The sequence below is a fragment of the Drosophila ananassae genome (assembly GCF_017639315.1).
Source record: "Drosophila ananassae strain 14024-0371.13 chromosome 4 unlocalized genomic scaffold, ASM1763931v2 tig00000054, whole genome shotgun sequence".
NCBI classification, from domain to species: Eukaryota; Metazoa; Arthropoda; class Insecta; order Diptera; family Drosophilidae; genus Drosophila; species Drosophila ananassae.
The window spans coordinates 5,722,729-5,775,744 of NW_025319037.1; the positions used below are offsets into that span (position 1 = coordinate 5,722,729).

The window sequence follows — 53,016 nt, forward strand, 5'->3', positions numbered from 1 at the left end:
TTTACGCCCACAGGTTTGGTTATTTTTTTCTTCAGCGTACTTGACTGATGTGCTTGTAAGAAAATGTTCTCTGGCCAAAAGCTGGCGGAACAAACAATCGTCTTGAACATCTGCAAGGGCACACGTATATTGAAAGATGACGTGTGCCTGGTGTATGAATATTTAAATTTTGTAATGTCCACCACCTTTATGTCGACTTTTGTTTTGGCTTTGATGTAAGCCGAGATATCAATCTCAGAAGTAAGCCGGGAGGCAAGCCGGGAAACAAAAATATGGGATCACCTGCAAGGGTTTTGGTGCCGTCGTAACTAATAAAGCGGCATCAGTAGGTACCGGGGGTCCGGGCGGTTGGTTACCCTGTTTGGTGACTGTTAAGGGCGTTTGAATTATTGGGTCTGGGATCACTTGAAGCGGAAAATTGCCCATTAATTCTGAGATATTCGGAAGCCGACTTTTTCTCAGGTCCGGCCTTGGGGTGGCCAGAGGTATAAGCGGCTGCATAGTTGTTGGCTGAGCAGGCTGCAGATTTTTCGCCACAAGCACATCACTAAAAGAGGATTTCTTACGCTTTGGAGACTCATTTCTTAGTTGAAACTACTAAACTTTTTATCGAGCGCACAGAGTTTTCGAAATTGCCATTGATTTTCGAAAACCGCTAATCAACTCCTTGAATCCAGTTTTAGTCTGCCTCATGAACGGTCTCATTTCATCCTGAACAGCACGACAACCGTCACAGCAAAAGTGCAGACCTTCGTGAAAAAGCATCCGAAACTGAGGCCGTGAACCCGGCACACTTTGCGTGTAAAACGTTTTTACAAAGCCAGCAGTGGATGATAGTCTGGGAAGAATAGATTGTCTTATAACAAGACTTCAGCGCACAGGCAAGTTAAAATTCTATGATTATTAAAAATTAAATAATTAATTTATTAAAGATTATTAAGAATTAAATAATTAATTTATTAATATTATTTGTTTTTATTATTGAAGAACCTTGAACCACTGTACCAGCGAAACGAAAATGGGAGATTAAAGAGAGCGGTTAATGTGAGTAAAATGCAAAGAATAGAGATAAGAATCTCTATTGAGCGAGAATAGAAGCAACACCATAAAAGATGAAGAAGCAGAGCAGCGCTATGTTTGGAAGGAAAATTAATCAAATTAATATTTTACTTCCAAATATATCACTGCTCATGCAAAGCGACACGGATATAAAAAATGCAACATTTTGTTTTTAAAAAATGTGTGTAGGAATAAACACCGAATGTTTAAGGTAACCTTATTAGAGATTATATAAACACGCAGTGCAAGCAAAAAAAAAACGCGTCCGTCTGCTTTAAGATAATAAGAAGAAGTGATCTATTATCTGATCTATTCTATCTTCAAAAATACCAATGGATCGAAATGTAAACTCATGTCTTTTTAACGTTCTAGTCCTCACCAGGCTATGTACTTTCTCTATGGGAACGCCTTAGAACGATTAACTCAGGTTAACGATCTAGGTGTCCTATTAGATTTGAAACTTAAATTTACCGACCATATATCTACCATGGTTAATAAAGCTATGGGAGTGCTTGGTTTTATTAAAAGATGGTCAAAAAATTTAATTACCCGTACATAACTAAAACGTTATATACATCATTGGTCCGTCGGATTCTTGAATATGGATCGTGTGTCTGGAGTCCTCAATACGGAGTACACCAAGATCACATTGAATCTGTACAAAAAAACTTTCTTACTTTTGCTCTTAGGGGACTTAATTGGGATGCAAATCTTTACCTCCCTTCTTATCGTAGTAGACTTTTACTAATCAACTTACCATCATTAACAAACCGTAGAACGATGCTGGGTGTCATGTTTCTATATAATCTTATATATGGAAATGTGGACAGCCAGCTTTTTTTAACACGCGTAAATTTTAACGTTGCTAGTAGAAGGACTAGAAACTTTCGTCCTCTACTCCTCAGCCATTGTAGTTCGACATATGCCCAACATGATCCGTTCAAGGTATTATGTTCGGACTACAATGGTCTCTACCACATCTTGTCATTTTGCTCCACTAACAATCTTAAATCGCTTATATTAACCGCCTTATCTGAGCAACACTCTTCCTCGTGATATCTTTCTCCTACTCTTCGCTTAATCTATCTCGGATCTATTCCCGCGATTCGAGCCGTACGTTACGCGGCGTCCCTCGGTCGGTGGGACGGAAGGTGGGCTGTACGTATGTAGTGGGAACCTTCTTCATTGACCTCCATCTAGTCATGCCTGCTAAACGAAAACATGCCAAAGGAACTTCGTTCCTCATGGGTGTCCTTAGACACAAACTATTTTTGTTTTTAGTTTTTTTAATTCGTTAGTTAGTTTGTTTAGTTAGTTAGAAATCGACTTGTATTCAAGAGAATTATGTTAGTGATTACAAAATTTAATCAGACGAAAAAAAAACTCCAGTGTTCGCAATGATAGCTCCAATTTAGAGAAAAATTTTAAATTTATCTTTTTTCCCCTCAATTACAACTAAAAACTAATATTAATGAATATTTCCGATTTGGCTGAATTTCGCTGTTATAAATAATAAGTAAATAATAATAAATAAGTTATAAATAAAGCATTGGTAAGATTTTAATTTTGGGGGTGAAATTTTGACAAAAACCATATATGCTTGGGTATCATGGGAATCTATATAGATATCTCTCAGCTCTATCTCAAAACAAGAAAGAAAAGCTAACTTCGGGCCAGAGCTTGCAAATAAACGTTTAACAGATTCTGCTTGTTAGAAAATAAGTCTCAATTATGGACCCTTTGAACAAATTGTCAGGAAAAAACTTATGGATTCGGTATTTGAGTTAAAAGGTCTCACTCAGAGAAAAACCGATATTTTTTGTTTAAATTTGATCAGATTATTTACTTACCCTTTGACTGAGAGTTTGAAAAATAAGAGTCTTTTGGATGTTTGTTAATTTAATTCTTCACTTTGGTTTGTCGTGTTGCATTTTGTGTTTTTTCAAAACTTTTTTTTGCTATTAACTGGTATTTTTATTAAGAATGGGTCGTGAGCCAAATAAGAACGTGCAGTAGTTTTTTAAATTTGATGCGAACGATAAAAAATCAACTTTTAATGCTTGCGGAACGAAGTTAGCTGGAGTTTCTTTAAGGAATAAATATGGTGATTAAAATGTCTCTTTTAATTGCCACCGCCCTGCCGCCAGCCCATTCCATTGGCTTTTTCGAGGACCCTAAGGGATCCTGGTGTTCATCGTTTGGAGGAGACTGTGTTTGACTTATGTATGTATTATTAGCCGCCCATTAGCCGACGAGATCTGGCCGGAACCGCGTGCAACCCTATTTCTCACCCGATATCCCCAAAGATGCCACCTCAGCACTGCAACTAATCGTTACCTAGGCAAACAGAGGGACAAACCTGCCTTTATTTGGAAAAAGCTTTAAAAATTTTTCTGAACGAAATTTCGGATTAGGTTCAGTTAAGGTACCAATCGACGCTTATTTAGGGGTAGAAAAAGAAAGACTATCTTCTATTTGTGGATTTAAATGTCTCCACCAGCCCCAATTTAGTGATTCAAAATTTATACTTGCACCCTAATTTCTCTCAAACCAAACGACTTTTGAAAAATGTTTGGACAAAAATTATCTAATTAAAACAATAAATTTCGATTGGTGTATAATTCATTCAGATCGGATGCCAACAGAAAATTTTTGGTTCTTGGTCACTGTCATCCACAGTAATGTGAAAAAACATGCTATTATTGAATTTCAATTTTTTGATTGTGGTTGACCTTTCTTGAGAATTACCCATCCATACGTATATAATTTATCTGAGTACGACGGTTTGTTGTTGATATTGATACCAAAAAATTTTCAGTATTTTCAGTATTTTTTTAAAACGGTTTTTTCATATTTTCACAAATTGCTAATTTCAAGATGCGTACAAATTCCATAAATTTATCTGTAAACTATGTACATACACATACATGTATTGTAAGGTGTAATCCATAAATAAGTTTTCAGTTCTTGTTACTTCTAAATTATTTGATGTCAATAATTTGATGTTATTTGGCCAGATTGAGTTTAGACCGTTTCTCAGCACGGTAACACTAATTTCCGTGTTAATAAGGGCAAAAAAAATACATATTTAGTCAAAGATAGTAAGATTATAACGAAATGGGGTTTGCGAGCATTGCAAGGCGTTCTGCCAGTCCTATATTAGCCCAATTAAAATATCGTTTCCCAACTGCTGCAGCAAGATATGACATACCCAAGTAAATAATCACTCTTACATAAGCGAAAAATTCTATTTGTTCAATAGTGCATTTTGCAGTTTTATTTTTGATTTTGTTTTTTAGTTTTCAGCAAACCCTACGTGGAGCTGCAAAATGGTATCCTGATGCAGAATTTATGCAACAATTCAGTGGACCGGTAATGTACCCGGATGATATTACTTCACTATGGAAAGTACCTCCATGGAACAGTATGTATTTAATATAATTTTTTTACCCTTGCTGAGGGTATCAAAATTTTGGTAAAAACCATGCTACGCAGTGAAGAAGACATTTCTAATCCTAAGTTTATATATATATGTATGTATATATAGTTAATCAGGATAAGTTCTATCCGTTTTTACGCAAACTCAGAACCATCTATTTAAATTTTACATACATATGTATATACTTCATTTATTTAAACTCAGTATGTATGTATTTACATATATGTAACATATATATGTACATATACATATGTACATATATGTATTTTTTAAAAGACCTTTTTAGAAAAAGTGTATTTATTAAGCTTCCTTTGAAGTAACTTTCTTGCATCTATCAATTAAATTATTCACAAAACAGGAGTCATTTAAATACAAAAAAGGTTGCGTACAAAAAGTTAATTGTACCAAATAATTCTTAAGGTGGCGAAATTAATCAAGTTTAGTAAGATTTACGGTATCAAAATTGTTTTTACTACTTGATGTAACCAATTTGGCGTCGATTGGACCCATTTTTACGTTGTCCTCCACGTAATTTTGACCAATTCTCCTTTTATTTTTATACCCTTGCAGAGGGTATTATAATTTTGGTCAAAAGTGTGCAACGCAGTGAAGGAGACATCTCCGACCCTATAAAGTTTATAAATTCTTGATCAGGATCACCTCCTGAGTCGATATGAGCATGTCCGCCTGTCCGTCTGTCTGTTTCTACGCAAACTAGTCTCTCGGTTTTAAAGCTATCGAGTTGAAACTTTGCACACATCCTTCTTTGCTTTGCAGGCAGTATATAAGTCGCAACGGCCGGGATCGGTCGACTATATCCTATAGCTGCCATATAACTGATTGATCGGAAATGCCATAACTTTGGTGTTTTTTAAGTTAGAGGGTTGGGATTTGGTACAGATTCTATTTTGGAAAAAAATTTGGTTTGTCGAATTTCATAAGGATCGGGCGTCTATATCCTATAGCTGTTATATAACTGATTGATCGGAAATACTATAACTTCTTTGTTCAAGTTAAGTTTTTCAAGTTAGAGGGATGGAAGTTTCAATGGATTCCTCTTTTGTCACAATAATTCGATGTGCCAAATTTCATAAGGATCGGCCAACTATATACGATCCGCTATATACCTAATAATATAAGATGCGTGGCGCCACCTAGCGGACTGCGACTCAACTGCAAGGGTCCTTTCTTGTTTACATTTCTTTTTATTATTATATTTAATTTTCGTTGATCCTGCCCCCTAAAAGTCCCACAGATGTTCCATGGGACTGAAATCTGAAACTATAGTGCCGAATTCAATTTATTTTTGACCCTATGTAGTAACCACAGCGTGGTTTTGTCGGCACAATGCCTGTAATCCTTAGGAATCCCTTTCAAGGGTACAGGATCGGCGAAAATACAATAAAATCAAAGGACAAACGTAAAAATAGCTTAAATCGATGCCAAATTGGTTACGCAACGAAGTCAAAACCATAACGATGAGTTTTGAGCGCATACCGTATATGTACGTATACGTCACCGCCTGAAGCTTGCTTTAATTTCTTGTTTTACATATTTTTTTTTAACAGGTAAAGTTATTCCTGTCGAGAAGTCTGTTCGAAACCTGACTCTAAACTTTGGTCCGCAGCACCCTGCTGCACATGGAGTACTTCGTCTTGTGCTGGAGCTGGATGGAGAGGTTGTGATAAGACGTCACTTTTTAAACATATTTCACCTGTATTTTTTGTAGACTGTAATGCGAGCTGATCCTCACATCGGTCTGCTTCATCGAGGAACGGAGAAACTTATAGAGTATAAAACGTACACACAAGCGTTACCTTATTTTGATCGATTAGACTACGTATCAATGATGTGCAATGAACAGTGTTACTCATTGGCAGTTGAAAAACTTCTGAACATTGAAGTACCGCTTCGTGCCAAGTATATCCGAAGTAAGTTATTAACATTAACAGTATATTAATAATTAAATCGAAGTGATTCGAAAATCTCATTTATAGCTTTTTGTAAAGGTTCAGTTATTATTGCAGAAAACTTATATATCAAATGACTTTAACGTTAATAAAAAATCAAGTTTTTAATGGAAACAAGAAAGAAAAGCTGGTTTTTTATATTATATATATATTGGCTCCTATATAGTTGTCAGATCCTTCACCAATCAATTTTCTAATAAAAATGTTAGTAACAGCCCCAAGCGTCTCTAAAAAATAGCAAGGTTCGTTCAGTTCAGCATTTCCGATCGTTCAGTTATATGGCAGCTATAGGACATAGTTGGCTGATCCTTATGAAATTTAGCAAATTGGATTACTTTGCCCAAAATGGAATCTGTTGCACACATCTTTTTTTGTTGCGGGCAGTATATAAGTCGGAAAGGCCAGGATCGGTCGACTATATCCTATAGCTGCCATATAACTGATTGATCGGAAATGCCGTAGCTTTAGTGTTTTTAAATTAGAGGGTTGAAACTTTCCGCATATTTGGCCAAAATATCTTATCTTACAAAATTTCATAAGGATCGGTTTCCAACATTTTTATTCGAAAATTGATTATCGAATCAATGAAATTTTCATAAGGATCGGTCAACTATATACGATCCGATATACATATATATAATAAAAGCTGCTACATAACTTCAACGGTATTGAAACTTCGGCTCCTCCCGAAGTTAGCTTTCCTTTCTTGTTTATTTTTATAAAAGTGAATCTAATAGATCTTGTTACAAGTTCTATAATTGGTGCAAATATAAATATTGAATGATTTTTTTTTAGAATATTAAAAAAATCTAGGGCTGTTGCACGCGGCACTGACAGAAGATACTTTTTCAAAAACCATTTCGAACGCTGATTTCAGCGAAACCGTAAGGAAAATTTGTTTGCAATTAATTTCAAAACGTTATTAATTGATCTTAAAAAATTTTTTTGTTTCACTTAAAAATATTTGGTCGTTTTTTTATACCCTTGCAGAGGGTATTATAATTTTGGTCAAAAGTGTGCAACGCAGTGAAGGAGACATCTCCGACCGTATAAAGTATATATATTCTTGATCAGGATCACCTCCTGAGTCGATTTGAGCATGTCCGTCTGTCTGTCTGTCTGTCATTTTCTACGCAAACTAGTCTCTCAGTTTTAAAGCTATCGAGTTGAAACTTTGCACACATCCTTCTTTCCTTTGCAGGCAGTATATAAGTCGGAACGGCCGGGATCGGTCGACTATATCCTATAGCTGCCATATAGCTGATTGATCGGAAATGTTTGGTGTTTGGTGTTTTTTAAGTTAGTGTTTTTGGTCTTTTTTAAGTTAGAGGATTGGGACTTTCCACACATGTTATGTTTGACCAAAATATCTTACATACAAAATTTCATAAGGATCGGCCGACTATATTCTATAGCTGTCATAGAACGATCTATATTGGCATAACTTTGGGTTTTTTTAAGTTAGAAAGATGGGATTTGGTACAGATTCTATTTTGGGCAAAATAATCCGATTGTCGAATTTTATAAGGATCGGCCGACTATATCCTATAGCTTTCATACAACGATCGGAATTGGCATAACTTTGGTGTTTCTTAAGTTAGAAAGATGGGACTTGGCACAGATTCTATTTTGGACAAAATAATCTGATTTGCCAAATTTCATAAGGATCGGCCGACTATATGCTATCCGCTTTATATCTGATAATATAAGATGCGTGGCGGCACCTACCGGACTGGGTAAGGGTATGTAAACTTCGGCTCCGCCCGAAGTTAGCTTTCCTTTCTTGTTTGTTATAAATTTAAATGGAAATAATTAATCTGATAAATTTTTATTTTGTACCTATTGATTCTGCTTATTATCAAGTGTACGAACATTTTAATTAATTGTGTTCAACGTACTTCCCCTTCAAATCTCAGTCCAGTGAATTTGTATACCAACATCAACATTTTCGTCTTTGTTCGTAAATAATTTCATTGTACTAAAGGGTTATAGTAGTAGAAAGTCAAATAAGGAGATCACCATATTTTTTACAAATATCATCTGTGTGAAAAAGTCACAGCAACGCGTGTCCGGGTCAGCTATATAAATACCGTATTTTTCGGTATTATCTAGTATACTGCGCAGTAAAAAGGGTGAAGTGTTTCTGAGTAAACCTAACTACTGTAGAGTACGATGGTGCTAGAAATGATTGCATTTATGGATATGACTAATATATTTGTTTCTCGGTCTCAACAAATATATTACCCCTGACACATTTGAGATTGATGTTTAGGCTTACTTTAAAGCCAAAACCAACGACCACGACTTCCCCTGGCATGATTAATATAACACTTGGTCGAATTAACCACGATAGAAATTCTTTAGGTCTGATTAAATTACTCTTTCCAGAACCTTTCCTGAGGATCCATATCATCCCTCTTTTGTTTAAGAGAATTGGTTATTCTTAGCTTTAATCGAAACCAATACATTAAGTAAGTCAAATAAGTCTTTAGGCTGACTTTACGAAACCCTTAGCCATACAACAGATAGACTACTCATTTCATACAACGAAAATGGACGCACAAATTTCTGGCGACAGACCGCAGACAACATCTTTCTTCTATTCTTACGCTCTCTGGTTTGTTGTATCATAGAATACTGCTCATGCTTTTGGAGCCATCAATACTCATTTCATCGAAAGAATCTGTTCAAAAGCTGTTTCTTATATTTTCATAAAAAAAATAATCTGAGATGCTGTTTATCGCCTTCCGTTTTTTTTTTGGGTGAAAATATTAAAGCAGAAGCATCGTACTTGTATTCTACTTCATATGGTTAATCTTGGTCCGGTTGATTCCCAATTACTCCTGGAACAACTATTGTTCACTGTTCCTAACATGTTAACCAGGACTATGTCGGGCTAGGTCTTTCTGCAGGTCCTTTGATTTCGCCGTCCTTTAATTTTTCTTTACGTGTTATTTAAAGGAATCACAATCTATTGCATATATTATCATTTATATCCCATAAATTAACTCTAGATGTAATTGAAATTAAAGCTTTCCGCTATGCGCCCACCTTCATTCTTCCTCGATCTGCAAAGCCGCAAAAGTATCCCATAAGGACACAAAAACGAATGGGAACCGAAAACCAAATCAAAGCTAAAATTCCATATAATATGAAATTTCCAACTAATCTACGACATATGGGATTTTTGTTTTACCTTTTGCATATTATTTTGTCAAGAGGTTTTTATACCTTTGCAGAGGGTAATATTATTTAGGTCAAAAGTGTGCGCAGTGAAGTAGACATCTTCGACAATATAAAGTATTAGGTTGTCAAAAAAGTCTTGCGGTATTTTCGCTAGTTGGCGCTGAAGGCGCTGTTTTATTCGTCGCATCAGGTCATACTATACCTTTTTGAAAAGCTCATTTCACGCGCTAACACGTGTTTGATTGATTTTCTTCTGTTTTAAGTCGTTCGTAAGTTATAGCGTTGCAATCATGGAGCAAAATAAAGGGAAAATACGGCATATCTTACAGTACTACTACGATAAAGGCAAAAATGCATCTCAAGCATCCAACTACCTTTTGCGATAAAATAAAATAAAAAAAATTACGATAAAATCGCTGAATTGGTCGAAAGAGACCGGCAGAGTATCAGTCGCAGCATCGGTCAAGAGCTGAGCATGAGTCAACAAACCGTTATAAACCATTTGAAGAAGCTTGGAGTCACTAAGAAGCTGAATGTATGGGTGCCACACGAATTGACGCAAAAAAACTTCTTTGACCGTATCGACGCATGCGAATCGCTTCTAAATCGCAACCAAATCGACCCGTTTTTTAAGAGTATGGTGACTGGCGATGAAAAGTGGGTAACTTACGATAACGTAATGCGTAATGTGTGTTTGGTGGGATTGGCAGGGAATAATCCACTATGAGCTGCTTCCCTATGGCCAAACGCTCAATTCGGACCTCTACTGCCAACAACTGAACCGCTTGAAGACAGCACTCATGCAGAAAAGGCCATCTTTGATCAACAGAGGCGGAAATGTCTTCCACCAGGACAATGCCAAGCCACACACATCTTTAGTGACGCGCCAGAAGCTCCGGGAGCTCGGATGGGAGGTTCTTTCGCATCCACCGTATAGTCCGGATCTCGCACCAAGTGATTACCACCTGTTTCTGTTTCTGGCGAACGCGCTTTTTAGTCTGAAGTTGGCCACAAGAGAGTCCTGTGAAAATTGGATCTCCGAATTTTTTGCCAATAGGGAAGCGAGCTTCTATGAGAGGGGCATTATGAAGTTGGCATCTCGTTGGGAACGCGTCATCGAACAAAACGGCGCATATTTGACTTGAATCGCATTATTGTATCCAATTTTATGAACAATTGAAAATTCAATAGAAATACCGCAAGACTTTTTTGACAACCTAAAATATATAATCTTGTTTATCATTCCCTCCTGAGTTGATATAAGTATATAAAATGATCAAACCGTATATAGTTGTCCGATCCTTATGAGAATTTCACCATCAAATAAATTTTGTAATAAAACAAGAAAGGAAAGATAACTTCTGACCACGGTTGCCATTTTTGGTACAAATGTACCACAACTGGTACATTTTTTATGCGTTGGTACATTGGATCACTTTTTTTCATTTTGGTACATTTTCAATATGCCTGGTCTTTTTTCAAAAAATTTTATGTTCACACATATTATTTTAACAAATGGCTCTGTTCCACCAAGCACAAATTTTGTATCAGTTAGAAATGGAACCATTACTAACACTGAAAAATATCGCATGCAGTCGATTTGCGATGTTCCGTCTGAAATTGAGAAAATATGTATGAGCCAACGTAAGGTCCATCACTACGTAAACAGTTATAAATTGTGAAATACATAAAATAATAAGTACGTGAAATAATAAAAGATCATTTAAAAAAAACTTTAAGAAATTTTAGTTTTAAAAAATACCGAGAAAAATTTGTGGTACATTTTTGCCCAAATTGGTACATTTTTTCAAAATTTTGGTACAAAAAATTTTTTTGGAATGGCAACCGTGCTTCTGACGGAGCCGAAGTTTATATACCCTTGCAGTTGAGTCGCAGTCCGCTAGGTGGCGCCGCACATCTTATATTATTAGATATATAGCGAATCGCATATAGTCATTGAAACGCCTTCTAACTTGAAAAACAACGAAGTTGTGGCATTTCCGATTAATCAGTTATGTGGCAGCTATAGGATATAGACGGCCGATCCTTATGAAATTTGGCAGATCGGATAAGTTGGCCCAAATTAGAATCCATAGAAAGTCCCATCTTTCTAACTTGAAAAACAACAAAGTTTTAGCATTTCCGATCAATCAGTTATATGGCAGCTGTAGGATAAAGTCGACCGTTCCGACTTATGTACTACCTGCAAAACAAAAAAGGATGTGTGCAAAGTTTCAACTCGATAGCTGTAAAACTGAGAGACTAGTTTGCGTAGAAACCGACAGACAGACGGACAAACGGACATGCTTATATCGACTCAGGAGATGTCTCCTTCACTGTGTTGCACACTTTTGACCAAAATTATAATACCCTCTGCAAGGGTATAATATTGGAAACAGCGCCAAGCATCTTTAAAAATAGCAAGGTTCTGCCATTTCCGATCCTTCAGTTATATGTTATAGGATATAGTCGGCCGATCCTTATGAATTTTGTACATAAGATATTTTAACCAAATATAACATGTATGGAAAGTCCCAACGCTCCAACATAAAAAACACCAAAGTTATGGCATATCCGATCAATCAGTTATATGACAGCTATAGGATATAGTCGGCCATAGACAAATAAAGTAAAAGTTGAAAGAATTTACTCCATGTTTTCAAGTTTATTGCACACATACATTCACAAGCTCAAATAAAATATTCCCCATCATATACACATCCATGTATGTACATATGTATGTGCACGTAACACCAAGCTTCACAGGTGACTGCACAAAATTGGTGGCTCCTCTTGTAGGAATATATCTTGGGTTAACGAATTTTGCCAAATATAAACGATATATCAAAAGTTGCTTCATCTCAAGGGCTATCTCCTCGTGCAAAAAGAATAATATCAAGTAGGCCAATTTTAAAAAATAATTTTTTTTCTTAAAAAAAAAAAATAAATTTTCCGTGTATTATACCCTTGCAGAGGGTATTATAATTTTGATCAAAAGTGTGCAACGCAGTGAAGAAGACATCTCCGACCCTATAAAGTATATATATTCTTGATCAGGATCACCTCCTGAGTCGATATGAACATGTCCGTCTGTCAGTCTGTCTGTCAGTTTCTACGCAAACTAGTCTCTCAGTTTTGGAGCTATTGAGTTGAAACTTTGAACACATCCTTTTTTTCCTTGCAGGTAGTATATAAGTCGGAACGGCCGGGATCGGTCGACTATATCCTATAGCTGCCATATAACTGATTGATCGGAAATGCCATAACATAGGTGTTTTTTAAGTTGGAGGGTTGAGACTTTCCACACATGTTATATTTGGCCAAAATATCTTGTCTACAAAATTTCATAAGGATCGGCCGACTATATCCTATAGCTGTCATAGATCGATCGGAATTGGCATAACTTTGATGTTTTTTAAGTTAGTAAGATGAGACTTGGTACAGGTTATATTTTTAGCAAAGTAATCTGATTCGCCAAATTTCATAAGGATCGGCCAACTATATACGATCCGTTATATATCTAATTATATAAGAAGCGTGGCGCCACCTAGCGGACTGCGACTCAACTGCAAGAGTATATAAACTTCGGCTCCGCCCGAAGTTAGCTTTCCTTTCTTGTTTTTTTTTGTGTACTATTAAGACGTTTGGTCTTAAAAAGAAGTGAAATAGATATTTAAAAAACCTTTTCATCGGTGTAAAGCACGTTTTAATATCGTTCTTGATTATAAAGTAATAAATATTTTAATTACCAACGTTTTTTTTAATTTTTTAACGTAAGCTTAAGGTATTTCAAAAAATTGTAGAACAATAGTTGCTCATATGATAGTAACAAACTATATCCCAAACGTCCAATTTTTTCAGGATTGCCAAGGCGCAAACAGACAACCAGACAAACAGACACTCTGGTTTCATTTTAAGGTAGTAGACCAATGTGATGGGTTCAAAAAATCGAATTTTTTTTTTCTACATTTTTTGAAAGAACCACATTTCAAAAACATTCTCTTAAATTTTCAGACCAAAATTTAGAATATTGTTAAAGTTATTGGCAAAACAAGAGAGCGCGCCGTAGTGAGTATGAACGCGTGTCGAAACTTTGAACGCGTTTTTCTCGAAACTAGGTTTTTGAAATTTAGGGGAAGCACTGACTTAAAACTATTCAACCGATTTGGCTTAAAATTTAACTGAATATTCTACATACACATATCTAAATACCTAACCTTTAAAACACTTAAATTTCGAATAATAAATTGATTTTTTCAAACATTTTATCAACGGAAAATCTTCGATTTTGAGTAATATTTTTTCAAAACTCCAACATTTATACAATTTCTCACTTTCTATGTATAGTATTGGTTTGTTCATTAGAATAGGGTCTACATAATAATAATTTCTTTGATTTTTTAAATTTTGATGACTACGGAAGGCTGTGTGCTTCCCCGAAACAGCTCACCATTCTTTCGTGACCTCTACTTCAACAGAAAATACTCTTAATAATTTAAAGTATAATTAAGTCAACTAAATTTTTTTGTACCCTAGAAACTATTAAAATAAACATGTAAAAATTACAAGACAATCGCATTTTATTTTCTTGTTAAAAAAAAATTTCAAAAAAACGTCCAAATTTGGGCCGTCACATTGGTCTACTACCTTAAAAAATCTGTAAAAATGGATATCTTTTGAAAGAAATGTCGGATCGGTTGAGGTACCAATCGACGCGTATTTAGGAGTAAAATGCAAAAAATATTGTATCTAGGTACTAAATGTCTCCCCCAGCCCCAATGTAGTGATTCTAAATTTTGTTACTTTAGCCCTAATTTCTCCCAAACCAAATAACTTTTGGAAAATGTTTGGACAAAAATGATCTTATTAAAACAATACCTTTCGATTGGTATACAATTCAGTAACTGTACAATTAGATCGGTTGCCTACAACTTTTCATAGACACGTTTTCGGTGCGTCAAAAAATTATTTTTATTTTTATATTTGGTTTTCAGCGACAACTGGCGGTTCGTTTGTTCTAATAAATTCAATTCGGTGAAAATTCAATAAAAATAATAATTTATCTTTTACATTTGTCTAAACAAAATGCCTAAAACAAGGGAGTTAACCCTTGAGCTCCGGGCTGAAATTGTTATTAAGCTTAAAGCCGGTATTTCAGCGGCTGAAATCGCTAAATTGTATAAAATTTCACGCAGAAATATCTACTACTTAGTAAAAAAGATGGATACAGCTGGCACTTTCAAAAATAAGAAAAGATCAGGCCTAAAACCTGTGTTGGACCAAAGACAATGCAGGCACTTACTAGGAGTTGTAGCGAGCAATCCAAGTGCAAGTCCAGTAAAAATTGCCCAAGAATCAAAAAATATAATTGGTAAACAAATAAGTGATTCTACAATTCGTCGCAGGCTAAAAGAAGCTGATTTCAATACATATGTTATCCGCTGATTTCAATATATATGTTAGTGATTGACATCACACCAACCAACCGAACAATACGCCTGCAATTTGCATTGGAATATATTAATAAGCCTCTTGACTATTGGTTTAATGTTTTATGGACGGATGAGGCTGCATTTCAGTCCTATCAGGGGTCCTACAGCCATCATTTTATGCATTTGAAGAAAAACTAAAAGCATTTGGCAGCCCAGCCAATCAATAGGTTTGGTGGTGGCACAGTCATGTTCTGGGGATGCCTTTCCTATTATGGATTCGGAAACCTCGTACCGATAGAAGGAACTTTAAACCAGAACGGATACGTTCGAATCCTTAATGACCACGCTTTTATGTCAGGAAATAGACTTTTTCCTTCTTATAAATGGATTCTTCAGCAGGACAATGCTCTATGCCACAAGGGTAGGATACCGACCAAATCTTTGAACGACCTTAATCGGTCGGTTCTTCCTTGGCCCTCTCAAAGCCCAGATCTAAAAATCATCGAAAACGTTTGGGCTTTTATAAAAAATCAAAGAACCATTGATAAAAATCGAAAACGCGACGGAGTCATTGTGAACCAAAGCTCCCAAAGTGCATGAGCTACAAAAGAACAACAAAGCGCATGCGAATCTGGGAGAAACAAAGAATATGGAACAGCTGATAACGGGCAATTAGTGAACCGCTGCGGCTAGATACAATGAGAGAATTAAATAGAAATAATTAGATATTTGATGCTGGCACAAGTCCCAACATCCTCCCCCCGTTGAATTCCATCTTTCAACAAAAAATCCTTAGGGGCATGGGACAGCTTCATCACATAATATTGCTGATGATCTCAAGGTCCATAATTCTCAGTTGCAGGCTGCCGTGTCCATCCAGATCCAGAGAGCGCTCGAGCCAGGCGTCAATAGAGTGGCGAGAGTGGAGGGGAACTTCTTTCAGAAATTGCGCGTTGGCGCACCTTTCGATTGCAGGATCGGGAGCCTTCACGGCTGGAGCAGCAGCCACCTTGGCAGCGGCAGACGGCGGCAGCAGCGACGACGACCTCCCCCTATTGGAAGGGTGCAGGCTAGAGTCCAGAATGGAGTCAGACCTGGGCGCTGACTTAATCGGCAACGGTGACAATAAACCAAATCCCGGGCCAGATGAGGGATTAAGAACAGCAGCTTTAGAAAATCCATCGCAGAGAACTGCCAGATGCGATGTGGAAACAGCGACCAAGGGGGGAGCGGTGGATAGCAGGGGCACTGATGAGACGCAATTGGACACGTCCTGGCTATCGTGATCGTTGTTCGGGTTTCGCTCCAATTTAAAAACCTAAGAACCCGATTGGATGTCGCGGTCCAGCGGGTAATCCTGACTGCATGAGCGGCGATTTTTCAACAGACCACCCTGCACCTTCATCACCGCTATGGTTGGTTCTGCCATTGACGAAGCAGGACCAGTGGTGCCGTCGAGACGAGTGGAGTGTTTAGGCACCCTCATGGAGTACCTTGGCATTCCCACCTGAATATCAACGCGCACATCAGCGGCAAGCTGGGAGAACTTCCAGAATAATTCGCTCCCAATTTCACTAGAGCTCAATTGCTCTAACTCATCCTGGAGTGTGGTGAATTTCTTGTGCAACGCAATTTCCAACGGCTCCAGTACCATGATGGTCAAATCGTCCTTCTGCACTGCATGCTTGACCTTATTATGCAGGGCTTCCATCTCCTGGTAGGTCACCTCTGCTCTTCGCCGCAACAGCCTTTCCCTGCTTGCAGGAACCGAGGCACTAAATACGTCTCCAGACTCCATTATGTAAGATTTTGTGCAAGGTGCAATGTAATGGAAACATCAGCAACAAATTTTCCTTTACAAGGTTTCCTTTAAGCACTTTAATGATCACAAATCAAACCGAGCGCGATCACGCGCATTTGGTGACCCCGAAATGTTGAGCTATCAGCGTTTTGATAGCGACCGAATTAATAAAGACTCCACAATTCGATTTCAATATTTTTATTGGGTCAATTTAACCCCAAAACAACTGCAGCGGCCGATCCCAACCAAACCGACAATATGGAAAAACAAAGAATATGGAACAGCTGATAACGGGCAATTAGTGGACCGCTGCGGCTAGTTACACTGAGAAAATTAAATAGAAATAATTATGATATTTGATGCTGGCACAAGTCCCAACACTGTCATTGATGCCAAAGGTGGTGTAACTAAATATTATTAATGTATTTTGATAAAATTAAGAAAATATTTTGTTAGATATTAAGCTGAAATAAATCAAACTAAGTTTTGTGAAAATAATTTTGACGCACCGAAAACGTGTGCAAATACTTCTGACAACTGATAAGCTTTTTTTCTTGTGCTTTTAGATTTTCCCTATAAACCTCTATCTTTCCCATTTCTTTTTGTGTCCCATCAGCAAGGATCAAGCTACGCAATAACATTTGTTTCAGTGAAATCGTTCAACAACAACAAGAATAACAAAAGAAGTTGGGATGTGCAAATAATTGTGTGTTTTGAAAATAATAATGACTACGGTTGTATATGCAAACGTTTCTTAAGACATATTAAAAAGTTTAAAGTTTTTAAAGTAAAATAAAATAAATGCCACAAAGAAGTGTCGACCCCCATGTGCCCTACCCCTAACTTTAAGAAGATATTCCCACAAATTCAAACACTATTGTATTAACCTTTGCCGACGACACTGTAATACTATTTGGCGATGCACGAATCAAGTCAATTTCTGATACCCTGTTTTGATGTGAACTGAAATGCAATGATGGCGTTCTGCAGAACAAATGGTAGGCAGAAGGGGCAAGGTCTGGGCTATAAGGCGGGTGGGGTAACAATTCCCATCTATTTTTTTCCAAATAGTTTAAAACCAGAATGGCTACATGGGGCCGAGCGCAGTCATGATGGGAAATAATTGCATCGTGCCTTATTGCATATTTCGGTTATATTTCGGTTGTCGTAATGAATCCATTTTTCATCCTCAATAACTATCCGATACAAAGAAGACTTTCTTTTCGGGTTCACTTAATATGGAACCCAATTTCCTGGGTTTCCAATGTATCCCGCTGCATTTAAACGTTTTGAAATGGCTGCTTAAGTGACTTCCAAAGATTCGGCGAGCTCTTGTGTGAACCGTGCGAATCACTTTTGGCATGTTCGCTCAGCTAAAGCAGGTTCCCCAAAAACTTCTACCAAAATAAGATGACTTTAAGCAGCAGTTTTCTTCATATTGAAGAAATGAAGAAGAACTGCCCGCACAAACAACCGAATATGTTTATTTAATGCTATAAATGTACCTTAGAAAACCATCGCTCAAAGAAAAATTTTAATTCTTCGGCTATCAATTAAAAAAAATGTTGGAAAAGTTCTAAGCGTCTTCAGAAATACTGGGGCTATTTCATTTCGGATCGTTTAGTGGCAGCTGTTGGCCAGTTCACAAAATGACGAATCGCATGACTTAGCTTTCCCGAGGAGAGACTATATTTGTCCAGAGGGACTATTTGTTTATTGGCAATCCTGAAAAAATTAGAGATGTTACTAAAATATGAACAAATTTTATTTTACAATTTTTTAAAATACTTTAAGTAAAAAATAAAAAAAAACTTTGATAATTAGAAAATTCATAACTTCTTAACCAATGAAGCTTTCTAAACGTGCTCTTTGAGATAAAGAAACTTATTATATATTGCTTATATCCACGGTTGCCATTCCAAAAAAATTTTTTGTACCAAAATTTTGAAAAAATGTACCAATTTGGGCAAAAATGTACCACAAATTTTTCTCGGTATTTTTTAAAACTAAAATTTCTTAAAGTTTTTTTTAAATGATCTTTTATTATTTCACGTACTTATTATTTTATGTATTTCACAATTTATAACTGTTTACGTAGTGATGGACCTTACGTTGGCTCATACATATTTTCTCAATTTCAGACGGAACATCGCAAATCGACTGCATGCGATATTTTTCAGTGTTAGTAATGGTTCCATTTCTAACTGATACAAAATTTGTGCTTGGTGGAACAGAGCCATTTGTTAAAATAATATGTGTGAACATAAAATTTTTTGAAAAAAGACCAGGCATATTGAAAATGTACCAAAATGAAAAAAAGTGATCCAATGTACCAACGCATAAAAAATGTACCAGTTGTGGTACATTTGTACCAAAAATGGCAACCGTGCTTATATCATAATCTGTTAAAAAAAAATGTGGCAAAAATGAAAGAATTTTTGTAAGTTGTACCGAAAAACTGGCATCAAAATCCGAAAAACACGAATAAAAGTCGAAAACTTCAGTTTCAGGTGTAAAAATTTTATCCTTTTTGTTTAACAAAATCGAAGATATATTTTTTTTCAAAAACTACAACATTTAACTATTGAAAAACACCGAAAATTTTTAAATCGGTTGAAAAAAACGCGTTCAGGAATTTTTAAGCGCAAAAAAGTCCCGAAAAACGGTTTTTTAACCATAAATCAAGATTTTGAGGGTGTTACAAATATTTCAAACATGGTTTTGTTATATACTCGACCCAATAAACAATTCCTACTATGTCACTTCAAAAGTACCCAAAATGGAATCTGTACCAAGTCCCCTATTTCTAACTAAAAAACACCAAACTTATGCCAATATCCAATCCGATAGTTCTATGACAGCTATAGGATATAGTAGGCCGATCCTTAAGAAATTTTGTAGATAAGATATTTTGGCCAAATATAACATATGTGGAAAGTCCCAACTCTCTAACTTAAAAAACACCAAAATAATGGCAGTCGGGGCCTCCGGGGGCCTGCCGCAAGAAATTTTTGCGTCCATTTTCGTTGTTTGAAATGAGAAGTCTATATGTTGTATGGTGAGTGGTTCTAGATAGAATTTTGATCAATATCGAAAAAATAAATTTACCTAAAAAAAGGTTAGTTCAATTTAAAAAAAATCTTTTTTAGACATAAAGGGTGTATGTTAAAGAGAAGAGTACCATGTATTATATAGTCGGGAATATAGTATATAGTAATATAGCCGCTTTTATATTTTTAAGGAATATGAAAAAAAAAAGAAAAATTTTTTTAGTTTTAAAAACTGTATGGGTATTTGAACTTGGTCTTTGACTAAAGTTAGCTATCCTGATATTTTTTAGTGTAGCTAAAAAATGCAATTAACTCGGTTTTTCGAATTTTATAGCTCTTTTCGCTGAAATTACTAGAATTCTAAATCATATAATGGCTGTGGGCACACATGCTCTGGATGTTGGTGCCTTGACCCCTTTTTTTTGGCTTTTCGAGGAACGAGAAAAGATGATGGAATTCTATGAGCGCGTTTCCGGTGCCCGGATGCATGCTGCCTATATCCGACCCGGAGGTGTTTCATTGGTAATATATTCTCATTATCCAATTAAAGCAAAATTATTCATAGATTTATTATAGGATATACCTCTTGGTTTGTTGGACGATATTTATGAATTTTCTTCAAAGTTTTCCGAGCGTTTGGACGAAGTAGAGGATGTGCTAACGACGAATCGAATTTGGGTGCAGAGAACCGAAGATATTGGTATTGTGACTGCTGAGGAGGCTCTAAACTTTGGATTTAGCGGTGTCATGCTACGTGGCTCTGGAATTAAATGGGATCTTCGTAAACAGCAACCTTACGACGCATATAACTTGGTTGACTTCGATGTACCTATCGGAACAAAGGGTGATTGCTACGACCGATATCTTTGCCGTGTTGAAGAAATGCGTCAATCATTGCGAATAATTGATCAGTGCCTCAATCAAATGCCCTCTGGAGAAATAAAAACGGATGATGCAAAAGTAGCGCCACCATCGCGTTTTGAAATGAAGACTTCAATGGAAGCTCTCATTCACCATTTTAAGCTGTTTACTCAAGGCTACCAGGTGCCACCAGGAGCTACATATACGGCTATTGAAGCACCTAAAGGAGAATTTGGAGTTTACATAGTTTCGGATGGCTCAAGCCGTCCATACCGCTGTAAAATAAAGGCTCCTGGATTCGCCCACTTGGCAGCCCTGGAAAAGATTGGAAAGCAACATATGCTGGCAGATGTCGTGGCCATTATTGGCACATTAGACGTCGTATTTGGTGAGATTGATCGGTAAACACTCAATACCCTAATTGTACTACTTATGGATATTAAAAGTTGTATTATGCCTGTAATAAAAATGTGTTTTTTTTTAAATTGTAATTTCTGCCCTTTGGTGTATTGCGGTAACTGTAGGAGATAGAACCTATGTGTGTTATGGACTTTGGTTCAGTGGACCCTAAAAGTTTAGGAAGGGTTGAATTTTTGAGTGGAGGAAGAAAAAATTGGAAATTGTCAGTTCTTCTGCTGCTTGAATTTCTGTCTTTCTGGTTAGCAGACATTAGGAATAATTTGATTGAACAAATTTTGCGTCTGTGTCAGATCATCGCAGCCTTGTACAATCTGAGAAATCTTTCGACCATCCATTTGACCATTTGGGTGATAATAAGTCTTATGGATTTGTTATCTGCCCATTAGTTGAATTAGTTGATTAGTCCTAGAATATCGCACTTGCAAACTGGCTGCCGTGTTCTGTTATTGTTTTGGGTGTTTCAAAAAGTGCGACTGTTTGATACAGCGTTGATCTGCCTATGTGATGCGAGGAAGATAAAATTTGGTTACAAAGAAGGAAATTAATTCACAAATAAGGTTAACATTGTAATCTCTGCAGATTGGTTGCAGCTGAAGGGGTTCCTTCCATCAGGTTTAACAGCACGGAATGTGCAGCCTGTGCCTCCTCGATGTACCGTATCCTGGAAAGGACATAAGCGACGACATTATCAAGGTGCCTCAGTGATAGTTCTCAAGATTTTTGATTGTGCGCGAAGATACATATCCGGGTTGCCCGTAGGTGCTGGGGACTCAAGTGCTTTTCTGATAGTTATTACTATCAGATCAGCTATTACTTCAGTCTGAAGGACTCGGTGATATCGGCTCACAATAAAAAACGTCTTTTCCAACTGGCGAAATTAAAGGCCCTACAGGAATTTTTCTTGAACGGTACTAGCGTCGAGGTGGTGTCTTTTTCGATCTGCTGTTACTCATACTCTTCTTGGGACAGGCCTTGTGGTACGCCTTGACGCTTGCCACGGTGAGCATTTCTACCATGGCGTTAAGATCTCTAACAGTCCTGACATTCCCTGTAAAACAAAGCGTCCTGGATGGTACAAGCAAGTGGTCAGCTAAAATAGCAATTACAGGTTTGAGTTTGATTAATAATCATCTTCTAATCTTCATATGTTTTTTGTTGTCCGTTAAATTTGGATTGTATGTATGTGAATGTATTGATATTTGTCATTCTGAATGACCAAGCTGTATTAATATATAACTTATTTATTTACTTAGGAATATTGAATGTGTATATGTAACGCTTAATTAGTTGTATTTTAAAAAATGTGTAATAAGCATGTAAAAATAATACATGTATATTTTTTTTCGAAAGCACATAAAAGCAGTTAATTTTACTTTTGAGCGATAACAGTGTTTTATGTACATACATGAAAACCAATAATACCAAATTCACTTCTGAAATGTTGAGTTTGGTTTTTTTTCTGTTTGTAGGATTCAGTCTCCTCTGAAAAGATTTGTCCAATTTTTAAAATATAAAGACTCTGTTAAATTTAAGACCTTTCTAATTTATAATTAGATATTTTATAAATTTTTTTTAAAAGTAATTTTAACTTGATGAGAATTCCAAAGATTTGGTAACTTCTAGGTGAAATTTTTTTAATTTGAGTTCTATACATACATTTCCAAAATTGTGGGTGATGGAACCTACATATATTTGTTTTGGACTTCGATTAAGGGGTTATGGAGTAGATGAAATTATGCGTGGAAATTTTTTTCTGTTGGCCTGTGTATTAACATATATACATGTATTAAATGCAAAGAAACTTCATAAAAATATGTTTGTGTATATTTTAAAAAATATCTAATTTAAGGATGATTTTCGGTGTAGATCCAGATACACATATATGTAGATTCATTATACAGGCTGAGCACGCTACTGTTGAGGGAACATCTAAAAGGTCATGCAAACTAACAATTACAGGTACACATACTAAAAACATTTCAAAGACATTACAGATTTAAAATAAATGTTAATTTTCTGATACCATACCTTATTTTTGTTTCATAAAAAAATAATATTTTGTTTAAAAGATTCAATAAAATTTTCGCAAAATCATTTCATTAAATTATTTTTATTTTAAAGAAGTATCGAATGTTACAAATTAAATGAAAATGTAAACTAATCTTACTGCATGTTTTTTAATAAGGTTAATTTAATTTAACTTAAAATTTAAAGTCTTACTTAAAATGTATTACTAAACGTATACATAAAAAAGGGCCATGCGGTGTTGAAAAACATAATAAAATCAAAAATCTTCGGTCCCTTTTTTTGGGAAAAAAATGTTTCTATCCGCACTAGTCTCTCAGTTTTAAACGAAACTGGCTTCAAACTTTGCCGAATATATTCTAAAGCTTCCATATAAGTGCACGATGGGAATTGACCAAACTTTGTTGTTTTAAAGTAAGAAGGCTGGAACTTTTCTAAAAAATTTTATTATTAGAAATTAATTTTATGATTTTATATTTTCACAAGAATCTATCAAGTATTGCCTCTATTTGCGATATTATATATTTATATAATATTATATTATATTATATATTATATATATATATATTATATTATATTATATATTATATATAATATTTCCTGAAAGTTCTTTTTTCACCGTTGTTTTTATTTCTTGAATCTTCTCTTTGCGAGACTAACAAGAGGAGTATCAAATCTTATATTTTTAATTAACTAACAGTCATATTGAATGATACAGAGTTAGACAGCCATAAAAATCGATTGCTGGATTGAAAGGTCGTTGCGTCGCAGGCGGGATCCCATAGAAACCCGGGCGAGGAAATTTGGGTGCGAAGACAGTTTTTCTTTGAAGGAGTCTCTTTGCTTCTGGATTTCGTCTTTCACTGCGAGGATGCCCAAATCCCGGTGGATGTTTTCGTTGCGAACATACCAAGATGCCCCAGTGATAGTTCTCAAGATTTTTGATTGTGCGCGCTGTGTGATGTCTATATTGCTGCTGCTCGCGTTTCCCCACAGCTGGGAGCCATTCGTCCAGATTGGCTTTAGGACTAAATTGTAGAGTAATAGCTGAAATACAGGCACAGTGCCGTTCGTGAGTTTATGATCCAGTGGCTGCTGGCTTTCAGTTTTAGGTGCTGTTTTAAGCGGAGGGCCTGTTTGTCTATTAAAAGTAAACGTTACATGTTTGTTCGTTTATTTTAATGCGCCAGTCGGACAGCCACCTTTCCGCTACTATTATATGATTAGCCAGTTGGTTTATTGCTTGCGTTGGGCATCTGGAGCTACTAAGGATATCGGTATCGTCGGCGAACGTTGACCCAGTTAGTTGTGCGTTTGTGGGAATATCCGCGCTTCCAGCTTCGATGATGTAGTCGCCCGAAGTTGCTGCGTTGCATCTCACAAGGTATACCCTATTGTAGAGGTATGATTCCAGTAGCTTGTGGGTGAATGTTGGCAAATACGTTTTAATTTTGTGCATGAGTCCATTAAGCCAAATTCGGTCGAAAGCTTGAGACACGTCGAGATGAATAGCGCTACAGTATTCTCGCTGTTCGAAGTCTGAGCGTATTTCGGATGTTAATCTGTTCACTTCCTCGATGGTTCCGTGGTTTCTTCGGAAGCCAAATTGGTGTGCCGGGATAATGTTGCAAGCTTCCAGAAGTGGTATTATGCGAGTTAGCAAGAATTTTTCAAAAAATTTAGACAAACAAGATAGAAGGCTTATTGGTCTTTACGATGACGGAGTTGTGTGGTGTTTTCCAGTATTCGGCAATTGGCTAAAGGGTAGCCTCTGGCTATGACTGGCAGGAGGAATGAATTTGAGACAGGGTTTGGCTGGAAGACACTTTGGGGTTGTAAAAGATTGGGGTGGGCCCTCCACAGGGGGTACTCTTTCCATGTTGGCGAAAGATTCTGGATGTACCTCAGCTGTGCATTTTCTTCCTGTTGATGAAGAGCCTGTTCGAGTAATTGGGCTGCTTCCCTAAGGCGTTGCTTTGAAGCTGGTGATCCGCTGTTTTGCCAATCACTACGCTCATGCCTCTTTTCTCGCACGAGCTGTTCCATTTGCTTATTGAATTTGTAGTATTTGTTTCGCTCTACTTCATTCCCTTGAGGAGTAGAGATTTTAGCAGCCGCAACGAGTACTTCTTCCAGGGCACTCGTAGTCTGTGATCTGTAGTGTAGTCGATGTCCGATTCCATGTTAAACTCCGGGGCGAGTTCTATGTGGGCACTCACGTACTTTTTGTATTTAAGCCAGTTCGTTTTTGGCGACGTCAGGCTAAGGGGGTGTTCGGTTATTTCTGGGCTTTGAAGAAGCGTTAAAAGAACAGGCGAGTGGTCTGATGATACGTCCTAGACTGCTTTGGCACTTATTAGATTGCAAGGTATGTTTCTTGTTACCGCAAAATCAATAAGGTAAGGGAGCTTGCGTGGAGCAGTTGCCAAGTATGTGGGACTTCCAGGGGAAACATAGTGCAGTTTATTTCTCACATTTATAATTGCATTGTACAATTGCCTTCCTCTGGGAGTCACTAGACGTGATCCCTAGTGCGTATGTTTGGCGTTGTAGTCTCCTGCGGCATTAAAACGATCACCAAGTGAATTGTAGAAGTCCATAAATTGTCCTCCGAGTTTGGGAAACGAGGAGGGAAGTAATCGGCAGCGATTGAAAGACTTACGTTTCTTGACTGCATTTTTATCGATGTGCCTGCAAGAAGTTTGTTGCTAACCTTTTGGGAAAATGGTGCTTTAAGCGTCTCTGATTACAACTCCAGTTCCGCCGTAGGCTGTCCTATCTGGATGATCTGTGCGATAGATTGTATATTTGAAAAGCCTCTTATTTGAAAGTTGTATTTGCTTGAAGAATTGTGACAACTCTAGTTTAAACCGTGAGAGACCATTGACGTTCCACATTGATATTCGTAGAGTCTGCATAGATTATTTAGATTAATGTGCTACGAGCAGCTGTATTACCATGTTCTGGTTTTGAAAAAGTGTTGGCTTGGTCGTTTTCATGAATGACATAAGCTCCATCAAATTTTGTTGGAGGGTAAGCATCATAGTTTCCGTTTTTCTATGTGGCTGTTCTGAGGCCTGTTGAGCGCTTTGTGAGTTAGGCTGAATTGGATTTTGCATTCCAGATCGTAGAGCATCGGCATAGGAGAAGCCGTTGGTGGTGTTTAGGGGACCGAATGAGGACCTCGCAGCTTTGGCGCAGAAGACGTCTGGCGTAGCTTTTGATGCAATGTACACATTCTGTGGATTTTGGTTGCGCGTTGCGGTCGCTTGACGCATGCGACTCTTTAACTCCTTGTACACCGTATTAATTGAAGCTGAAAGTACAATTTTAGCAATAACTTTGCCATTCCTTCTTCTGCTCCCAAGTAATAAGGATTTTGGAGATGCAGAAACCATTTCGGAACCCATCAGAACAGTTCTAAAAAGGTCTTAAATTGCTTAGCTGGAGTTAATAAATCTCCATAATGTAGTGGAAAATATGGCACCTACAACCCCTGGTCATTAAATTTTCAGCATTTCTCTCACTTAATTTGTGTTCGTCCGTAGAGCTTTATGTGGCAACTATGTCAAACTTGATCTCGCGGGAGTAGCGGTAGGTTCCGGAGTCGTAGTCAAAAAACTTAAATCGTCTGACTAAATTTACCTGGATTCTGCAAGGGACTGCTCGGGTTGACCAGGCGCTTGCTGTGATCAGGCTGGAGTTGATGTGGGGTGCTTGAAGTCCTGGGCTGGTTTTCCTCAAGTACTGGTGGTATTGTGGTTCGGCTGATTCCTTATCGGCCGGTCCTACTGGCGGTCCGTTTCACGGGAGCAACACTCGATGTAGTTAGGTAATGCGGGATCTACTTGTGGTCCGTTTCACGAGAGCAACACTTGAAGTAGACTGGTAAGCCGCGGATTCTACTTGTGGTCCGTTTACACTGGAGCCACGCGAAGTAGATAGTTTTTAGAGAGTCCTACTTTGTGAATCGTTTTACACAGGATCACATAAAGTAGGTCAATTTTAAGTACCGTTTCAACACTGAGTAACGAGACGATTGACTCTGATCTCGCAACTGTCTGTCTTTATTTCAGAAGAACAACTCTTATATAAGATGCTAAATTGTACATCATTAAATCTAAGAAAGGTCAATGTTATGGACAATGTTATGCTTGCACACGCATTTCGCCTTAGCTGGGTGGTTTTTGCTTGCTTCGTTCAGTCGGTCATTCTTCCCGCTGATAATGCTGATTCTGCTGCGGTGCCATCGACTAGTGCCGGGTTAGTAGGTTGGATATTGGTTTATGTTTATCGCTAATTTATTACTAGGTGTGCAAATAGGCTAGTGGGTCTGATGTTTGTATATTGTATCCTGCTGATGCATCTTGATTGGATCAAATTACTAAGTGTGCATATAGGGTAGTGTCCATGGTGGACACAAGCCCATTTATAAGTCGGGTGGAGAAGCTTCAGCGGTTTCGGTCTTGCCTTCGTGGGCCTTGAAAAGTGAACGATCGTTGGAGCTGACGGACAAAAACTATGACGTCGCCTTACAGCACCTAGGCTTATTTTTCAAGCTCATGTTAATGAGATACTACATGTGAGGGTCGTAGAATCCGCATCGGCGACGAGGCTTATGCGAGCCCTGGTAATCATGGGCACAACGAAGCAGATTGCTGCTGCCATATATGATGAGCCATACAATCTAAGTGCAGATATGCCGGACTCTGGTGTGCATGGATTTGACGACGACGTCATATGCACCAAACCCTGCGGTAGGACAACGTAGATCCTTTAATCCAGGTAACTCTGCATTGCTGATTACAAACTCCGTCCGTTGCCAGCCATTTCCTCATAATAAACTCCTGCCCAAGGTTAAGTAAAATTTAAGTTTGTCGCCTGAGGATCGGTTAGGCTGGATTTATGGCGTTAGTGCTTTGTCACCTATCTTGGCATTGCAATGCTTCAAGCTGCCGTGCGTGTGCACGCAGGCATCATAGTCTGCTGCATTTTGGTGCAGGATATGTTGCATTATGTAGAGCTAGCGGATTCTCATTTTCACCAGCCTCAGCGAGTTGATTTGCTTTAAAAACAAACCAAAAAATCACACATCTTTTGGCCGGTCCTGTCATCCAACCAAAGCTGTTTCACATCCTGCTGAGGTTTTTTGTAGCGGTATTAGTTAAAAAATAGATAGATTAATGGAAAATGAAAAATTAGTATACTAAAAAGTCTAGTATAAGTTAGCATAGGGCGGAGCGGGAGTGAAAGAAAAGCTCAGTTGCACTATCTTGTGAATTCGTCCCACTCCACCGCAATAGATAAGCTATGCTTAAGTTTTATTATTGAATACATATCGATTTATAACGTATAGCCAAAAGCACGTCATTTTCGAAACTCTATAAAAACAGCCAGCTTACGTTTAATTTTGTTGAGATAAAATAATCTCATTTAACATTTTGGCGACCCCGGCAACTATCTATATTAATCTATTTTAATTATAAGATCTATATTTTAATTATTTAATGTAGATCGAATTATAACGTACAGGTAAGTGCACGAATCTTGTTGTTCTTCGTTTTCGAAAGTTATAATTTACGCAGCCACCCCTTTAGTTACTTCGGTGAGATAAAATAATCCCCTAAAACATTCTGGAGCCCCCGGGTGGACTCTGTGTATTATAAATAAATAAAACAAAGTAACTAGTGACAGTGACACAATAAAGAATAAAAAAAAAAATTTAAATAAAAAAATGAATTAAAAGAGTTGCTGACGGTTGTGGTGTGAAACTTTAAAAACAAACCAAAAAAAAGGAAAACAATTTAAAGTCCGCGTCGGGACCCATCATTTTTATTCAGCAACTGCCAACTGGCAGGATTTTTATTCAGCAAATTTTTGCAACTGGAAGGATTCATCTTCATTCCCATGCTCTTTACCTGAAAGGATCTGAAATCAGAACCGCAGGTATTTGTGCAAAAAATTTAAATTCGAGAAAAGAAAAATTAAAATCCGTCTTATGGAATATTGCACCCTCCTTTCAATCCTTGGCGCATACGTACTTCAAAATTAGTCGAGCTAAAGTGAATAATAAACTTCATATATTAATTTAATTAAAATATTGCCATCATAAATGAACAATTGCCCATAGACAAAAATTAAGACACATAAATTATTCTATGTTACAATTACCCCTACGAGAACAAGGGTTCTCGATGTTGTAAATATTTACCTAATAAATAGTTAAAGTACAGCCAAAAATTATTATATGTATTTTGTGCATACATGTTTGTACATACAATTTTCGAAATTAAAATGGACATTTATTTAAAATTGTAATAATATTATAATATTACAATTTTCATCGCTTTTGCTTCTTTTTAGAAAAGAAATTTTTTTTATAGAATGGAAAATGATAGACCCAAACTTAATTCTACGACCCTTAATGATTTAAAAAGAATATTAAATGTTAAAGTGAACAGCTTTCGCAGGTTAGAGGAACGTTTGGAAGCTGAATCACTTCCTCTAGAAAATGCCGAGACCTAGAGTGCAGGCTTCACGTTTTAAAGGAGACATTTTCTAAAGCAAACGAGTTCCAAGACTAGATTAAGCAATCAGACGAAAGGGAGGAATTTGGAGCCGAGTTGAAAGTACTAGCAATAACAACCAAGGCAAGGGTAATGTCTGAGAAAAATTCGGCTTCCGAATGTCTCGGAATCAATGAGCAATTGTCCGATATGTCCTCTGTGGCATCGCTTCAAGTGATCCCAGACCCAATAATTGAAACTCCTGTAACAGTCACCAAACAGGGTAATAAACCGTCCGGACCCCCGGTACGCACTGATGCCGCAGTATTAGTTACGGCGGCACCAAAACCCTTGCAGGTGATCCCACCATCGAAACACATTTTTGTTTCCCGGCTTAGGTTAGGTTAGGTTAGGGCGGTGATGCAAGGGGGTCATAGAATACCCCCTCACTTCCACTTGAGCCGCAAGGGCTCCTTGTGCTGCCGCTGGAGCAAAGGTTTCACCGAGATGCTACCCCCCCCTTCCTGTCTACCAGGGTGCGTATATATGCCTAGACTACCAGCCTGCTTTTTTTATGAAGGCAACCAGTCCGCGTGGAGAGATCTCTGAGAGATCGTTAAGGTCCGAGAGTTCTTCGGACCCGAAGTGTTTGAGCCTGCTGCGTCCGAGTGCCGGGCAGTGGCATAAGAGGTGCGATACCGATTCTACCTCCTCTTCATCCCTGCAGCTCCTGCTGAAATCATTGTGGGGGACTGCAAGCCTGGCCGCGTGTTCGCCTATCAGCCAGTGCCCAGTGATTGCCCCAATCGCTAGGCTGCATTCCGGTCTAGTCAGAGCAATGAGTCTCGCTGATCTTTTCTCAGAGCGTGTCGGCCAGATCAAACGTGATGTTTTACAGGTCTGGAGATTATTCCATTTCCTATTGGCTGCCAGGTCGAAAAACTCCCTGCACTTTAGCCTGCAAGTAGCCAAGAGTATGCCTACAAGTTCTTTCTCCGGTAGGAGAGGGTTGGTAGTCCCTGCCCTAGCTAGTTCATCTGCAGCACAGTTTCCCTCGTGGTCCCTGTGACCGGGGACCCAGATGAGGTAGATGTCTCAGATGAGATGTCCCAGATGAGTAGATGTGACGGGTGGACTCTGTGTATTATAAATAAATAAAACAAAGTAACTAGTGACAGTGACACAATAAAGAATAAAAAAAAAAATTTAAATAAAAAAATGAATTAAAAGAGTTGCTGACGGTTGTGGTGTGAAACTTTAAAAACAAACCAAAAAAAAGGAAAACAATTTAAAGTCCGCGTCGGGACCCATCATTTTTATTCAGCAACTGCCAACTGGCAGGATTTTTATTCAGCAAATTTTTGCAACTGGAAGGATTCATCTTCATTCCCATGCTCTTTACCTGAAAGGATCTGAAATCAGAACCGCAGGTATTTGTGCAAAAAATTTAAATTCGAGAAAAGAAAAATTAAAATCCGTCTTATGGAATATTGCACCCTCCTTTCAATCCTTGGCGCATACGTACTTCAAAATTAGTCGAGCTAAAGTGAATAATAAACTTCATATATTAATTTAATTAAAATATTGCCATCATAAATGAACAATTGCCCATAGACAAAAATTAAGACACATAAATTATTCTATGTTACAATTACCCCTACGAGAACAAGGGTTCTCGATGTTGTAAATATTTACCTAATAAATAGTTAAAGTACAGCCAAAAATTATTATATGTATTTTGTGCATACATGTTTGTACATACAATTTTCGAAATTAAAATGGACATTTATTTAAAATTGTAATAATATTATAATATTACAATTTTCATCGCTTTTGCTTCTTTTTAGAAAAGAAATTTTTTTTATAGAATGGAAAATGATAGACCCAAACTTAATTCTACGACCCTTAATGATTTAAAAAGAATATTAAATGTTAAAGTGAACAGCTTTCGCAGGTTAGAGGAACGTTTGGAAGCTGAATCACTTCCTCTAGAAAATGCCGAGACCTAGAGTGCAGGCTTCACGTTTTAAAGGAGACATTTTCTAAAGCAAACGAGTTCCAAGACTAGATTAAGCAATCAGACGAAAGGGAGGAATTTGGAGCCGAGTTGAAAGTACTAGCAATAACAACCAAGGCAAGGGTAATGTCTGAGAAAAATTCGGCTTCCGAATGTCTCGGAATCAATGAGCAATTGTCCGATATGTCCTCTGTGGCATCGCTTCAAGTGATCCCAGACCCAATAATTGAAACTCCTGTAACAGTCACCAAACAGGGTAATAAACCGTCCGGACCCCCGGTACGCACTGATGCCGCAGTATTAGTTACGGCGGCACCAAAACCCTTGCAGGTGATCCCACCATCGAAACACATTTTTGTTTCCCGGCTTAGGTTAGGTTAGGTTAGGGCGGTGATGCAAGGGGGTCATAGAATACCCCCTCACTTCCACTTGAGCCGCAAGGGCTCCTTGTGCTGCCGCTGGAGCAAAGGTTTCACCGAGATGCTACCCCCCCCTTCCTGTCTACCAGGGTGCGTATATATGCCTAGACTACCAGCCTGCTTTTTTTATGAAGGCAACCAGTCCGCGTGGAGAGATCTCTGAGAGATCGTTAAGGTCCGAGAGTTCTTCGGACCCGAAGTGTTTGAGCCTGCTGCGTCCGAGTGCCGGGCAGTGGCATAAGAGGTGCGATACCGATTCTACCTCCTCTTCATCCCTGCAGCTCCTGCTGAAATCATTGTGGGGGACTGCAAGCCTGGCCGCGTGTTCGCCTATCAGCCAGTGCCCAGTGATTGCCCCAATCGCTAGGCTGCATTCCGGTCTAGTCAGAGCAATGAGTCTCGCTGATCTTTTCTCAGAGCGTGTCGGCCAGATCAAACGTGATGTTTTACAGGTCTGGAGATTATTCCATTTCCTATTGGCTGCCAGGTCGAAAAACTCCCTGCACTTTAGCCTGCAAGTAGCCAAGAGTATGCCTACAAGTTCTTTCTCCGGTAGGAGAGGGTTGGTAGTCCCTGCCCTAGCTAGTTCATCTGCAGCACAGTTTCCCTCGTGGTCCCTGTGACCGGGGACCCAGATGAGGTAGATGTCAAGCTGTTCAGCCATCTCGTTGAGAGATCTGCGACAGTCATTGACTGTCCTGGAGTTGGATGAGAATCCGTCAAGTGCCTTGAGCGCTGCTTGACTATCTGAGAATATACATATTGTACCCCGATTGCCCCTTAGAGCTGGGGATTCAAGTGCTTCCTTAATGGCTACTACTTCAGCTTGGAACACACTGCAGTGGTCAGGGAGTCTGAAGGACTCCTTTAGGCTCAGATGCTCGCAAAAGTAACCGCCTCCCACCTGGCCGTTAAGTTTTGATCCATCTGTATAGATATGAATGGAGCCCTCCGGTCCCGGTATCCGGGCATCCCATTCCTCCCTCGAGGGGATTAAGACTTTGTAGTTAGTGGTGGGTTGGTCGACGGGCACACAGTAATCCGTACCCCCCTCAGGCATGAAATGTTGTAGGTCCAGTCTGGTATGACCGAAACTATTTTTGCTCCATAGGTTTGCCTCCCGCAGTCTTATTGCTGCCAGAGTGGCTGTCTTTACCCCCATCAGTTCAACTGGTAGTAGGTCAAGTATAGTGTCTAGGGCATCACTAGGCGTAGTGCGTAGACTGCCTGTCATACAGACTTCCGCCATGCGCTGCATCTTCCTGAACTTTTCCCTGCATGTGGAGTTGTCTAGGGCGGGCCACCAGACAACAACACCATAGAATAGAATTGGTCTGATGATCGCTGTGTATAACCATCTGACCATCTTCGGGGACATTCCCCATTTCAGGCCTACCGCCTTGCGGCAGGTATAGAGTGCTATTGCCGCTTTCTTACTCCTATCAGCGGTGTTTAGCTTCCAGTCCAGTTTCCTGTCTAGCGTGATACCCAGGTACTTCGCACTATCACTAAGAACTAGTGTTTCTCCTAGGAGCTTCGGAAGTCTTAGGTTAGGTATCTTGTACTTCTTGGTGAACAGCACGAGCTCTGTCTTGGACGGATTGACTCCCAGCCCGTTCTTTTGCGCCCAGGCCGACAGATTTTCGAGCTTCCCTGTCATTAGGACGCATAGCGTCTGTGGGAATTTCCCCACGAAGGCAATAGCAACATCGTCCGCGTACGCAATGATCTTACATCCGCCACTCTCTAAGGATCGCAGTAGGCTGTTAACCGCCACGTTCCAGAGTAGTGGTGAGAGTACACCTCCTTGTGGGGTGCCCCTCTTGACGTATGTATCTTCGAATAGTCGAACCTCCAAGAGTAGCCTCGACACTCCTGTTAACCAGGATCTGCCGTATTAGGTGAGTTGATCGGTTGTCTATTCCAAGTCCCGTCAGTGCGTCGATTATTGAGCACGGCAAGATGTTGTTGAAGGCCCCTTCTATGTCTAGAAAAGCCACAAGTGCGTATTCCTTAGAGTTGATCGCTCGTTCGGCGATCATAGTGATATCGTGCAGGGCTGTTTCTGTTGATCGGCCCCTTTTGTAAGCATGCTGAGAGCATGAGATGTCATTTGGGTTAATGTTTAGTTGTAGATGGAGTCTTTCCATAGTCTTAAGGAGGAAGGAAGACAGACTTATAGGTCTGAAGTCCTTGGGGGTGCAGTGGGATGGTTTCCCCGCCTTGAGTATGAATACAACCTTCGTGCACAGCCATGCCTTTGGTATCATACCAGTAGCGAAGACTGTGCTGAAGATTTTCTTAATCCATTTCCTTAGGTTAATACCGGCTCTGGATAACTGAGCTGGTAGAATACCGTCCGGTCCCGGAGATTTGAAGGGTTTAAAACTGTCAATTGCCCATTTCAGGTTTCTGTCACTAAGTAGGTAGTTGAGCGAGCCCTGGTGACCCTGGCTTCGCATCACCTGGGTTGTTCCTTCCAATGAGCAACCCGGGAAGTGTGCGTTGATAAGGGTCTCCAGGGTTTCCAGGCTTGAGGTTGTCCAGCACCCCTCCGTGTTCTTAATGTAACCTGCGATGGGGGCTGTAGTAGAGAGAATCTTTCTTAGGCGGGCGGCCTCTGATGTCTCCTGAATGTTGGTGCAGAAATTGGCCCAGGCAACCCTCTTTGCCTTGCGCAATTCTTTGTTATATTGCCTAAGTTCAGCTTTATAGGTTTCCCACGCCTCGTCTGTGTTGGTACGGTGCGCGTGGTTGAAGGCCCTACGTGCATTTTTTTTGTAGGGGGCTAAAGACGAGGTCCACCACGGAGGCTTCTTGGATCTGTTGCTACCTATTCTTTTCTTGGGGCAGGCCTTGTGGTAAGCTTTTGCACTAGTCGCAATAAGCTTGTCTACCATGGCGTTGAGCCCCTCATAGGTCTCGATGGTCTCTGAAGGCGGTTCGCCTAAGGATCTATCTAGTATATTTTTATAGAGCTCCCAGTTTGCCTTTCTAGGATTTCGTACTGCATGCATGGTGAAGTTTTCAAAATTTACTACTATCTCAATATAGCGATGGTCTGAAAATGAGTGTTTGTCAAGGACTCTCTAGCTGGTGATTGCATCAGCCAGGGAGTGCGAGAATAATGTGACATCAAGAACCTCCCTTCTGTTCTTGACTACGAAAGTGGGTTCTGAACCTCTGTTACCCACTAGAAGCTTAGAGCTGAGGATAAAATCGAAGATTGACTCACCCCTCTCGTTTGTGTCAGTGCTTCCCCACTGATTGTGATGAGCGTTGGCATCGCATCCTATTATTAGGTCGATGTCCTTCCTTTCGCATTCCACAAGCCGCCTGAGTAGCGAATGGGGTGGAGGTCCTAGGTGGTCGTGACCCATATATGCCGAGCATATTCTTAGATGGCCGCCTGGGCCCTCTATCGATGCGGCTACGTGATCTTCATTGGTGAAATTTGGTAGCAAGAAGGTATTAAGGCTTTTCTTTGCGAGTATGCATGCTCGCTTTTTACCTGTTACATCGGCTGTGTACAGCCTGAAGAGTACAGACCGAGAATCCTGTCTCCGTGGATCCAGGGTTCTTGGATGAGGGCCACGTCAGCTCCCCTCTCTGCAAGATGGAGCAGGAGGGCGGCGGAAGCCACCTTACTGTGATGGAGGTTTATCTGCAGGAATGTCAGGGACATCCTTTAGATTCTCCACCACAGTAACCTCCGCCTCGGTGTCGGAGCCCAGCAAAGAGTCCTCCTCCATGCCGACGCCACCAAGAGCCCTCGCCAGGTCACTCTCCTCTGAGGTGTACCCTTCCAGAATATCCTCCTCCACATCTGACATTCCTTCTGGGCGGACCTCTTCGGTCGGTTCCCCCGAGTCTAGCTCCTGTGCGTCAATCTCCAAGTCGATGCCTCCTGGTTTACTCTTCGCATCCGACTTGTAGATCCTCACCACAACGTGCCTCGAACCCGTATTTGATACGGCTACCGGCATCCTCCAGGATCTTCGCAGTCTCCTCATTTAGAGTGAGGACAACCTGCCTTCTCAGTCCCACTGCTTCCTCCACCTTGGCGACCCTCCAGTCCGCCGTAGGGAGTGTGGGATTGCACATTTTAAGCATGGCCAGAATGGTGGCAGGGTCCCCCGGCTTCTCTGTCAGCCATACGCGGGCCCTCGGTTTGCTGGGGATCTTGTCCCAGTCCACCGCCTCCAGTCTGGCTCCTGGGTAGACCTCTCCAAGCGACGCAATCATTCGCTTGTAGAGGCTTACAGACCTCGCATCTTGGCACGCTATCACCTTGATGCTACCCTGGTACCACCCTGCGTCTTCGCAGTCCGGTGGAGGTCCTTCGCTCTTGAGCATCTCCTCCATGAAGCGCCCATGCAGCTCGTTCACCACCTTCCGCCAAAGCTCTTTGGGGATCAGGCCATCTTTGGAGCCATTATCAATGACCCCAATGATGGTCCTGCCCTTGGTAACTTCGGCGAAGGATCTGCTACTCTGTGTCTGCACCTTCTTCTTCTTAGCTAGGGGCGCTCCACCATCGGTCGACCTCTGCCTTTTCGCACTCTGTGCACTCTCCTTGGCAGAGTCGCCTACTCCTGTCGGCTTTTTTGGGTCCAATCTGGCTCCCGCTCTTGCTGGCTGAAAGTCAGGCAGGGTTTCCCTCGCCCACTTTATAATTTCAGCCTGATCGGGATTGGACTCCGCCGATGGGTCTGCCCTCATTAGGATGAAGGCCGCTCTCCTCCTATCTTTATAGGAGCCCTTCTGCTGCAGGGGGCCAGCAGTCGTCGGACCGGGGCCTTCCTTAGGGTTGCCGCCGGTGCGAAAGGAGCTCGATTCAGGGATCTTACCCCCCACACCGTTCGGTGGTCCCATAGTGGGCCCCGTTTTGGGGGTCGGTGCCTTGGCATCTCCCCCTACACCGGCGCCGCTCGCCTCCGGATGTTGTCCCTCAGTGGGGAGCTTCGCCATCCCAGCATCTCTTTGGCCTCTATCTGCCTTGGAGATTGACGGATCCGAGATCCCATTTCCGGACTTTCTTAGGGAGTTCCGTTCTCCACTGTTTGTTTTTCTTGTTATAGTATTATCGTTCATTTTTGGACCCACGAGTAGGCGGGAAGGGGTTCGTCCATCATGACATAGCCCGCTTGTCATGATAAGCCTGGCTAAAACTGAGCGGTCGGCCGGTCCCCCAGAGTCCGCATATTAACGTCCGTGCATCCCCCGGACATGCATCCCTCGGCATATGCTGTTCCACCTTGGATTGGGGTGATTTGAGGAAGGGAGTTTTCTTCTCCCCGCCCGACTACAATTAGCCAGCATCCTCGGCAGAGACATGACCTAACCGGGACCTGTTACCAGCCGCCCTCACGTGGAGAGTATAGTCGCACTACCATCGGTGTACACAGTTACGGCACATGAGATCATGCGTTTCTCCCCCTGTTGTACCCGATTGGCTGACGGCCTGTTTCCCGGCTTGCCCCTGATACTTCGGAGATTGATATCTCGGCTTACATCAAAGCCAAAGCAAAAGCCGACATAAAGGTGGTGGATATTATAAAATTCAAATATTCTTACACCAGGCACACGTCATCTTTCAAAATACGTGTGCCCTTGCAGATGTTCAAGACGATCTGTTCCGCCAGCTTTTGGCCAGAGAACATTTTCGTCCAAGAACATCAACCAAGTACGGTGAAAAAAAAGATAACCAAACCTGTGTAAAACTCCCAAATGTTAAGGCCACTGATCAACCTTCCACCTCATCTTCCTCAATCTCAAAAAACTATTGTCTTCATTAACACTTACCTATCAGAATACAAGAGGGTTACGTAGTAAACTTCCCAAACTGTATTCTGATAGTTCTTTCTTTGCATCCCACATTATAGTATTTACAGAAACTTGGTTAAAGCCGGATATCTTAAGCTCCGAAGTTTTTCCTAGTAGGTACACCACTTTTAGATGTGATAGAACTTTGCGAAGGGGAGGAGGAGTGCTAATTTCTGTAGACTCCAAATTCGCTTCTGAAGAGGTAAAATCACAAGAGTTTGGTGACATTGAATTTCTTTGCATCAAAATCACTTTGTCCGATCAATCTTTGTATGTTACCTGTTCGTACATACCACCTTCGTCCGAACCGCCAACATACTGGCAACATTTGTCCGCTATTCGTTTGGTTTTCGATCGTCTGTCTGATGGTGACCAGCTGATAGCTCTGGGTGACTTTAATATCCCAGAACTTATGTGGTCAAATGTTGATAATTTACCGTCTTTACAGCTTAACTCCCACCACGACTTCCCTGAGGGCATGTTCGACATGTCACTCGGGCAAATTAATCACGTTAGAAATTCTTTAGGTCGGCTGTTGGACTTATGTTTCGTTTCTGATCCTGATGGAATTACTCTCTCCAGAACTTTGCCCCTTTCTAACCCTGAGGATCCATATCATCCCACTCTTGAGGTTTCAATCGAAAATAATTACTTTTTTGACCTTAAGTCTACAGTTAAATCTCAGAAAGTTCGTTTCTTTCGTAAGGCTGACTTTACGAAATTAAATAAGTTAATTTTGGAATTTGATTGGTCTGATTTACTGGCATGCGAGGATATAAACATCGCATTACAAAAATTTTATTACACTTTGAACATATTTTTCGACGCTTGCGTGCCGTGGAAATATCCGTCCGCTTCAACGAATCTGCCTTGGTATACAAGGCACCTTATAAATTTAAAGAATAGTATGAGTAGACTTTTAAACAAACATAGATTATCTGGCTGTACAGTTAGTTATACAAGATACTTAGTAGCTCGGTCCAATTTCACCGTAGACGCAGAATGTTATAGGAGTTATATTCGCCGCTGCAGGATTCAGTTTACTCAGGATCCGAAGCAGTTTTATAACTTTGTAAACACTAAGCGTAAACATGTATCTTTTCCCCCACTGCTTACGTTTGAGAACTCTTTTGCGTACACCGATCAGGCAATGGCCGATCTCTTTGCACAGTTTTTTCAAACTACCTATTCACCTAGCAGCAGTTTAGCTCAGCCTTACACTTATAATATCCAATCAGCCAACCCTTTATTTGGCCCATCTTTCGATCAAAGTGGTGTGTTATCGGATCTTCTTAAGATCAAGCCCGTGTATTCGCCAGGCCCTGATAGAGTACCAGGCTGTGTTCTGAAGAACTACGCCGAAGGTTTGTGCAAACCGCTCGTTAAACTCTTTAATCTATCGCTGGAAACTTCGATCTTTCCCCTTATGTGGAAAGAATCCTTCATTATTCCGCTGCATAAAAAAGGGAAAAAATCCGACGCTGCTAATTATAGAGGCATCTCTAAATTGTCAGCAATTCCAAAGCTTTTTGAAAAACTTATCACTCCACATTTGCAACACCTATGTAGTTCAATAATAACCCCGTGCCAGCATGGCTTCATGAAGCGCCGCTCCACCACTACCAACTTATTGGAGCTAACATCTTTTATCACGGATGGCTTCCGGAATGGCTTACAAACAGACGTCATATACACTGACTTCAGTAAAGCATTTGACTCTGTTAACCATTCGCTTCTTATAAGTAAACTCAGTCTTTTGGGATTCCCAACTGATCTTCTTATGTGGATTTCGAGCTACTTATCAGGGAGAACGCAACGTGTTTTCTTTAAAGATGTTACCTCGCGTGTAGTCCGCGCCACATCGGGGGTGCCCCAAGGAAGCCATCTTGGACCCCTACTTTTTACTCTGTTTATTAACGACTTGCCCCTTGCCTTAACTAATTCACTTGTACTTATGTACGCTGATGACGTTAAGCTATGCCTTCAGTATAAATTCACTAGCGCCCAGTCTAGTCTTCAATCCGATTTGGATAAACCTCAAAATTGGAGTTTAGCAAATAACCTAAAGCTTAATGGATCGAAATGTAAACTTATGTCTTTTTACCGATCTAGTCCTCACCAGGCTATGTACTTTCTCAATTAGAACGCGTTAGAACGATTAACTCAGGTTAACGATCTAGGTGTCCTATTAGATTTGAAACTTAAATTTACCGACCATGTATCTACCATGGTTAATAAAGCTATGGGTGTGCTTGGTTTTATTAAAAGATGGTCAAAAGAATTTAATGACCCGTACAAACTAAAACGTTATATACATCACTGGTCCGTCCGATTCTTGAGTATGGATCGTGTGTCTGGAGTCCTCAATATGGAGTACACCAAGATCACATTGAATCTGTACAAAAAAACTTCCTTACTTTTGCGCTTAGGGGACTTAATTGGGATGCAAATCTTTACCTCCCCTCTTATCATAGTAGACTTTTACTAATCAACTTACCATCATTAACAAATCGTAGAACGGTGCTGGGTGTCATGTTTCTATATAATCTTATTTATGGAAATATAGACAGCCAGCATTTACTAACATGCTTAAATTTTAACATTCCTAGTAGAAGGACCAGAAACTTTCGTCCTCTGCTCCTCAGCCATTGTAGTTCGACATATGCCCAACACGATCCGATCAGGGTATTATGTTCGGACTACAATGGTCTCTACCACATCTTGTCACTTTGCTCTACTAACAATCTTAAATCGCTTATATTAACCGCCTTATCTGTGCAACACTCTTCCTCGTAATATCTTTCTCCTAATCCTCGCTTATCTATCTCGGATCTATTCCCGCGATTCGAGCCGTACGTTACGCGGCAGCGTCCCTCGGTCGGTTGGACGGGAGGTGGGCTGTACGTATGCAGTGGGAACCGCGCAAAAAAAAACAAAAAAAAAAAAAATGTCCTTATGTAATGCCTTTAATACAGCTAAAGACTCCCGTCCAGCTACTGCAATTTCTGCAGCCCCAACTCGAGCTCTAATTCCCAGTTTGGCATTACCAAAATTCAGTGGAATTATTCGGAGTTCAAACCTTAGTACACGATACCTTAGTACACAAAGATGTTAACATTCATTGTTGTCAGGAAATTTAATAATTTAATTTCTTGCCTCTCTGGTGAAGCCTTAGGAACTATCAAGGCATTTCAGGTCACCGAGAGTAATTATGACAAAGCTATCGCTAGTTTAAAAAGAGTCTATGATAACGAATGTGTCATCTTTGCGAACCAACTAACCATGATATGATACGTCTATGATAACGAATGTGGTTTTCCGAACCAATTGTTCAGCCTCCCGAAAATTGAGGGGTCTCATCGGCACTGTGTCATCGATTTATGGATCAATATTATCCATTGGAGATCATTGCAAACTCAATGATTATACATTTAGTTTTGAGTAGAGTAGATCCAGTGTTCAGGCAAAAATGGGAAGAGTCACTGGATTATGAAGAATTCCCGCTGTGGTCCGATTTCGGAAAAATATTAAATCATTGGTACCAGCACCCGTCCGCTGAAGAGACTGGCAAACAAAAACAGAAGCAAACAGGGTTTAGCAAGCAACTTAATAGAAGTTGGCTTGCAGCTTGCAGTTATTATAATGCTCAAGACCATCTTTTGGGCCAGTAATGCAAAGGTTTGAGTTTGTTAATTCAGCCTTTCTCTGTTTAAATTGTCTGCAAAAAGGTCACACCGTAGCGAAGTGCAAATCGACTAGAAGTCAAATATTTGCAAGATCGCACCATAAAATAACTTAGCGTTACTACCACCGACAGAAAATCCCTCTCCAGCGTTAACGAATGATGGTCCTTCTTCTTCACATGCTTTGCATGCGCCGCCTCTAGAAAGAGTTTTGTTAGCGACGTCGATCGTAAGCGTTCATACAAAAAATGGCGAGCACATATTGGTCCGAACAATACTCGACTCAGGGTCACAAATGAATTTTATTATTGAAGATCTTCAACTTGCATCAACTGGCCAATTTAATTTACAAGTAAAGAAAAAGCTACACTCTGTGTTAAAGTCGAGAATAAATGAATAAATAAAAAAAATTTCAGACTATTACCCTGACCAGACACTGAACGTGTAAGATTGGATTGAAGGATTTTCCTCTCACTTAAAACTGCTGAGAGTGTTCGTTTACATGTTCCGCTTTATAAAGAAAAGGGGAAAAATTAGTAGTTCCTTTTGATAGTGTGCCTTCACCTGTCGAATATCAAGAAGCTTTTAATAAAATTGTCAAGATAATTCAAGAGCACGAGTATCAAGAGGAAATAAAAAATATTCGAAAAAACCTTGTTGTTAGTCCAAGTCTACAGAAGCTAAATCCATTTGTCCATGAAGGTTCTCACGCTGGGCTTGTCTTTTTATTGTTGCGGGTCGGGGAGCGACTAGCTAATTCTCCTATATCGTACGATTTCCATTATTGTTGACGAAGCGCTCTCGATTTGTCCAGAGCTATGTCCGATACTTGCACGAATCGAATTTTCATGTGGGTCCACGAGCACTGGTGAGTCTCTTGCGACAGGGTGTTTGGATAGTAAACGCGCAGGAAGTCTGCAGTCAGATAGTACGGTCATGCATACGCTGTTTTAAGTGCAAGCCTCTTCTGATGACTCAAATCATGGGATATTTACCTGTTGAGCTATCAGCGTTTTGATAGCGGCCGAATTCCTGGCTACCGTGATCATTGTTCAGGTTTTGCTCAAATTTCAAATCACGAGAACCCGATTGGATGTCGCTGTACAGCGGGGAATCCTGACTGCATGAGCGACGATTTTCCAACAGTTTTTTTTTAGATCGAATCCGTACTCTCCGTGCCCTATTGAGACGACATTGAAAATTTGTGGTAGGCCACCCTACAAGTCCTACATTCCCCTTTTTGTTTGTTGTGAGTCCAACGCAGTTCATTTAGAAGTAGTATCTGATTTATCAACTGATTCCTTTTTATTGGCATTTTAAAGGTTCGTTGGGTGCCGAGGACGTCCGCAGATCGTTCACTGCGACATCGCGACGAACTTCGTCGGAGCGAGTCGCCACTTCGCGGCACTGTGGTAGCAAATCGAGGACCAACTGCGACAATGTGCATAAAAAAAAGGTTGCGTATTTGCGTTCATATCGCTGCGGGCTCCGCACATGGGCGGACTATGGGAGGCAGGTGTCAAATCTGCAAAGCACCTATTCCGACGAGTGGTGGGCAGCGCGAGGTTGACCGCAGAGGAGTTGCAAACCGTCCTCGATGGAGTCGAAGCCGCCATAAGGGGCGATCTGGTCCTGGTCGCAGAGGATCACCAGCCGCTCTAACAATAGATCACCGCCAGAGTCGTCCAAACTCACGCCGGCGCAGACGGAAGGGTCAGGGTCTCCGTCGTGAGAACTTGCTCTGGAGCGGTGTTTATGAGGGCCGGCCGATAGAAATAAAGTCAATACAATCATGATCCAGGCGCTGGGGCGTACGCACAGCGCATCACCTGGAGTTAAAGGAGACGCGACGCCAAAACCTCTGGTCTGCCAAAGATCCTGCGGAGCGTATGCAAGAAGGTGTTTGGAGGCAAGTGGCGAACGCAACCGGGGGCGTGTCCTGCAGGGTAGGTAGGCCCTTCGTTCCCTGATCCGGCCGCCAGGCACCGAGAAGCGTATCCTGCACGGCGTATGCCTGGGAGGTGAGCCTATCGGTCTGCTAACACGGATTAGGTGCCGGCCATGGCGAAAGGACATTCCCAGTGAGCCAAGAGTGAAGGTCCACGGCGCCCACAAAGGAGAAGCAGCGAGAGGATCGGGATCAGGAGTAGCGGCGACAACGGGAGCAGCGAGAGGTTCAGGATCAGGAGCAGCGGCGACAACGGGAGCAGCGATAGGATCAGGATCAGGAGCAGCAGACACAAGGGAGCAGCAACAGGAGCGGCGCCAACAACAGGTGCAGCGGCGACGACAACAACAGCGACAGCACAGGCCCTGCAGTTGGAGCACGTGATTCCAAACGGAGGGAACCGTGAGCCGATTCGGCGCCATGCACCAAGACCACGCGTCCTGCAGGGCGCAAGCTTTGGGAGGGATTGTGTATTGGCACCAACCCGGAACGGTGATCGGGGATCGACGGGATGACGAACGGTCGGTCGTCTGAGCCAAGCAGCCGGTGAGATTCACCCTTTTGTAACTTTATCGAAATAAAGGGGACATTTATTTAAACGAAGCGCCCTGTGTTATTTCTGGGCTCGGGACATCACGTCGAATATATAAATTCGGGGGATCGTTCCCCCAAACTCTGTAAGCTTGTCGCGGCATTTATTGCGAGCAAAAGCTAGCAAAAACAGTTCGTTACAGGTTATATCATAGAAGTAAATCCTTTTAAGTTCCTCCTTCGCAACCTTTTTGTGACTTTAAAATTCGTGCCGTTATCGGAGTTAATTTTTTTTCGCTACTCCTGAAAGTGCCATTAAGTTTTTTAGGCACATTATGCAGGAACTAACGTTAAGCTTGTGGGCTATTTCTAAGTGCACGGCTCTCAAAGTTAAGATGAACAGAACTCCCCTGTGCTTTTCCTTGTGCCTTCCGACGCTGACGAGGATCGGGCCAAAGTAGTCTATTCCGGTATACGTAAAGGGTCTGTCAAAGGAAGCGAGTTTGGCATAAAGGCCATTTGTGGCTATTTCGGACTTTCTTAAAAAGAACTTGCAGACGTTTAATGGCGATAAGCGGGCTGGATTTCTTCATACTGTTGGCACCTAATGCCAAGACCTACTACCCTATATTCACACTTCGTAATCTGATCTAATCAATTGTCATCCGCAATGTTGCAATACACAATAATCAGACCCACTAACTTATTGACAGACCTAGTAATAATTAGCAATAAGCATAAACAATATCCAACCTAATAACCCAGCATTAGTAGACGGCGCCAGAAGCAGAAATCAGCATTATCTGCGTGAAGAATGACCGACTGACCTGACTGAAGCAATCAAAAACCAAGCAATGCATGAACAAGCAATCTGAGTCAGCAGACTCAGAGGTGGGTGACACTGGCATTAACATTAGTTTTAGCACGTCCATAACATTGACCTTCCTTAAATTTAATTATGTATAGTTAAGCATCATATATAAGAATTGTTCTTCTGAAATAAAGATAGTTGCGAATACAGAGTAGATCGGTTCGTTACTTAGTGTCAAGGTACGGCACTTAAAACCATCCTACTTCAAGTGATCCTGTGTAAAACGGACCATAAGTAGAACTTTCTTCATCGAACTTACTTCGAGTAGCTCCTGTGTAAACGGACCACTAGTAAAGATTCATCTACTAATCTAATCTACTTCGAGTGTTGCTCCCGTGAAACGGACCACAAGTAGGACCCGTATTCCCCAATCTACTTCGAGTGTTGATCCCGTGAAACGGACCACAAGCAGGACCGGCCGATAAGGAATCAGCTGAAACCCCGTACCATCTGTACTTGAGGAGATCCAGCTCAGGACTTCAAGTATCCCACATCAACTCCAGCCTGATCACAGCAGGCGCTGGTCAACCTGATCAGTCCCTTGCAGAATCCAGGTACATTTAGTCAGAACTTTTAAACGTTCTTTGACTACGACTCCGGCACCTACCGTTATGCTCGCGAGTGCAAATAGTAGGGGCCAACATAGTGGCCGCACAACGATCTACGAACGAATGTTTGGTGACCTCGACGGTGTCCTTTTTCTATAGAATCACAACCTGAACACAAGCCGCAACGCAATTTAACTCATCCAAAAAAAAAAACCAGAAAGGAAAGCTAACTTCGGGCGGAGCCAAAGTTGATATACCCTTCCAGTTAAGGTTGTGCCATTTCCGATCGTTCATTCATATGGCGGCTATAGGATATAGTCGGCCGACCCTTATGAAATTTCGTAGAACAAATAAGATTGCCCAAAATGGAATCCGTAGAAAGTCCCATCATTTTAGCTTAGAAGACACCAAAGTTATGCCAATTCCGATCGTTCAGTTCTATGACAGCTATAGGATATAGTCGGCCAATCTTTACCATATTTTGTACATAAGATATTTTGACCAAGTGTGTGGAAAGTCCCAACCTTCTAACTCAAAAAACACCAAAGGGTTGCCATTTCCGATCAATCAGTTATATGGCAGCTTGAGGATATAGTTGACCGATCCCGGAGGACTTATATACTGCGTGCAAACAAAAGAAGGATGTGTGCAAAGTTTCAATTCGATGGCTCTAAAACTGAAAGCCTAGTTTTCGTAGAAACATACAGACAAACACACAGACGGGCAGTCGGACAGATGGACATGCTTATATTGACTCAGGAGGTGATCCTGATCAAGAATGTATATACTTTATAAGGTTGGAAATGTCTCCTTCACTGCGTTGCACACTTTTGACCAAAATTATAATATCCTTTGCAAGGGTATAAAAAGAAAACGATACATCGCAACCATGGGATCAGAATCAGATACCGTAATCCAAATGCTCATTGCTGAGCAAATTGAAAGCAACAAAGCAGGACTCCGCAGAGCGAAAACTCAAGGAAGGATACTTCGAGGAGAGACCCAAACAGCTCACTCACTCATGGACCCAGTTTAAAAAAAATGATGCCAAGCTCCATGAGAATGTGCTCTAAGTCAGAGAATGAGTATTTCCCAAAGGCCAAAGCGCTATAAAAGCTTGGAAAAAAATATGAAGCAATATTTTCGGATGAAATATGAAACTGCGGAACTTCGGACGATGATATGAAACTGCGGCATAAGCGTATTCTCTGGCGCCTACAAAGATATGTAGATCAATATTCTCTGCGTCTGGTAGCAAACTGGACTATTGACGGGGAAATTCAAGTTTAGTAGAAGGACGATTCTCCATTGCATCCAAAACTGAAGTAGCTCTTCGGGAAGTTCCTCATCTTAGTCTATGCCTGGCCACTTCTTGAAGTAGCATCTTTAGGCCGATTGTATGAGCAAGCAAGAGATTAGGCCCAGTGGCCTATGTCACAGACGGACATGAGAATCTGCAGGATTTCTCGCTTTGTTGGTATAGCGTCTCTGTTCAGGACATCTCTTTAAAGTCTTCTGAAACTATATATATACTTAAAAAAGTCATGTTTTGGATCCCAATACATACCGAGAATCTTTTCGGGTCCACCAAGTTCTTTTGAATTGTGGATGTTTGATTAGCGCCCTCCAAAATGATGCATAAGCGCACTAGAATTCGAGATCTATTTTCTTGTTGTGAATCCTCCATTCGCATGAATACCCTTGACTGAGGGTCAAGGGTATTCTACCCACTGATACCGCCCGGAATCATCATTGTAGATTATAGATTTGGTCTTGAACTTAATCGAAAATTTCTGGATCTCTTTTGATTTTTGACCGCAGGCATTCTAGACGTCTTAAAGCGGTGGAAAGGCTTTCTGGGAGCGTAGCATGGTAATCACGCCGAAGAAGACCAACCTGGTAAAGGGCATTTACATTTTTGCATGTGTCTTCAAGAATGCGTATGGCCTTTTTCTCATCTTCCGATATTGAAACTATCCTTAACGGCTTTGTCGAGTTCGCCCCAGTTGCATTCGCAGTGATGTAGATTAACATATTTGCTTGAATTTCCTTTTCTTGGATGCTCCATCCTAGAGCACATTTTGAGGCGATGGATTCGTCGCGTCTTCCTTCACGGATTTAGGGAGGCTAGGAACCGCTAATGCCCAGTTGTTCGGCTCAATAAGAACCATAGGCTCTGCGTTATAAAACGATTTCAGAGGCAATCCATTTAAATATTTTACCTTTTGCATAGTTTTTCTGTATCAACGGTCTGCTTTGGTAATGATAGCTTTTTAACAGAGTGGATTTTGTTAAGCCACATTTTTTTCGAATTTTCAGTCTCTGATATTTGAAGTTGTGCACTCTCGGAAATATCCTCCATCTTGGTGGTGCTGCCAGTCCACTGTAGGCATAGCGGTTCATTTGTTGTGGCAATTTTTATATCCTTCAGGAGTCCGCTTTCGATGAGAGTCACTGATGAGCAAAAAGGCAAATGTATTGATAGACTCGAACACGTACTTGAAACTCCTTTTCCATACAGAGTGACTGGCAGAATTCGGAAGTATTGTTCTTTCATAATTCCTTTTTCATGATGAACACTAACTAGCTGTGATTTAGGTGGATCTCAGTGAAGTATGCTTGGCCTGGCAGTTATCGATTCCGCAGTCGCGCCTGGAAAAACATTTGCGGCGATGGGCCTTCAATCATCTGTAGCAAGCCCGTGAGTCGTTTATAATTCTTTGTCTTTCTTTGTCTTTGGAACAGTTAGCAGCTTAAGTGTTTCGCATTGGGCGGCGGTGTGTTCAGTAGAGTTACACATAACGCAGGTTTGACTCGCTCTGGTTTCTTGCTGGAGATCGAACTCCGAATCGAAAGTTGCTTCGTTCTCCGATCCTCGGCGAGTTTGTGAATGGGTGTTGACACTGTTGGTCTTTGCGCTTGATCCGGGTAGTACGGGATAGTAGAGGCTGCTTTCGCTGGTTTATATAGCCAGTCGCTGAAAGATTTTATTATGGGAATTTAATCGTGGCGTTTTTGCATAGCCCAGCTTAATTTGTGATGAGTAGGTAACTTAGCAGCGAGATCCGTAGCAGTATTAGATTGTCCATAAAGCATAAAGCCGAGCAATAAAGTGGGCGAGGGAAGTCCTGCCTGACTTTCAGCCAGCAAGAGCGGGGGCCAGATTAGACCCAAAGAAGCCGAGGAGTAGGCGACTCTGCCAAGGAGAGTGCACAAAGTGCGAAAGTGGAGCGCCCCTAGCTAAGAAGAAGAAGGTGCAGACACAGCAAAGTAACAGATTCTTCGCCGAAGTTACTAAGGGCAGGACCATCATTGGGGTCGTTGATAATGGCTCCAAAGATGGCCTGATCCCCAAAGAGCTTTGGCGGAAGGTGGTGAACGAGCTGCATGGGCGCTTCATAGAGGAGATGCTCAAGAGCGGAGGACCTCCACCGGACTGCGAAGACGCAGGGTGGTACCAGGGTAGCATCAAGGTGATAGCGTGCCAAGATGCGAGGTCTGTAAGCCTCTACAAGCGAATGATTGCGTCGCTTCGGGAGGTTTACCCAGGAGCCAGTCTGGAGGCGGTGGACTGGGACAAGATCCCCAGCAAACCGAGGGCCCGCGTATGGCTGACAGAGAAGCCGGCGGACCCTGCCACCATTCTGACCATGCTCAAAATGTGTAATCCCACACTCCCTACGGCGGACTGGAGAGTCGCCAAGGTGGAGGAAGCAGTGGGACTGAGAAGGCAGGTTGTCCCCACTCTAAATGAGGAGACTGCGAAGATCCTGAAGGGTGCCGGTAGCCGTATCAAATACGGGTTCGAGCACGTTGCGGTGAGGATCTACAAGTCGGATGCGAAGAGTAAACCTGGAGGCATCGACTTGGAGATGGACGCACAAGAGTTAGACTTGGGGGAACCGACCGAAGAGGTCCGCCCAAAAGGAATGTCAGATGTGGAGGAGGACATTCTGGAAGGGTACACCTCAGAGGACAGTGACCTGGCGAGGGCTCTTGGTGGCGTCGGTATGGAGGAGGACTCAATGCTGGGCTCCGACACCGAGGCGGAGGTTACTGTGGTGGAGAATCTGAAGGATGTCCCTGACATTCCTGCAGATAAACCTCCATCACAGTAAGGTGGCTTCCGCCGCCCTCCTGCTCCATCTTGCAGAGAGGGGAGCTGACGTGGCCCTCATCCAAGAACCCTGGATCTACGGAGACAGGATTCTCGGTTTGGGGGCGTCGGACTTCAGGCTGTACACAGCCGATGTAACAGGTAAAAAGCGAGCTTGCATACTCGCAAAGAATAGCCTTAATACCTTCTTGCTACCAAATTTCAGCAATAAAGATCACGTAGCCGCATCGATAGAGGGCCCAGACGGCCATCTAAGAATATGCTCGGCATATATGGATCACGACTACCTAGGACCTCCACCCCATTCGCTACTCAGGCGGCTTGTGGAATACAGCGAAAGGAAGGACATCGACCTAGTAATAGGATGCGATGCCAACGCTCATCACAGTCAGTGGGGAAGCACTGACACAAACGAGAGGGGTGAGTCAATCTTCGATTTTATCCTCAGCTCTAAGCTTTTAGTGGGTAACAGAGGTTCAGAACCCACTTTCGTAGTCAAGAACAGAAGGGAGGTTCTTGATGTCACATTATTCTCGCACTCCCTGGCTGATGCAATCTCCAGCTGGAGAGCCCTTGACAAACACTCATTTTCAGACCATCGCTATATTGAGATAGTAGTAAATTTTGAAAACTTCACCAAGCAAGCAGTTCGAAATCCTAGAAAGGCAAACTGGGAGCTCTATAAAAAGATACTAGATAGATCCTTAGGCGAACCGCCTTCAGAGACCATCGATACCTATGAGGGGATCAACGCCATGGTAGATACGCTTACTGCGACTAGCGCAAAAGCTTACCACAAGGCCTGCCCCAAGAAAAGAATAGGTAGCAACAGATCGAAGAAGCCTTCGTGGTGGACCTCGTCGTTAGCCCCCTACAAAAAAAATGCACGTAGGGCCTTCAACCACGCGCACCGTACCAACACAGACGAGGCGTGGGAAGCCTATAAAGCTGAACTTAGGCAATATAACAAAGAATTGCGCAAGGCAAAGAGGGTTGCCTGGGCCAATTTCTGCATCAACATCCAGGAGACATCAGAGGCCGCCCGCCTAAGAAAGATTCTCTCTACTACAGCCCCCATCGCAGGCTACATTAAGAAAACGGAGGGGCGCTGGACAACCTCAAGCCAGGAATCCCCAGAGACCCTTATCAACGCTCACTTCCCGGGTTGCTCATCGGAAGGAACAACCCAGGTGATGCGTAGCCAGGGTCACCAGGGCCCACTCAACTACCTACTTAGTGACAGAAATCTAAAATGGGCAATAGACAGTTTTAAACCCTTCAAATCTCCGGGACCGGACGGTATTCTACCGGGTCAGTTATCCAGAGCCGGTATTAACCTAAGGCAATGGATTAAGAAAATCGTCAGAACAGTCTTCACTACTGGTATGATACCAAAGGCGTGGCTGTGCACGAAGGTTGTATTCATACCCAAGGCGGGGAAACCATCCCACTGCACCCCCAAGGACTTCAGACCTATAAGTCTGTCTTCCTTCCTCCTTAAGACTATGGAAAGACTCCATCTACAACTAAACATTAACCCAAATGACATCTCATGCTCTCAGCATGCTTACAAAAGGGGCCGATCAACAGAAACAGCCCTGCACGATATCACTATGATCGCCGAACGAGCGATCAACTCTAAGGAATACGCACTTGTGGCTTTTCTAGACATAGAAGGGGCCTTCAACAACATCTTGCCGTGCTCAATAATCGACGCACTGACGGGACTTGGAATAGACAACCGATCAACTCACCTAATACGGCAGATCCTGGTTAACAGGAGTGTCGAGGCTACTCTTGGAGGTTCGACTATTCGAAGATACGTCAAGAGGGGCACCCCGCAAGGAGGTGTACTCTCACCACTACTCTGGAACGTGGCGGTTAACAGCCTACTGCGATCCTTAGAGGGTGGCGGCTGTAAGATCATTGCGAACGCGGACGATGTTGCTATTGCCTTCGTAGGGAAATTCCCACAGACGCTATGCGACCTAATGACAGGGAAGCTCGAAGTTCTGTCGGCCTGAGCGCAAAGGAACGGGCTGGGAGTCAATCCGTCCAAGTGATGTTGACGATTGCGTTTGCCTGTTAGGACCTGTTCACTTTTTGTGATGTACTATACGAGGTTGCATTCGGATTGCCTTGTACATGTGTATGTGTAAGAGTGGGCGTCTATGCAGATGTTTTCGGGTATTTCACAATTTGTGATGAAATTCAGCCGTGTGTTGGTGTTGGGACTTGTGCCAGCATCAAAAATCATAATTATTTCTATTTCTATTCTCTCAGTGTAACTAGCCGCAGCGGTCCACTAATTGCCCGTTATCAGCTGCTCCATATTCTTTGTTTCTCGCAGATTCGCATGCGCTTTGTTGTTCTTTTGTAGCGCATGCAGTTTGGGAGCTTTGGTGGAGCTTCTGCGCAAGCTCTTAGGTTTTATAACTTGTAATTCGGCATTGTTTTGGACCGGCCGCGGAATTTGTTTTGGGGTTAAATTGACCCATAATAAATTGATTTGTAAAATTGAACCTGGTCTATTAATTCGGCCGCTATCAAAACGCTGATAGCTCAACATTGGTGACCCCGACGTGATAGCGCTCTAATTGATTTGTGATCATTAAAGTGCTTAAAGGAAACCTTGCAAAGGAAAACTTGTTGATGTTGTTTCCATTGCATTGCACCTTGCACAAAAATAAATTGCATAATGGAGTTTGGAGATGTAGCTAGTGCCTCGGTTCCTGCAAGCAGGGAAAGGCTTTTGCGGCGAAGAGCAGAGGTGACCTACCAGGAGATGGAAGCCCTGCATAACAAGGTCAAGGCTGCAGTTCAGAAGGAAGATTTGACCATCATGGTACTGGAGCCGTTGGAAATTGCGTTGCGCAAGAAATTTACCACACTCCAGGATGAGTTAGAGCGATTGAGCTCTGTTGAAGTTGGGAGTGAATTATGCTGGAAGTTCTCCCAGCTTGCCGCTGATGTGCGCTTTGACATTCAGGTGGGAATGGCAAAGCACTCCATGAGGGTACCTGCACACTCCACTTGTCTCGACGGCCCCAATGGTCCCACTGCTTCGTCAATGGCAGAACCAACCATAGCGGTGGTGAAGGTGCAGGATGGTCTGTTGGAAAAGCGTCGCTCATGCAGTCAGGATTACCCGCTGGACTGCGACATCCAATCGGGTTCTCAGGTTTTTAAATTGGAGCGAAACCTGAACAAGGATCACGATATCCAGGACGTGTCCAATTGCGTCTCATCAGTGCCGCTGCTATCCACCGCTCCCCCCGTGGTCGCTATTTCAACGTCGCATCTGGCA

General features: G+C 41.2%; 1 protein-coding gene across 2 annotated transcripts; it reads left to right on the forward strand.

The window, feature by feature from the left end:
* Positions 1–4,050: 4,050 nt before the first annotated feature.
* On the forward strand, positions 4,051–21,261 carry LOC6501780 (NADH-ubiquinone oxidoreductase 49 kDa subunit). Of its 2 annotated transcripts, XM_001966893.4 has the most exons (6): positions 4,066–4,274; positions 4,359–4,483; positions 6,067–6,176; positions 6,228–6,429; positions 20,272–20,459; positions 20,514–21,261. In XM_001966893.4, the coding sequence occupies exons 1-6, from the start codon at positions 4,177–4,179 to the stop codon at positions 21,201–21,203; spliced, it is 1,413 nt and encodes a 470-aa protein (XP_001966929.1). In that variant the 5' UTR covers positions 4,066–4,176; the 3' UTR covers positions 21,204–21,261. The 2 variants fall into 2 exon arrangements, with proteins under 2 accessions (XP_014759515.1, XP_001966929.1); XM_014904029.3 differs by lacking the exons at positions 20,272–20,459; positions 20,514–21,261 and adding an exon at positions 19,029–19,215 and having other exon boundaries at positions 4,051–4,274.
* The last annotated feature ends 31,755 nt before the right edge of the window (positions 21,262–53,016 follow it).

Coding starts and splice junctions, on each gene's coding strand:
- LOC6501780 (XM_001966893.4), top strand. CDS start 4,177: ATGGGGTTTGCGAGCATTGCAAGGCGTTCTGCCAGTCCTATATTAGCC. Junction 4,275..4,358: donor GCAAGATATGACATACCCAA/GTAAATAATCAC, acceptor TTTGTTTTTTAG/TTTTCAGCAAACCCTACGTG. Junction 6,430..20,271: donor TCGTGCCAAGTATATCCGAA/GTAAGTTATTAA, acceptor CGAATTTTATAG/CTCTTTTCGCTGAAATTACT.